The 70,981-nt window shown below is 41.0% G+C and overlaps 3 protein-coding genes across 3 annotated transcripts in view; 2 read left to right on the top strand and 1 right to left on the bottom strand.

Moving 5' to 3' along the window:
• Window positions 1–10,738: 10,738 nt before the first annotated feature.
• LOC309559729 (radial spoke head protein 6 homolog A-like) lies at window positions 10,739–42,844 on the bottom strand. The gene is made up of 7 exons (XM_082263151.1): window positions 42,642–42,844; window positions 36,647–36,881; window positions 34,076–34,531; window positions 31,457–31,744; window positions 31,225–31,369; window positions 17,605–17,722; window positions 10,739–11,036 (listed from the first exon to the last, which is right to left on the bottom strand). The coding sequence occupies exons 1-7, from the start codon at window positions 42,740–42,742 to the stop codon at window positions 10,805–10,807; spliced, it is 1,575 nt and encodes a 524-aa protein (XP_082119277.1). The 5' UTR covers window positions 42,743–42,844; the 3' UTR covers window positions 10,739–10,804.
• A 7,913-nt stretch (window positions 42,845–50,757) lies between these two features.
• Window positions 50,758–55,708, top strand: LOC309560239 (3-galactosyl-N-acetylglucosaminide 4-alpha-L-fucosyltransferase FUT3-like; the record flags this gene model as incomplete). Its single annotated transcript, XM_082263815.1, has 2 exons — window positions 50,758–50,885; window positions 54,595–55,708. The coding sequence occupies 2 exons, from the start codon at window positions 50,758–50,760 to the stop codon at window positions 55,706–55,708; spliced, it is 1,242 nt and encodes a 413-aa protein (XP_082119941.1).
• Window positions 55,709–69,409: 13,701 nt separating this feature from the next.
• LOC309560516 (vomeronasal type-2 receptor 26-like) overlaps window positions 69,410–70,981 on the top strand; it is a gene marked incomplete at both ends in the record, with an annotated part of 44,392 nt that continues 42,820 nt past the window's right edge. Inside the window, one exon of the mRNA XM_082264148.1 lies at window positions 69,410–69,501. Within this exon, the coding sequence (XP_082120274.1) occupies window positions 69,410–69,501 (92 nt within the window). The remainder of the gene's footprint in view (window positions 69,502–70,981) is intronic.

Below are 70,981 nucleotides of genomic sequence, written 5' to 3'. Positions count from 1 at the left end.
TCCCGCAGGGTGGAGGATTTGCGGGCCGTCCTTCGGGGGGGGGGGGGGTGTTGGTTTTGCCGCCCCCCCAAATTATCATGCACCAGCCGCCACTGCGCACAATCCAAGGTTTTACTGTACTGTATATTGCAGTTTACTGGTCTTTAGTCCCTTTGTCGCTACACTCACTTCTCCATGGTTTCCATGGAGGCAACCATGCTTGTCACTTTAAACCTTTTGTTCATGTCTGGTACATTGTAGTTAAAGGGATTCGTAGTTTACAAAAGAAAGATAGCATTGTTTTTTTCTGTCTCTTCAGCGTACAGGAAATGACTAGGACAGTGCATTTCTGGCAAGATCAACAAGTATTTTATGTACTTGCTGAAAATGTTCTTATCCTGAAAAACGAAAATAACTGAAGTGACCACATCTAAGGACTGGTGAGCTGCAATACTGTATATCAAATTTCTGTTTTTGGGTTTAGATATGCTTTAAAGCAGAACTTTCTTGGCATGCCTCAGTGCCAGGATGAATCAAAATGGCCAAAAGATGCCAAATTCAGAAACAGACTGGGTGAAGATATGGGTGGAGGGGAGCTTGCAGGCAGAGCATCCCTGGAGGAAAAGTAGGTATTTGTGATGCTAGTTACCCTTTAAAATTTATGAATTCCCAAAGATAATGCAATAAATCAGCACAATGAGGGGAATATATATATATAGATATATATCTTGCAGGTTATTTATTAGAGAGAACAGAGTATCAGGAGATCCAGTGGGTTGGACAATTTGTATGATGGATGTGGTGCTGCATGTCAGTAATGAATGGCAGATTTGCATGTCTGGTAAAGTGAGTATTGCGTGAGATTTCTGTTGTTTATTTTTGAATGTGGGGTTTTAAATTTTGAATTATTTGGCATACTTCAAGTATGCCAATCAAAACTAAATGGGTAGCTACATTTTTTATGCTCTGTTCACATCTGCCTATTCTGTGAACGCTTGCAGAAATGCTTGAAAAATGCATGTCAAGCTTGTGGGGCCATGCATTCTTAATGGCACCTCGAACTCGGCCAGCAAACCCATGTTTTTGCACATGGAAAAACATGCGACAAGCTAATACGAGCAGTAAAAAAAGTCCAAAAAAGGTGCAGGAGCTTCTTTGGCACATATGTCGTACGTAGGACAGCCCTATGCTGTCACACAAAAAATGCTCAAGAAAAAGCACAAAATAATGCACTTCTAGAAAAAAACTTAAAGTGAATGCAGCCTTAGATAAGTGATTGTAAATGATCACCATGTAAAATAACCCATTCAGTTTAAAATAGAAATGAAATGCAAAACATTTTTGTATATATATAAAAAATATTATAAATACAATTTTCCCCTTTTTTAAAAGTGATCACATTCCCTCTGTTCTCAGTTCCATAAGAGGAGGGGGGGGGAGAAAGCAGCAGTACACTGAGCTTCCAAGTGAAGGGCTGTGAAGCGGGGGCGTGTCAGGACATGTCTGATCATTGGAGGAGAGTGCATTGAGTAAACTGCATAGCTAGAGAACTGACTACGGTGTGCTCTCCTGCGTGGTCAGTTTTTAAAAGGAAAGCAGAGGTACTAGCAGGCACACTAGGGATTTTAACATAAAAGAAAAAATATAAAAAGAACAGGAGACTTTCTCTTACAAGTACATAGTACAGCAGGCACAAATCAGGAATATGAAGTACTGGGGTAACAAATGCTTTAAGGCAAGGAAGTAAAACTAACTTGATACATACTGTATTGGTACTGCATGGTATACAGTATATTTCCCATGACGTTTTCAAAAATAATTATCACTTATAGAAATTAAAATCTGCCTGATCAAACTCTTATAAGCCACGGTTAAACCCAGCAGGCTCAGTTATTCCGCAGTTACCAGCATCTACTGAATAAGACAGCAAAGTGAAATACCTAAAAATCACTGCCAAGTTTTGTCACGCTTTTCAGAAGCTGTATTGGGATCTCACATTCAACTGTTTGTGGTGGATATTCGGTTAATTTTATTTCATATAATACTGCTTGATAGACTTGGCAATCGCTCGTATTTTGTATTTATAGAACTTGCTTTGCCTGGCTGGAATGCAGACATGTCAACATGGCCAGCTTCTTCTGGGAAATGTCTGCTATTTTCCATAGAAATGAATACATAATATATTTTCTAAAATAAGCTATATACAGTAGTAGTAAATAAAAGTATCCAAACATCCTGGCTTAAACAAGAGTTTATATACACCCAACAAAGTTGGTTACTGATTAAATGAAATGCCAAGGATGTGAGGTTCTTACTGGAAAACAGCAGAACCAGAGCCTTTTGCCCTAACAACTGCACTTGTTCCTTAACTAAAGTCGGCCATATACCAGTAGATAGGACCACCTGACTCTTCCTCTTGGCTGGGGTCTGGAATTATCTGCTACATATTTGGTCATTTACTGCGATAGGAAAAACCAATTGATATGAGTATTCCATTCCATAAGGGTACCGGGCACTTATATAATTTACAATATATATATATATATATATATATATATACACTATATTACCAAAAGTATTGGGACGCCTGCCTTTACACGCACATTAACTTTAATGGCATCCCAGTCTTAGTCCGTGGGGTTCAATTTTGAGTTGGCCCACCCTTTGCAGCTATAACAGCTTCAACTCTTCTGGGAAGGCTGTCCACAAGGTTTAGGAGGGTGTCTATGGGAATGTTTGACCATTCTTCCAAAAGCGCATTTGTGAGGTCAGGCACTAATGTGGACGAGAAGGCCTGGCTCGCAGTCTCCACTTTAATTCATCCCAAAGGTGTTCTATCCGGTTGAGGTCAGGGCTCTATGCAGGCCAGTCAAGTTCCTCCACCCCAAATTTGCTCATTCATGTCTTTATGGTCCTTGTTTGTGCACTGGTGCTCAGTCATGTTGGAACAGGAAGGGGCCATCCCCAAACTGTTCTCACAAAGTTGGGAGCATGAAATTCTCCAAAATGTCTTGGTATAACGACACTTTTTTTTTTGTAAATTCAACTCCACACCATAATCCCCCTCCACCAAATGATTTGGACCAATGCACAAAGCAAAGTCTATGCCTTTAACCCGATAGAACACCTTTGGGATGAATTAGAGTGGAGACTCCGAGCCAGGCATTCTCCTCCAACATCAGCACCTGACCTCAAATGCGCTTCTGGAAGAATGGTCAAACATTCCCATAGACAAACTCCTAAACCTTGTGGACAGCCTTCCCAGAAGAGTTGAAGCTGTTATATCTGCAAAGGGTGGGCCAACTCAATATTGAACCCTATGGACTATGACTGGGGTGCCATTAAAGTTCATGTGTGTGCAAAGCCAGGAGTCCCAATACTTTTGGTAGAGACAATACAAGCAGCCTTATGAAAACCGCATACGCTCATTAATGTGCCTCGTATACAACCGCATCTCTCTTCTGTGTGATGTTTTATTTGGTGTTTATCAGTCTTGGCAGTCAGGGTGGACCATAAAGAATATACTAATAGAGAAGGAGCACAGTGACCATTCTTGGGTAATAAATGGCCAGGAGTGTCACCATCCTATAGCCCCGTACACACAACGATTATTGGCCGACCGATCGTCCGTCTTTTGTCCAGAGTTGTGTTTTGTTGGTTGGAATGTGCCTAGACTGCACACAAATTTTCTTGCCCAACAAAATTCTATTTCAGAAGTGATGTCATGTGTTGGGTTGCTTTCTTTGTGTTCTTTCTTCACTGAGCATGCCCAGACATGCTTATCAGATTTTTCCCTGTCGAAATCTGTACTGACTGACGAACAATCGGCCGTTCTGTTGACGGCCAACAAAAATTTTATAGTCTGCACACCAGATTTTTTTCGGCCGAAAAGTCGGAGTCAGTTGTCGGAAGCATCATACTAACAAGCCGAAAATCGGCAGATTGGACGTTGGCCGAAAATTCCCTGCCAATTTTCGACTCATGTGTACGAGGCTTAAGAGAGAATCAGGACTGACAGATGAATTACTCAAGATGAGAGTTGGCTGTAGTAGTACTGATCATCACCAGATCTGTGGGGCTTTTTAACTCAGCTTGCATGAAGTTAAACTGTTGCACACATAGTTGTAACAATTATAATTTTTCCACAAGAAAACAGGAACAAACTCTGGCAATGATTAGCTTTTTAGATCACTGGCCATGCATGCAACTCTGCCCAGTTGCATGTAAGAAAAACAAGACTAGGTGTGGCAGCCATATGTAGAGCCCAACAACAGGTTCATTTAATTTCCTTCCCTCTGTGGTTTATTTCCACCCTCCCTATGCTTCTCTGCCGCACCGATCATCCTTTGTAACATTGTGAATAGTCAGTGCTTCTGGGTATAGGGGAAAATGTGACTCCCCTCCCAAGATGTGGTACATGAAGGCAGTCCTTAGCCCTGTGTAAGCTCTGAACAGATCAACTTGGAGCCTACACTTCATTCTGGTGGGGGAGCGAAGGAAAGGTAAAAGTATAAGCAACCAGCAGGCCTGCAATGAGTGAAATTGTTGCTCTGCTCTGTATGGGAAACAAAAAAGTTCAGCCTAATTCTGTACTTTTATTAAACCTTTTATTTTCTGAAGCTAACCTGTTTTGGAAATCTTTGTTCCCTTAGGTTCCAGTAATCAAAACCTTTGATAGGCATAATTACACTACAAGGCATTTCTGTTTACGGATTTCTGTGCTTTTTGTGTCCTTGTATGGGCCAGGCAAGTTGACCTAGCAACTCTGGTATGCATTGAAATTGAATATGATGCAGTCATAGGGCAAGGTTTCTTTTAAAGTCCTCTATCAAAGTTTGGTTTTAAAGTTAGTAGACACTAGACAGAAATTCTATTTCTTTATATCAGGGGTCATCAAACGTTTTAGTACATGGGCTAGATTGTATATTTTACAAATATTTGTGAGCCAAAACAAATCAGTTTTATAAATGAAGGAGCCCCTCTTTACATCAGGGTCTCCATCAGAGTCCTTCTTACATTAGGGCCCTCAAAGTCGTCCTTACATAAGGGGCCCCATTCAGAGTCCCCTTTACATCAGGGTCCCCCTTACATTAGGGTGCCTCAAAGTCGTTCTTACATTAGGGTCTCCAATCAGGGTCCCCATCAGAGTCCCCCTTACATTAGGGTGCCTCAAAGTCATTCTTACATCAGGGTCTCCCACCAGGGTCCCCATCAGAGTCCCCCTTACATTAGGGTCCCTCAAAGTTGCCCTTATATCAGGTCCCCCATCAGAGCCCCTCTTACTACTGCAAGGCATAAAGTGTGGCTGTAGCAGCAGGGTGGGGAGCAGGTGTGGACAGAGGAAGCAGAGGTCAACCTGTGAATGCTGGGGCAAGCACGGGTTGGTTCCTAGGACCTCCTACAACAGGGGCTCAACTGGGGGGGGGGCAGAGGCCATAGACAGCCTCTGCTGACCTGAATCCTCAGTCTGTGCATATTGACGATTTGCCACTGACCCTATCTGCAGAGCCCCTCTTACTACTGCAAGGCATAAAGTGTGGCTGTAGCAGCAGGGTGGGGGGGCAGGTGTGGACAGAGGAAGCAGAGGTCCACCTGTGAATGCTGGGGCAAGCACGTCATTGGTTCCTAGGACCTCCCACAACAGGGGCTCAAGTGGGGTGGGGCCATTGCTTTATGGAGGCCATAGACAGCCTCTGCTGACCTGAATCCTCAGTCTGTGCATATTGATGATTTGCCACTGACTATATCTGCGGGGCCAGATAAAATCTTATAGCAGATCAGATGTGGCCCGCTGGCCATATTTTGGAACCCCCCGGTTAAGATGATGGAATGGCCCATATGTTTCCATTAGCAGTTATAACAGCTTAGCCTACCCAGCAATCCTTTCAGAAGTTATTCACTGCATGCTGTCATATTTCTGTGAGTCTATTGCACACTGATAGTCACACACTTGGGTGCCAATCACCATACTGTGTCCACAGAATGTATTTTTGTCTTGCAGAATACGTTTCCATAAAATATATCCACAAGTGATATTGGTGTTCTTAAATATCTATATAAATGTATATATACACCTGTTTATATATAGATATATATAGATATCTAATATATTGATGTAATATATTTTATTTATGTTTTGTTACGATTCAAATGATGTATATATGAATTTTGTATATATTATTGTACATATTTGGAAGGAAGTGAATATTTGTGTGTATAGTAAAGAAATATATGGATGAGTGTTTCTGGGAGATGTTTGTATTTAAATATATTGTGTGAAGTTTAGTGATTAATAAAAAAAAGTTAAAAACATTACATTTCGAAAAAATTCATTATTTTCCTTTTTTATTTTTTTATTTTATTAATTAAGGGCTCATTCTCACTTGAGCGAAAAAGTTTTCAATGTGCCCTGTTTACAGTTGAACCTTTGGGTGAGCTGCAGTGCAGTGAAGAAATCTGCAATATGTCTGCATTTTTCTATCCCACACGCAGCTCACCTGCAGCTGTTTCTCCCTGCATTTCTAAGCACCGCAGCTTCATAGAAATGAAATAAATGTCACACTTTAACTTCTAATAAAGTTAAAAAATATAAACAGAGCTCTGTGCTTTAAAAATGTAATTCTCCGCTAGCTAGAACTGTCACTTCTTGCATGGTAAAAGTCTCCGGCATTTCCAGGGAAATTAAAGCACAACGGAACCTTCAATTTAAATCTGCTAAATACATTCCAAGTACATAAAAACATAAGGTGTTCAATATCATACCGGTCAAATTGAATGTGATGGCCCCACAAAAGTTCTGATTGGTTGTATTGAAAGATTTTACCAGTTCCGGATTTCAAAACAATATCTTGGTTTTCATTTGACTAATGCCCTTATAGCATAATTGAACCTTTTAGTTTAAATCAGCTTAGTACTTTCCAGGTGCATCAAAACAAAGAAGGACCTTAAGACGGCCAAAGATGGATCGATTTTCTTTCCGTGGTTGCAGGAAAGAAAATCACTCGAATCCCCCATCAACCCAGTCAGGGCTGATAGTGGAATCACTCTTGCGAAGCCATTGTGTTCTCCCAGCGGGGGAATTTATAATAGCCGTTAGCAAGAATTGCATGTCAAATCTGACAGGCTGGTTGTACCCAAGTTGATCGATTGATCAACTTGGGTACACACTCAGACTGTCCATACATGGTTTGATTCTCGGCCGCTCTTTGCTGAACTGGCCGAGTTTCGAACCGTCTATGGCCGCCTTTACTTTCTTGTTGCTTCTTGAATATTTCCCCTTCAGTCATCAGAGGGACATGTCTGAGTTGGGGAAGCAAATCCCTATTCCTTTACATAGTTACATAGTAGGTGAGGTTGAATAAAGACAATAGTCCATCCAGCTCAACCTGTGTATGTGTGTGTGGCTGTAATCATCTCACATACCCCTGAATGTTCTGATCCTTGAGATGTAAGTCTAAGAGTCTTTTAAAAGCCACCATACTTCCCGCAGAAACCACCTCTTGTGGTAGAGAATTCCACAATCTTGTAGCCCTAACAGTAAAGAACCCCCCACGTTGCCTGAGGTTAAAACGCTTCTCCTCTAATCGCATTGTATGCCCTTGAGTCCTCATGCAATCCCTTCCACTGAATAGCTGTTTTTCTATGCCGAGATCACCATTGAGATATTTATAAATTGCTATCATATCCCCTGGAATATAAAATGCAGGAAAATACCTGCTTCTATACAGGGACATAGTGTGTAACAAAGCATAGTAAGTCAGTAATGGGGATAAGATCACCTGGGAGAAGCCTGCAGGCAATATTGGTGACTAGTCATTTGCCCACTGCTGCCTTTTTTGGGGTGGGGCTCAGCTTCCATGATTCAGGTTATCTTTAATGTTCAGCCCAATGCACTGTTAATATTATAAGATGATAATATAAGTTAACATGTATGTTTACCTCCTCTAGCTGCAAAAAGCCGAATCGCAAAATAGGGCCTGGTCATTGAGCAGCCAAATCCTCCGGGGATAAAGTGGTTAAAGAAAAAATAATGGACTTTACAAAAGCGTTAATCAAATCACCATGGAAACACAGATGTTATTGTCCAAGAACAGAATAGGTGGTGTACAAATTGGGAAACCCTGTTCTAGTAGATAACTGGGACAGGGTTTCTCCACAATTTACACAGCTCCCATCCTGATCTTGGACGATAACATCTACACATTTCATGGTAATTGGATTAAGATGTCTGTGCTACCTGTCTGGATATAAATTATGGGGAATATTCCTAACACTCATTTGAACTGAAGAAGTGGCTACCAAACTTCTTCAACATTCAGGGCTTTTTTGTTTTTCAGCCGGTACATGGGAGAACTTCATTCCGCTGCCTCTGGCACTGGCCCTGTGCTCAACACCATCTATTGTTACGTACTTGTAAACACAATAGCCTGACTTCTGTGATTACAAGTGACAGTGTGTCTCCCACAGAATCCCCTTGCCCCTGCACTCAACAAGGGAGAAATACAGGAGGGACAGCTGACCAGGTGCATTGTGTTCATGGGAAGGTGGATGGCATTGTGCAATGAGCTGCAGCCTGGTGCCCAGAGGACCCTGACTGATGATCCCACGACAAACATGGAAACTTGGAAACATCAGCCGCACACTGCAACAGGATACCAATAAAACGTCTTTATTGTTATGCAGACAGGAATGAATTGAAGGATAACATGTTTCACACATCCTGTGCTTAGTCATATGTAGTTATGACTAAGCACAAGATGTGTGAAACATGTTAACCTTCCGTTCATTCCTATGAATGCATCTGTCTGCATTACAAAAATAAGTTTTATTTGTATATTGTTGCGGTGTGCGGCTGCCTTTTCCAAGTTTCCTTGTTTGTCACGCTGGTGAATCTGGGCAAGCCTGTAGTGTTACCTGCTGTGGGATCTCCTCGGCTCACCTTGAGAGGTGATTTCTCCTCTGCCTTGCTGACTTAAGATCCTGCTGCCGCTGATGACCAATAGGCAGATGTGAAGCCACAAGTGAGCAAGCCACTCTGTGGGTAAAAGAAGCCACAGAAGGGACTAGAGCTGTGCTGGCTGCTGAGAGGTGCTTTTTGCAGAGGTAAGCATGGCTGGATGGAGGGAGGGAATTGGAGGATGGTGCAGAGGTCAGAGTTGAGGAGGGGTGCAGAAATGGGATATGAAAGAGGGCTAAAAAGCTTAGCAGGTGGGGGATGGAGAAGGGCGGTTGCAGATATAAGCTGGAGGAGGGGGGGGGGGGGGTTGCAGGTTAAAGCTGTGAAAGAAGGGTGCAGAGGTGAACTGTTGATAGGGGTTAGCGTGGCTAGGGTTCCAGAGCAGAGCTGTTGAAAGGGGGTAAGTGTGCTATGGAGGAGGGGGGGGGGTTGCAGAGGTAGGTTGCCGACTGGGGATTCAGAATTGCGTTGCAGACGAGGGCTGGAAAGGTTAATTATAGATGGGAGGTGCAGAGGTGATTTGTAGACAAGGGGGTGCCGAGGTGAGTTTCAGATGGGGGTACAGAGGTGGGTTATGGACAAGGATGCACAGGTGATTTGTGGACAGAAATGCAGAGGTGAGTTGTGAATGGGAGGTATAGAGGTGAGCTGTGGATGGAGATGCAGAAATGAACTGTGGATGTTGGGGTAAAGAGGTTAACCCGCCCACTATTAGTGCAATTTGGCTACACCCGCCCTATTATGTGGTGAGCACAGTGCGCCACATTGATGTCCTTCAGGGAAGTTGGGAGGGTTGGGTGAGGTCCCGCACCCCTTCGCTAACAAAAATGCCCTGTCAACATTACAGAACAAGTTCAGCTAATTGTGACTAACTACTACTAGATACATCAAATTATTTGGGTAAAAGAGAATCTTCACAGACATGGTCACAGATTCCATGTTAATTCTCAATAGGCTTTCATGCTAATCTGCTGTAGATACATTTTAATGAGAAGCCAGCTGTTCTCACCACATTTTTGACAACGACAGGAATCTAGCCCAGGGAAACTTAGATGGACAATAAGTATCATTTATAAAACGGAACATCCTTGCCAATGTAGAACAAATCCTGTGTTGTTGAATCATGCTGATATTTTTGTGCACAAGCAGGAAATGTATTCTCATCCTAGTCATGAGTTCTGATAATAAAAGTGCACACATATTAAAAACAGAAGTCTATTATGGAACTTCTGGAATTTTCTCAAGATTTCCACAGATGCATATACTGTATGTATTTAATGTGCAGCAGCAGCATGCTGACCTTCAAAGGTGTTTATTTCCATGGTGAACACGGTCAAAATATAATGACACGATTAACAGAGAACCTGAACTTTCATGGCCTAATGTTTTCCGGGTCAGTGATTTAAGATGCTACACATGGGCCAAATATCCAATCCTCTTTAAGATGCTACACATGAGCCAATTATCCAACAAAAGTAAACCTGTCACCAGGCTTTGGACATTCAAGTATTTACAGGTATTCTTTAAATGCCTTCGCCAACCTCTGAAGCTGCAGGTACTGTGGAGCAGTTTATTCTCAAAATTAAAGCTTGACTCTAGGGAAAGTAACAATGCTTTGTTGCAGTGGAGCTACCATTCCATCCTTGTAATTTTTGGATGTAAGAACAGAGCAGAAGCTCTAGCAGGGGAAGTGGAGCTGCTGAAAGAAGGACTTGAAGAACTTCATTGCTTCACTTAATTTACACTGAATACAATAAAACAACCTCACGTATCAATAGGTAAATGTTCAGCCAAACAAACATAAAAAGTAAAACTAAGTTTTATTAAATATACTGTATAATTGAAAAAAGCATAAACCAACGTATTTTATTAATCATCTTCCTCCTCCTCCTCTTCTTCTTCTTCCTCTGCCTCCTCAGCAGCTGCTGCAGCCTCTTCCTGTGCAGCCTTCAGAGCTTGTTCCTCCTCTACAGTGGGGTCCACGGCCTCTGTGATCTCAGGTCCACTGGGGTACTCTGCCTGGGGTGGAGGAGGAGCAGGGGGGCTGTATCCTTCAGGGCTGTATTTCACCCCCCAGCCAATGTAGATGTTTTCAAATTTCCTGAGAAGCACAGATTACTAACATTAACCAATACGGAAAGGCTTCTTCACAGTAGGAGCTGTGAAAATGTGGAATAGACTCCCTCAAGAACTATAAATAAAGTGTCCTAGTGCATAAATACCATAAATGCAGCCAAATACATACAAAATATATACAATAAAAATAAAGTGAATGGGTATACATACTTCTATAAAAATAAATATAAAAGTGTGAATTAAAGTAACTCAGTGCTGTGAGGTATATTGAAGTGTCTTAGTTACTTCAATTCACACTTTTATATTTATTTTTATAGAAGTATGTATACCCATTCACTTTATTTTTATTGTATATATTTTGTATGTATTTGGTTGCATTTATGGTATTTATGCACTAGGACACATTATATTTATTTTCTATCATTATCGCATTCTCATATGTGCTGCACACCTTGATATTTGCACACATCCCGTGTCCCCTCTCCCTTGGCAGCGCCAATGACCCTTACATTTTTTTTGAGATATCCCATATAACTTTGGTTATATTCAGAGGGAGGCAGCAGCCCTTACATTATCCACATCACGGAATTTTCCTATTCTACTGTATATCCCTCAAGAACTAGCTCTGATCAGCTCAGTAGATTGTTTGAAAAAAGAGCTGGATGCATTCCTAAATGCACAAAATATAACTGGATGCGTATAACTAAAACGCTAGGGGTGTAGTCTATCCAGGGAATATCTAATTGCCTCTTGCTGGATCAGGAAGGAATTTTTCCCCCCCACAGGGGCAAATTGTACCAGGCTTTATTAAGGTTTTTTTTTCCCTTCCCTTGGATAAACTGTGGATATAGCAGGGTCATGCGGTGAGGTCAGGGGCTGGAGAGGCACTGGGCAGTATCAGAGCCAGATACACACAGGTTACATATTCACAAGTTACATATTCGATTCTCATTATGTAGGCGATTGCAGTTCTACTAGTTATACTTATTAAACAAAAATATTTACAAACGCTATCCCTTTAAGATCTTTTTTTGAGATTTCACTGGTCAAGTAAAGGGCTGTTACAGAATGCAGGAAAAAAAAAATTACACTGTGCTCTATATAGCTACGAACTGTCCTGATTTTATTAAGACAAATCCTTAGGACCCTTTCACACATGCTGTCCGTTTTTCCATTTTTCATCCATCCATTGACGGATGAAAAATGGACATCAATGTATCTCTATGTAAAAACGGATGACACCGGATGATCATCAGTTAATATCCGTTTTCATCCGCTTCCGTCAATGACCGTTTTTTTGAACGGATGAATGCCCTATTTTTCATCCGTCAAAAAAACAGATCGGACGAAAAATGGATGACAACGGATGAAAAATGGATGACAACGGATGAAAAATGGATGACAACGGATGAAAACGGACGAAAAACAGATAACAACTGACGAAAAATGGATGAAAAACGGATGAAAAATGGATGAAAAACGGATTGGAAAACTGATACATTTTGACGTGACTGAACTGATGAACTGAACGGACCGTATGTGTGAAAGAAAGTAATACACTATGAGAACTAATGAAAGTGCCATATATAATATATATAATAAAAGAATTGAACCTAAACCATTCTCTGATTAAATAGATTATACAGTATATAGTACCTTCATTAGTTCTCATAATTTACTACCGTATATACTCGAGTATAAGCCGACCCGAGTATAAGCCAAGGCCCCTACTTTTACCACAAAAAGATGGAGAAAACGATTGACTCGAGTATAAGCCTAGGGTGAGAATGCAGGGCGGCGGGCATGGTACAGGAGAATGCAGGGCGGCGGGCATGGTACAGGAGAATGCAGGGCGGCGGGCATGGTACAGGAGAATGCAGGGTACTGGCATGGTACAGGAGAATGCAGGGTACTGGCATAGTACAGGAGAATGCAGGGTGACTGGCATGGTACAGGAGAATGCAGGGTGACTGGCATGGTGCAGGAGAATGCAGGGTGGCTGGCATGGTACAGGAGAATGCAGGGTACTGGCATGGTACAGGAGAATGCAGGGTACTGGCATGGTACAGGAGAATGCAGGGTGACTGGCATGGTACAGGAGAATGCAGGGTACTGGCATGGTACAGAAGAATGAAGGTGACTGGCATGGTACAGGAGAATGCAGGGTACTGGCATGGTACAGGAGAATGCAGGGTACTGGCATGGTACAGGAGAATGCAGGGTACTGGCATGGTACAGGAGAATGCAGGGTACTGGCATAGTACAGGAGAATGCAGGGTGATTGGCATGGTACAGGAGAATGCAGGGTGACTGGCATGGTGCAGGAGAATGCAGGGTGGCTGGCATGGTACAGGAGAATGCAGGGTACTGGCATGGTACAGGAGAATGCAGGGTACTGGCATGGTACAGGAGAATGCAGGGTGACTGGCATGGTACAGGAGAATGCAGGGTGACTGGCATGGTACAGGAGAATGCAGGGTACTGGCATGGTACAGAAGAATGCAGGGTGACTGGCATGGTACAAGAGGATCCGGGGTTGTGGGCATACTACAGGAGATGCAGTGCTGTGGGCATGGTACAGGTGGACCTTGTAGTATGCCTGCAGCCCTGCATAATGGCAGGTAGTGCAGCTGTTTCACTTACCTGTTCCAGAGGCGCCTTCATTTTAAAAATGGCACCGCCCGGCGCCGACACGTCATTGCGTACGCACCGCTCATATACTTTCGGCTATTCCCGGCCTCTCCCGAGCGGCGGCGGCGCGTGCGCAATGACATGTATGCGACGGGCGACGCCATTTTTAAAGCTTAAGCACGTCGGAGCGTCCAGGGATTTTTTTTTTTTCTTGACTCGAGTATAAGCCGAGGGGGACGTTTTCAGCACAAAAAAATGTGCTGAAAAACTTGGCTTATACTCGAGTATATACGGTAATTTAACTAGCATAAGGACTTGTTTTAGCATATGTAAACGGCGTTCAAACCAAACATGTGAGGTATCGCCGCAAACTTTAGAGCGAGAGAAATAATTCTAGCACTAGACCTCCTCTGTAACTCTAAACTGGTAATCTGTAAAAAAATTTAAAGCGTCGCCTATGGAGATTTTTTAAGTACCAAAATTTGCCGCCATTCCACAAGTTTTAAAGCGTGACATGTTACGTATCTATTTACTCGGCGTAACATCATCTTTCACATTACAGTATACAGAGAAATTGGGCTTACTTTATTGTTTTTTTAATTTAAGAAACATTTTTTTTCCAATCCAGTTTGAAAAGTTGTTTCGTAAATACTGTGTGACATGAAAAGTTGCAACCACCACTATTTTATTCCCTAGGGTGTCTGCAAAAAATATATATATTTATTTTTGGGGGGTTATGAATAATTTGTTTAGCAAAAAAAAGATTTTTACATGTAGGGGAGAAGTTTCAGAATTGGCCTGGGTGGCAAGTGGTTAATTACCATAAGTAAGTCATATACAAATAATTATTATATATTGTTTTTAAGGTAATTTACTATATTTTCACAAACTGTACTCAAGCAGGTGGCTTAACAGGCAAATTGCTGAAGTTTGAAGTTATAACTTTAAACCAGCAATTTCACAGTAAACAGATAAATAATACATTTTTATGTTATAACATATAGCATAATAATATATTATTTTGCTTGATTAAAAAAGTACCTTTTCAGCAGCAGCAGATTTTCCCTCTTAACTGTGTGAGAAAAACATGGGATTACGGGTATACCCATGTTTTTTCCTTGTAGTTAATAGGGCTGGGCTGGAAGGGAGCATTTGTCTTTTAGACACATACCCCCTTCTATGACACTGCAGTGAGAGGAGAGCCTCCACTGCAGCATTCTTATTGGACAGCTTGGACCAATGGTGCTTTACCATTGGTCCAAGGCTCCAAGCTGTCCATTAAGCTCAGTGCCTTTGACAAGAAATCAGAGGCACTGTGAGCTCATCCTCTCAGTCTGCTGCAAACAGCGTCCATCAGCTTGTATTTAAACTGGCTGCACTGTCTGTAGCTTTTGACAAGCTGCGCAAAGAGCCCCGTATCACCGGAACCATAGGTCCTAGGAGCCCCAAATTTTAACCAGTGGTGGGGTAGTACTGAAACAAATTTGGGGTCTCTGTGACCCCAGGTCGCTGATCTACTCCCCTCGAACCTCAATTTTTTTTTTATGTTCATGGCAGGTGAGTTTAGCCTCCCCTGACTGCACGTCCCTGGGGTATAGGAAAGTGTATATCAAGGTTTTTTATTTGTGTGTGTGTTTTTTTTTTATTGGTTGAACTAGATGGACTAGCGAATTTCTTCAACCAATGTAACATTTAAAGAAGAACTCCGGGATAGTGTTAAAATCTGTGCAATAGCCATATGTGGCTACTTCAGCAAATCCGCTTATGTGACTTTTCTTACAAGTGAACATTTTGTATAAAACTCACTGTTTAAAAAAAAAATAAAGAATCAATTATGTCATTTCTTGCCAGTTTCTTCTTCAATCCTCAGGCTGTAGTAGGAGGGATCTCAGAAGCAGTGACATAATTTCCTGTTGGTGTTTATTGCTGCTCACTAAGACTACAACTCCCATCATGTCCTAGGGTTTAGAGTCCTGAGTGGGCGGGACCATGGGTGTGTGCGCGGCAGATCATACTCCTAGGACACTGCCCACTCACAACGCTGCACACTCTTCTCCTACTTTCACATTTTGGGGATGTGACACTATAAATTATCCCAACAGTATCGGGAATGGATGTCATGATATTTTTGTAACCTGCAGGCACAGACCGAGACTCCTGGTTTGTCATTGAGGTCAAAGGAGGTGGGACAGACCAGTAGTCTCCCGGCCCAGCACTAACTATGCAGAACAGCGGGTGGATCAGACTGGGCAGTCTGGGACTCCCGGGTCTGCCCACTGCAGTGACTTACTTTCTTTACAATGGACTACACAGGGGAATGTACAAGACTGGTGGCTGGGGGTAAAAAGGGCATACAATATCAGCCAGCAGCCTTGTGAAAAGATTATAAGGGGGATGGAGGGCCTTTCATGCAATAAAGTATGCTGGAGTTTTCAATGGAAAAAGGACAATGTACAAGAACATCAACCATTTCTTCAAAAGTATGGAAGTACCTGTATTTATATATAAAATATTTTTTTCCTGGAATTCAGCTTTAAGCAATAGGATTTCAATTCTAAATGGACAGTGAAATATTACAGTATTTAAAGTGCAACACCAATTTTTTGTATGATCTGAGCAGGAAAAAAATGTAAGCACAATGCAGTTTTTATTACTCTAACTGTTCGGCCTTTAGATAGATTTCCCTTCCTACCACCTTTTGCCTGGTAAAACAAACAAATCCTAATTTCTATTTGGGAGTTTTTTTGACTGGCTCTCCACTGGGGGGATTTTTAGCCCGAGTTGAAGGCTCCAGTGTCAGAGTTTCTTCTTCACATTTGTTCTGGGGCTGGATGGTCCTCGGTGATGCAGGGAACATGGCTAGGGCAATCTGCATAGTTGTTGCTGGGAGCCTGGAGTGACATTATTATACACCCCATAATTCATGATGTCACAGGACACAGGAAGTGGGTTCAAATATTCTGGGTGTCATACTGTTTGTAAGAGGAATGGTGCTGGACCACAGTGCAGCGAGTCTCGGGAAATGCGCTAGAGAGGTGAGTATTACGAGACCTGTTTTTTTCTCTCTTTTTTTTTTTTTTACAACAGTTGGGGTATCTATTAAGCCCAATGCCAGCAATGAGACAAATATATATCCTTGCAGTAGGACCCCCGGCACTGCAAGGGTTAACTACTTATTCAGTCTAGGGGTAATTAGGAGTAAGGAAAAGGAGTAATACTCACATTATTCCATGCTCAAGCAGTGTCCTCTCAGCAGTGCGAGCGGTCACATGAAGCCTCCTCTCTAAGGCACTCCCAGCCAGTGTCACTCTCCTACATCCTCCATGTACAATGTCGGGTTAATAGCCCTGATTGTATGTGATGATGCTGTTGAGCCGCCAACAGCCATGAGTGCCAAAGGGAGAGGAGAACAACGGTGGTAGAGCCAACCAGAGTAGGGGTTAAGGTAAGTAATGCATTGTCTTCAACTACCCCTAGCCCTAATGAGAATTTAACCCATGACGCCCCCCCACCCCCCCTCGTCCCCACTGCAAGGGTAGATTTTGTGTAATTTCTGGAGTTGGGCTCTAAATTAAATCCTGGATCTGGGATTTCGACACACTTAAAGGCCTTCCCTTCTATTTTGATTGGCTATTGTTTCCTCTCAATCAGGCACAAACACATATTTAGGCATTTGGGTTGTTGAATGGATGACACAATGCTGTTGGAAGAAACTGCTGTGCAGCTACCCAAAACCCGATCAGTAAGGTGCCAGTTCAGCAAAACTGCCTAGGATGATGTCGTCCCTAAGGATATATATCCTTCACACACTGGTGCCTTCCTGCCAGCCCTGTATGCCTAATTACCCTAGGGCAACAAGCAACATGGGAGCATATCTTTTAAGCTTCATCTGAAATCAACAAGAACGCCTTAGACAGCCAACGCTGGAAACTTTAGGAAGGTCACAGTATAGGACAACATACTTGGAGCTGGAGATGGTGTAGGCTCCCGGCCACAGATTGGATCGAAGAACTGCCAGAGCATATTGAGGGATGAGAGAAGACGAGAATGAGGCTGTCCACGGTGGCGTTTGGTTAATTTCTGAAAAAAATAAAATAGATTTTTACCATAGTCCTACCATGACAATATGATTGAGTGACTGCTATAGAAGACCTGTGTATAAACCTGCAAATTAATATCAGCTGAGAATACATATTTATGCACATCGCAAACACTTATGGTGGAATATTAGTGGATCAAGCGAGATAATAAAAAGCGGGGGGGGGGGGGGCAGTGGGCATCCTTGTCTTGTACCATTCCGAATTTTCACCGTATCAGACAGGAGGCCATTAATTTTTATTTGAGCACCCGGATGTGAGTAAAGTGACATGATCCATGCCATCATCTTTTCGCCCATGCCCACATGTCTGCATGTTGCAAACAAATAGTCCCACGCCACTCTGTCGAAGGCCTTCTCTACATCCGTAGATAACAGGAGGCCCTCCACAGAGTCCTGAGCCACCTCCTGTATGATGTTCAGAGTTTTAATAATGTTGTCCCTTGCCTCTCTATTTGGCATAAAGCCTATGGTGGAAAATTAATTTCACCAATAGTGAGATGTTGGGAAGAGCAACAGAGTGTTTAAAAAGGTCACAGAGTCTCCACATACATTGGCTGCAATTTGCTGGATTGGATGATGACCATCTTATGTTTTTTTAAAGGAATCAGCACTGAGAGAAATACAGAGGCTGACACCGTGTGCTGGCTGTCATGCTGGTCCCATGGCTTCAGTGCTTTCTGAGTCACTGCCCTTGAGCATGCATACAGATCCGCAAAGTCAGAGTCAATTCAGAGCCTATGATCTGCATATGTGATCCAAGTCAGTGATTTAAAGAGTACTGAAATCATTGTTTCAGCAGGACAAGCCAGCAGCTACAATTTAAGAATATGAGGTCAATTGCTTTACTTCCTCAATATAGAGTTCCTCTAAACAGTGGTCCTCAACCCTGGTCCTCAGGGCCCACTAACAGGCCAGGTTTGCAAGATCACTGAAATACATCCCAGGTGATATCATTTGATGCTCAGTGATTGCAGTACTATAGTCTGCATCTCCCCAAGGTAATACCTAAAATCTGGCCTGTTAGTGGGCCCTGAGGACCGGAGTTGGGGACCACTGCTCTAACAGAAGCTATAATAATATTCTATATTGACAGGAGAACCAGGACTAGTAATATATAATACATCTCATGGGGAAAAGTTAAAAAAAAAGTTGTGTATTTTTGAATAACCAAACCTCATGTTTAATTGCTGAACATTTGGCATTTTCAACCCATTTAAAGGATAACTGTTCTGTTTTACACAATACATTCTTTATAATACCCAGGGATCATTCATTCTTTCCGTGTGGCATTAAAAGCTGTCATCACAGCTCAAGCCAGTGTACACTGTTTACATTCAGCTTGTATGCACATACTGTACACTGGAAACTAGAAAGGGGGCAGATTCACATACCTGTCATATTCAAAGTCCTCTCTTCCAGGAAGCATATATGACGATTTCTGTGCTTCATGGCACTAAGGCCTTTTCCACACGGAGAGGACCGTATTCTGGCACTTTTTTTTTTACGGACACGGATGACACTTGTGTCATCTGGTCCGTATGTCCGCATATCATCCCATCCGTTTGCGGATGATATACGGACATAATGTATGTCTATGGGATTGCGGATGTCAGCAGATGACACCGCTGACATCCGATTTTGCTTCCTTTTCTGTTTTTTTAAACGGAAGAAAAATAGGGTTCTGTTCCGTTCCAAAAAATGGAACAGAACTGAAAGGACGCAAATCGGATGTCAGCAGATCGTCATCCGCTGACATCCGCAATCCCATTGACATGCATTATGTCCGTATATCACCCGCAAACGGATGGGGTGATATACGGACATACGGAACGCCCGTGTGAAAGAGGTCTTATGGAACCACAGGAGATCACAAACACCTTCAAGCAGGCAGCCCCTATACTATATGTGTTTATCCACAGAGAAAGGGGAGGAAAGGGCTAAGGCTGACCATACATGATACCGTTTCTTACAATTTTCTGTACAATTTTCTTAAAATTTACCTTCAACTATGTTGTACAAAGGCCTGCCTAATTGGATACAAGTAAAAGTGTTGTTTAGCTTTAACCTCATATTATGTGGTTTTTGGTAAATCTAACAGAAAACTGTATAAGAAAATTGAACAAGACCAGCCTAAGGGGTACATACATTCCAAGCAAAAAATAGGTATTTTAAGTGGTCACACCCAAAGTCACATAAACATGCTGATTTTTTATGAAAAAAAACGATACATTTATTATACACATATTCTGTGTCATACATGAGTAAACAAACATTTAAAATGAGGTGAGAACAAAGTCACCCTATAATCTAAGACATACAGAACCAAACATATGTAACGGATAGAAAAACACCATATGCCAACATGTTTCGTGGTATATCTTCTCTGCTTCTTCAGGGCTGTTTTTTGTGTTGTCCATATAGTTTTCACAGATACCTAACACATACATAAACAGAGAAATAACATAATATACATATAAAGGGAGGAAAAAAAACCCCACACTTATCAAGATGGTGGAAGCAAAAAGAAACGTGATTGTCAGAAGTGGTCCAGCAAGGGGGAGACCGAAAGTATGAAAGTACCCATGCATAGCCTGCAATATATTTTGGTGAGCCTTGATGTATTTTCAGCTTTATCTGGGACAGCTGGTTTGATAATATTTGATGGGTATATTCATACTTTCGGTCTCCACCTTGCTGGACCTCTTCTGACAATCACGTTTCTTTTTGTTTCCACCATCTTGGTAAGTGGGGTTTTTTTTTTTTTCCTCCCTTTAAATGTTTATTATGTTATTTCCTTGTTTAAGTATGTGTTAGGTATCTGTGCAAAACTTTACCGACAAGACACAAAACAGCCCCGAAGAAGCGCGGAAGATATACCACGAAACATGTTGGCATATTGTGGTTTTCTATCCGTTTAAATATGTTTGGTGGTTCTGTATGTCTTAGATTATAGGGCGATTTTGTTCTCCCTTCTGTTTGTTTACTCATGTATGACACAGAATATGTGTATAATAAATTTATAGTGTTTTATAAAAAAAAAAAAAAAAAAAAAACACAGCACGTTTATGTGACTTTAGGTTAACACCTAAAATACCAATTTTTTGCTTGGGATGTATGTACCCCCTTAGATCTTTCTCTATGTAATTTATTCGGGTCTGGTTTCTCCCAAAATAAATGACTGTGACTCACATCTATTTTATTATACGTTTATTCACAATGCAGAGAACATTACCTAGAGACCAGGACTAAGAACAACAAAGGCATCAAGGATCCCTCTAGATCATTGTTCTGCTTTGCACAACTGGTTGGAGAATGGCAAAGCTTTGCTAAACTCGTACAGGGGCTGCCTGCATACTCAGACTTTCAAAACATCACTAAACCAAACTTTTTGTAAAGTATATAGTGACTAGGTGGCTGAAGGTGATGATTGTCATCATCCCTGAATAAATTATAATACACATACTGGGTCCTCAAAGTGGGGGGATTTTTAAGGCAATTCAAACTAATTTATATAAAAATAGAAATGTTATTGACGAAATGTATTAGAAAAGGACAAACCACAATTAAAGGATAAGAGCTCACAATATATACTTGTACAATGTTGATATGGATAAATGCATTACAGATGAACTCAATGACAAAAATGGCTTTCCCGAGCTCAGCTGAAAAACAGCTAGGATGAAGTTACAGCAAGGGAAGATAAATCCTTGCCTTGCTGTAACTTCATCCTAGCTGTTTTTCAGCTGAGCTCGGAATACCTTTTTTGTTATTTGAGTTCATTTGTAATACTTTTATCCATATCAACATTGTACAAGTATATTTTGTGAGCTTTTATCATTTGATTGTGGTTTGTCCTTTTCCAATACATTTCATCCAACAAATTTCTATTTTTATATACCGTATATACTCGAGTATAAGCCGACCCGAATATAAGCCGAGGCACCTAATTTTACAAAATAAAACTGGGAAAACGTATTGACTCGAGTATAAGCCTAGGGTGGGAAATTCAGCAGCTACTGGACCCAACTGGACCACCACAAGACCAAAACCGTCATGGCACAGGAGATAGTACAGGCATGGCACAGATGGTACAGGCATGGTACAGGAGATGCAGTGCTGCGGGCATGGTACCTTACCTTTCCGCCTTACATTTAAAAATGGCGCCAACACGTCACCGCGCATGCACCGTCTGCCCGGGACTAGCCGAACGTGTATGGGCTTTCCCGAGCGGAGGCGCCGCATGCGCACTGACCAGGGAAAAGGTAAGTGAGATCGTGACTCGAGTATAAGCCGGGGTGGGCTCTTTCAGCATAAAAAAACATGCTGAAAAAGTCAGCTTATACTCGAGTATATACGGTAAATTTGTTTGGATTGCCTTAAAACCCCCCACTTTGAGGACCCAGTATGTGTTTTATAACCAAACTCTTTGTAACATAACCTGCTTGCCTGAATCCATATAAAAAGGAGTGTAACAATTAAAATGGGCTTGCGGTTAAACTTCACCAACCGAAAATACCTTAAAGTGGTTGTAAACCCTTACATATACCCAATGCAGTGACTGGTCTCAGGTGATACACGGTGATGAAACAAATCCTTCTACATAAGTTGTACCTGTCTATCGGCAGATCTCTCTTCTCTACATCCGTTTAAGGTGCTGAATTTTAAAGCTTGTCTGAGAGTTCAAAAAAAGGGGTGGAGAGCTGAAGTTATACTCTGCAGAGCTCAGTGAGGAGAGCTCTGAGAGCTGATTGGAGGGAAGGGGCACACCCCCCTCCACACAGCACACAGCAACAGAGCTGAGGCTGTTCATCTGCTGGAGGTCCCTCCCCATCATCATTTTTCTCTTGGTGTCAGGAAAACTCGTCAGAAGTAATTCATGCTGATAGCAGGGGAATGAAGCAGCATACAGAAATGATTCTTAGTCCTCTTAATTGAGACAAGTATACACTATAGAGGGATATGCTTTGTTCATATTTCATGTCCTTAACCCTCTATGAAGAAGTGAGCTGCCATCTAGATAAAGGAAAGCCTGTGAATGTGGTGTATCTGGATTTTGCAAAGGCATTTGATACAGTTCCCCACAAAAGCCTACTGTACAAACTAAGGTACGTAGGTATGGACCATAGAGTAATACCTGGATTAAAAGCTGGCAGCAGGGTCGAGTCAAAAGGGTGGTGATAAATGGGGAGTACTCGGAATGGTCTGGTGTGGAAAGTGGGGTCCCCCAAGGATCGGTCCTGGGACCAATCCTATTTAATTTATTCAAAAATGACATAGAGAATGGAATAAACAGCTCAATCTCCGTATTTGCGGATAATACTAAATTAAGCAGGGCAATAACTTCTATGCAGGGTATGGTAATCTTACAGGATGACCTGAACAAAATAATGGGATGGGCATCTACATGGCAAATGTTGAAAAATGTAAGGTAGCTTGAAATTCAACTAGAGGGGGGCGTGCCCGGAAGTGAGGATGTGAGTGTGGGCTGTGTATCTCCTCGCTGAACACCTCTCCCGCCGGAGCTGACAGAGACGCCGCGAGGACGCCCTAAAACAGCGGAGCTAGAGAGCCGGAACTTGGCTGTGATCCAACCGCCTACATCTGAGCAGCTCGTGCCTCGGGAGAGGAGAGAGGAGCAGCTGTTCCGTGAGTGGAGAAAGAGGTGGAACCCGGCTAGATCCCGCCGTTCGGAGCATGGGCGGCCTGACCGGGTAGGGGACCGTGTCCCGGACCTCCCGCTGGGTGTCTCCGCCGCCAAGCTCCTTGTTGCTGGAGCACGCCGGGGTAACGGTGTGGAGATGACAAGGAGAGTAGAAGGAGGAAATAGGACATCAACCTCTTGAGCTCCCGCACTGTAGAGAAAAGGAGGTGGGATACCCGGTTGGAAAAGCCGGCCCGAACAAGCACAAGATACCTATTGCAGGTCATTATATTATTTTAAAGCTCCTTAATGTGAAGGGTTTCCACCAGAGAAAAAGGACTGTATACCTACCGAAAGAGGACAGCTTCGAACGTGGGTGAGATAATACCTTTTTTTTTTTCCTATCTATATCTACCTATTTCCATTGCTTGTGGGATGGCCATAGACTGTGATATCCATAGCAGGTAAAGTGGAAGAAAAAGGAACTACATCCCCTCTGTGCTGGATACCTGTTTACCTCTTGGTGTTATTGAAATAAAGTCTACTAGAGGAATTATTGGAAACTGGGAGAGAACTGGTTATTGAACTAAAAAGGAAAGCATGACATTAACTAAAAAAAGGAAAGGAAAGAAAAACACGATAAAAGTCAAGATAAATAAACCAGAAGGAGAAATAGATAAATATTTTGCTAATAATCATAAAACGCCAAGGGAAGTAAAAATGGCAAGATGTGGAAACAGTGCCTTAACAAGCCCAGAGTCAGGGGATGTGCCGAGCTCTATGAATACTTCTCCTACCTCGGAGAATTATCTGGAAAGTCCGGAGACGAGACAAAGGGAGAATGAAATATCTTGTAATTATACACAGAGCTTGGAGTGCAGCGAGGAGTTAAAAGCTATGCTACAAGCTCTACCAACTAAAATAGACATAGAACAGATGGTGCATAAAATAGAGGAAGCACATCAGAGAGAAATGCAGGAAATTAAGAAAAAAATACAAAATATTTCGCAAGCTCTAGTAGAGGAATCAAAGGCCAGAAAAGATATTGAAGAGAGAGTAACATCATTGGAATTAACAAGAGACATACAAAGGGAGATAGATGAGAAGATACAATTACAGTTGGAGGAGATAGAAAACAGAAATAGACGTAATAACCTACGCATAAGAGGCATACCTGAAACGGTGGGAAAAGAGAGATTATTAGAAGTAGCGGAAGATATTTTTAAACAGATCATGAAGGACAAATATCCGGAACAACTAGAGATAGAAAGAATACATAGAACCACTGGCCCCAGAAATAAGGATGAGAAAAGCCCAAGGGATGTGATCTGCAGACTATTTCACTACGTACATAAAGAAGGGATTTTAAGACTGGCATGGGAATCCCAGGATATAAAAGTGGAAGGAGGGATAGTTAGGATATATGCAGACATCGCCAGAGGAACATTGAGAAGAAGAACTCTTTTGAAACCGCTATTAGATCTGGCAAGAAAAGCAGGATGTACATACAGGTGGGGGTTCCCATTCTCTGTAACATTCCGTAGGAACGGACAGTATTTTAACCTTAGGACATATCAGGACAAGACGGCATTTTTCCGGTTTATTGAAACAGATCCTATTCAAATAGTGAATTGGCTGAACCGATTGCCCAGCGAAAAACCGTCAACATACCTTCAACAAAAGGAGAAAAGATCAGAGACACTATCAAGAGAAGAAAGAAGATAAAGAGACTTAACTATTAAGAGATTGTAGTGAGGTCCCCTTATGGGAATTAAGGGTTAATAATCTCCCCCCCTTTTTTTTTTTTTTTTTTTTTTTTCTCACAATTTTTTAAATTTTTGATGGAAGTTATTCCTCTAACCACTAATTTTACGGGGGATCTTGGGATTTTCACATAATTTTGAAACTATGATGGAAGTTATTCCTCTAATCACTAATTTTTTGGGGGATTTTGGGGAGGGGTTCCCCCCTCCCCCTTTTTTTTTTTTTTTTTTTTTTTTTTTTTTTTTTTTACACAAGTTAGAAACTATGATGGAAGTTATTCCTCTAATCACTAATTTTGGGGAGGGACTTCCCCCCCCCTTTTTTTTTTTTTTGAAACTATGATGGAAGTTATTCTTCTAAATTACTAAACTTATGGGGGATTGATAGATTAACAATTGGGGGGGAGGAAAGAAGGAGGGGATTGAATTAGTGAATTTGAAAATGTTGTGATGTTTATTATGTGATGAATGACGCTCAGGGGATCGGGGGGAGGGATGGTTGGGGAAGAGAGAGAAAGGAAGAGGGAGGTTACTCTCAAACCTGCTACCCTCCCACCTATCCCTAGGGCCATAAGTTAGACATTTTAATGTCCTTTGATAATTTAATGAGAAGGGAAGGCCTCTATTTACTGGGGGAAACTGAAGAATATGAGGGGAAAAGGAAACTCCGGTAAATCTTAGAATAAAAAAAGGATAGAATAAGCACATAAAAAACGGCGGGAGGAGGTGGAGGAGAGTCCACAGAGAATCACTTCAGGGCACGACCCTATCTATAGAATCACACAAGTGGCACGAAAGTGACCGTGTGAAATAAGGATAAATTTTGTTATTATCTGAAACTACGGGGGAGAGGGTCGCTCTCTTGTGGAGATCGTTCCCCTCAAACCCGTAGGAAGGGGGGTAAAGGGAGGGGTGGGGGCTTAGGGAAAGCGGAAGGGGTTTTTTTTTTTTTTTTTTTCTTCTCTTTCTCTCTCTCCTCTCCCTCTCTCTCTCTCTCTTTCCTCCTTTTGCTCGTTTTTGCGCTTACGAGCTAAGGATGGAAAATATAAAGGTGGTATCATATAATGTCAAGGGACTCAATGTACCAGAAAAAAGACACATGCTATTATCTGACCTAAAGCAGTTACATACTAGTATAGCACTGATCCAAGAAACGCATTTCAGGACAGATAAACTACCCTTTCTTAAAAACAGAAATTTCCCTTATGCATATCATTCCACTTATACACAATCTAAAGCAAGAGGAGTCTCCATACTTATTGCAAACTCTGTCCCTTGGACTTTCCAAGATAAAATGCAAGACCCGGAAGGAAGATTTCTGTTTGTGAAGGGGAAAATTGGAGAAATACAAATAACAATAGCAACAATTTATGCGCCCAACAAAAGACAGGAAAGGTTCATAGCTAAAGTAATAGAGAAATCTATGAGGTTTTCAGAGGGACAGTTAATTATGGGAGGAGACTTTAATTGCCCATTAACACCAGCATTGGATATATCTACAGGGACATCGACTTTTTCAGCGGGAAGGAATAAAAAAATTTTAAAGAAAATATATAAAGCTCAACTTATAGATGCATGGCGGTTACAACACCCCTCTGAAAAAGAATACACCTTTTTCTCTACGCCGCATAAGACCTATTCTAGAATTGATTTTTTTCTTATACCACATGCACAATTACAATCAGTTCAAAAAACAAGTATAGGTAGTATCACATGGTCAGACCACGCACCTATATCCTTGCTGTATAATTTGGGGGTGAATTCTACACAGGGGAGGAGCTTCTGGAGGCTAAACGAAAGTCTGCTACAAAAGGAAGAGATATTAAGGGAAGTTGAGAAAGAAATGAAAAGTTTTTTTGAAATAAATGAACAACCAGACTGTAAGATAGGAATACTCTGGGAGGCACATAAGGTAGTTGTGAGAGGACTCCTTATAAAACATGGAGCACGTATTAAAAAAGAAAGGAATGAGCAATTATCACAGCTACTGGGAAAACTTGGAGAACTAGAGATAGAACATAAACAAAGACCAATAGATGTAACCTTGGTTGAGTTAAAATTAGTCAGGAAACAGATAACAGACCTGTTACAGTATAAAGCAAAAGCTGCATTACAAAGATGCCGCAAATTAAACTATGAGGCAGGAGATAAATGCGGGAAAGTACTGGCTAGAACTGTGCGGGAGCAGAGGACAAGAGCTTATATACCATCTATCACATCAAGAGAGGGAATTAAAAAGACTTTGCCAAATCAAATATTGAAAGAATTTGAGATATACTATACTTCTCTATATAATCTACAGGAGGTACCCCCTCAACAGCAAGATATGGATCAGTATCTGGTACAGTCACAGATGCCTAGACTCTCAGAGGAGGACCGGGAAAGTCTGGAAGCCGAGATTACACTAGAGGAAATAAAACAGGCAGTTGGAGCCATGAATCCCGGGAAGGCGCCTGGCCCAGACGGCCTAACGGTACAATATTACCGGGTACTGTTCCATATCTTAGGACCGTATATGGCAAAGCTGTATAATGCATCAGGTCCAGAAGGGAAACTAGCGAGAGATACACTTACAGCTCATATCTCGTTAATATTAAAAGAGGGTAAGGACCCAGCGGCATGTGGCAGCTATAGGCCAATATCCCTATTAAATGTGGATTTAAAAGTACTGACTAAAATCTTGGCAAGTAGATTGGCAGAATTCCTTCCAAAATTAATACACCTAGATCAGGTAGGCTTTATGCCATCTAGAGAGGCAAAAGACAATACAACAAGAATCCTCAATTTGATGCAAGTAGCAAGAGAAAAAAAGATCCCTTATGTTGTGCTGAGTACGGATGCAGAGAAGGCATTTGATAGAGTGGGATGGCCGTTTCTGTTTTCCGTACTCAGGCACATCGGATTAGGAAAAAATATGCTAGAGAAGATTACTAGGGTGTACACGGAACCGATAGCTAGAGTAAAGGCCAATGGGTTATTATCAGAAGCTTTCCCAATAAGGAATGGTACTAGACAGGGATGTCCCCTGTCACCCCTCCTGTTTGCCTTAACGGTGGAACCGTTTCTGTGCAGGGTCAGACTGAATCAGGATATTGAAGGGATAGAGGTAAAAGAAGTGCAATATAAAGTAGCTGCTTACGCAGATGATTTATTATTTTCCCTGACTAAACCGGGTATCTCACTGCCAAACCTCCTACAGGAATTTAGAAAATTTAATAACCTGTCCTATTTAAAGATTAACTATGGAAAATCAGAAGCAATGGGCGTAGGATTATCGATAGCTCAAATTAATCTATTAAGAGACAGTTTTGGCTTTAAATGGAAGAAGGACGCAGTGAGATACCTGGGGACTTATATACCAGCAAGGTTAATACAGGTGTTTGATCTTAATTTTTTACCACTTTTGGAAATGACTAGGAAACTACTTAAACAGTGGAATGGCAGGCTACATTCTTGGTTCGGTAAATGCAACTTATTAAAAATGATAGTACTACCTAAATTTTTATATCTATTACGTGCCTTGCCAGTTAAGATACCAAGCGTGTTTTTCAAGACAATACACTCTCTTTTTGTAAAGTATATATGGGCCCATAAAAGACCCCGCATAGCACGTAGAACTTTAACCCTACCGAAAAAGAATGGAGGTCTGGCTGTACCAGATGTCCGAGTCTATTATCTTGCAGCACATATGAGCAGGATATTGGATTGGTGGCATCATTCAGAAAATAAACTTTAGGTACAAATTGAACAGACTCAAACAGAAATAGACTTAAAGAGGGCGATATGGGTCTACCAGTGGTTGCCTAAGGAGTTGAAAAATCACCCAATAATAGGAAATACACTGCGGATATGCTCGCATCCGAGCATATATAGTAAACTAACGAAGAAGGAATCACCTTTATTTCCAATATTAGGGAATCCGCAGTTTACTCCGGGCTTAGACTCCAGAAGCTTTATACAGCTGAGAGAAAAGAAACAGGAACAGGCCTCATCATTTCTTATACAAAATAACTGGGTTTCGATCAGTGAATTGCTGGAGAGAGATGGTGCATATAGCTTATCTTTCTGGCAAGCAGCGCAACTACATCATTTCCTGGACTCCATACAGGACTCAGAGAAGTATGGCAGAGCATTAACAAAATTTGAAAAGCTATGTGTAGAACCAGGGAAACTACTACGTACACTGTCAATCTCCTACGATTTACTGATGGAGCCAGAAGAGCAAGTTAAACCTCAGTGGGTGGGAAAGTGGGAGAAGGATTTAGGGTTTGAGTTAACAGAAGGGCAGGTGCAGAGAATAATGAGACTAACTTTTAAACCAGCAAGATGTACCAAGACACAAGAGATGAACTATAAGTTCATGATGAGATGGTATATTACTCCTGAGAAATTGCATAATTGGTATCCAAGAGAAACCAGTGAATGCTGGAGATGTAAAAAAGAAATAGGTACGCTGGTCCATATTCTCTGGACATGCACAGAAGTTAAACCCTTTTGGGGAAGAGTAAAGGAGGTAATCCAGAAATTTACTGAAAACAGAATAGAGGAAAAACCAGCCCTTTTTCTGCTACACTTGTCGGATATACCGACAAAGAGTTACGAAAACTCGATTGTCCCATTTTTGATAAATGCAGCAAAGGCATGTATACCGAGTAATTGGAAAAAAGCACACCCCCCCTCGATAGGAGAATGGGTAAATAGAGTAGAGGAAATAAGGAGAATGGAGGAAATGATTGCATCCTCTCAGAATAGGCAGGGAAGATATAAGAAAATATGGGAGGAGTGGAGTCAATTCATAATCTCGGAAGAAGGGAAACAACTTACAATAGGATAAAGTAATCTGGAAAAACTTATTGATTGCTTTGATCACTTGAACATTGGCTATGGATGGAGGGGCGAGGGGGGGAGAGAGAGGAGGAGAGAAAAACTTAGGCTTAGGGGGGTCTTCCCCTTTTTTTTTTTTTTTTTTTTTTTTGGGTTTTGATAGGGAGGGAGGGAGGGAGGGAAGAGAGAAAAAATGTAGGAATATAAGAGGTAAAAAGTGGAAGAGGAAGATTAAATTACGTGTTAAAAAATGTTGTAAATTTCACTTTGAAGTAATGTTTGTATTTTGTTTTTTTGTATGAATATTCCTGAATAAAAATTTCATATTTGAAAAATGTAAGGTAACGCATTTGGGTGCCAGAAATAGGAACAGAAGTTACTCACTAGGGGGAGAACCTTTGGGGAAATCAAAGATGGAAAAGGATCTGGGGCTCCTAGTAGACAACAAGCTCAGCAATAGCATGCAATGTCAAGCTGCTGCAAGCAAAGCCAACAGAATATTGGCATTTATTAAAAAGGGGATTCACTCCAGAGGTAAAACAATAATTCTCCCACTCTACAAGACTCGCGGCCGGCCGCATCTCAAGTATGCATAGGGAACAAACTATTCAGTGAAAGGGAATACAAAAGGACTCGCAGCCATTTGCAAAAATTAGAAGAGAAGCGGTTACACCTTAAACTACGTAAAGAGTTCTATACCGTCAGAGCGGTAAGGATGTGGAACTCTCTTCCACAAGCAGTGGTATCAGCGAGGAGCATTGACAGTTTCAAAAAACTATTAGATGGGCACCTTAACGACCACAACATACAGGGGTATACAATGTACTATTGACATAAACACACACTCACACTCATCATAGGTTGAACTGGATGGACTTTTTTTTTTTCCAGCCTCACTAACTATGTAACTATGTCCCCACCTTACAATACAACGTCTTCTTATTGTATGTGATGGCACTAAGTCTCTGACCGCAGAACAGAGCTTTGGCCAGAGTAGGGAACACTGGAGCCGCTCGAAGTGGTATGTAAGATAAGTAAAGCTGTTTGTACAGTAACCCTTAGCCATAATGAGCATTTACCTGTGCAGCGCAGGGGGCCTCGCTGCAAAGGCTTTTTTTTCTGGAGTTCGACTTTTAAGTCTCCATAATAAAAATAATAAAAACACACACCGTCCACTTTATCTATATGCCACCTTTACAGCATAATATTTTCTGCAAGTCTACAGGTGCTTTTTAAGGACACAAAAGATAGGTACCAGCATCCTCAGAGAGAGGTGTAAGCAGAGGAGGGCCCACTTCAGGCTCTGGTTCCTCTTCATCCTCTTTCTCTTCTTCCTCCCCCTCTTCTTCTTCCATCTCCTCTTCTGACTTTACCGCAGTGTTATACCATACACAGCGTCCCTAGAACAAGGAAACCAAGCATGTTTGTGAGGGCAAATACCCTGAAAGTAGGACCAGTGTCTGCATCTAAAAAGTGACCCTTCTCACCTGTGGTAATATGTGCTGGACATGGTGAACCCAGTTAGACAAGCTCTCCACCAGTTCATTCACTGGAATGCCCTCAAATTCAGAATTCTCTTCGTATGTGTCCCTTGCAGCCCCTTCTTCCTCTTCTTCTCCTTCCTCTTCCCCAAACTGATAAAAACCAAGAGGGCTAACATGGGTTCCCGCGGAGATACGGGCAATCTGAGCACGCAGGAGGTTAGCCTCTGTTCCTGGGAATGGGGGGTAGGTGATAACTGGAGCTTCGAGGTTTCCTGTGAAAAGACGTCGGATCTGTTGATACAAAGATTCAATTAATATCAGTTGACGGAAAATAAGTAGAAAAATTTAACCTAATCTACACTACAAATTTCAGTTTAAACTTAGATGGTATATCACAGTAAAAGAAGTATGGGGAGGGGTTGCTCTAGTGTTTGTCAGTACTGGAAGTTTTAATGTGTTTTTGAAACTTGAGTGTTAATAATGAGCATTCTCTTCCCCCATACTATTTGGACGTTACTATGATAGTATTAGCAGATTAAGCTCATAAAGAAGAAGGAGTGAAAAATACAACTATTTTCCTGGAACAGTAATGGAAGCTATACGGCTTTGACAAATGATGGGAATAATCAATCTATAGTCGACAACCCATATGATCCATATGCCACACATGGGAAAGAGGATTCCAAATAAAGATACAATTGTAACTTATGATTGTAAGTTATTGATTGCATCTCTGTTTCCGCCATTGAACTGATCAACTAAAATACAATTGTATTCATGAACAAAGTATGCTACCGATCATTGCAAAAGGATCGATTATTTTCCTCCTTGGCCAATCAACTCAGTTTGCTCGAATCCATTCCAAATTGAGTCTCAATCAATCAGAAAGGAAGTTATGGCTATTTGATTGTTTATGGATTTGATTTTTTTTTGTTCAAATCACACAGTTGTCAGATAAAAAATCATCAAAGTTTTATTGTCCGTCCCCAGACAACCAATGTTCATTTAATGTGTATGCAGTACATCCGAGAAAAATCGGAATACGAAAGGCCGCGCATGATCTGAAGTTGCTGACGACCTTGAAGTCTAGGAACAAATGTCCCCCCAAAAAAAAAAAAAAATCGGACGAGAAATTTCGTTGCCATTTATGCACTCTCTACTAAAAACGGTTGTGAACGCGAGCATGAGAGAGAAAAATCGGACGATATTTCGTCCGATTTTCGTCAAGTGTGTACGGCCCTTTAGACAAATGCGTATGAAATATACAACTCTGATAAAGCACGAGGTGAGCCATGCCACTAGTTCTGTGCAGACTGGTCTAAACTTATCTTTAACCTCCTTAGAATATTGTTGCTAAGAACTCCAAACTCTTCCAATACTTAAAAGTCTGACTCCAGCCCAAATTCTTTATTTTAGTTTTGGACAGAATGTGGAATTTTCAAAATTTCTCTCAGGATGTATTTATGCAAAGATTCCATTAGGGAGATTTTTTCTCCCATCTTGACACCTGTACAAAAAACACAGGGATGTGGCTGTCACCAGAACAGAAGGGCATGAACAACATCAAGAACATTGTCAGAAGGTCTAACACTTCCCCATTCTACTATTCTAAAAGTTTTTTTTAGTTTATGGGCATGTCCCTGTTGAAGAGATTGGCAAAAAAAAAAGGCTGACAGGGAGTCTAACCCCTCAAAAACAAGCTAAAATTCTTAGACTGGCATTGGGCTTTAAAATAGAAATTTGGGGTTAATAAAAAATCAAACCTACATACTCACCTCCATGCTGCAGCATCTGTGTGACTAGGGGTGAACTCAGGCATGTTTGGCTCCCAGTCTGAACCTACCTGAGCGAGCCCGCTAGGAAACTGTCACTATACTTGGCTAATTATAAGTGGTCAATGCATTCCCCACCCTACAGCCACACATATACATGCCCCTTGTAAGTGTGTGGCTGCAGTAAGGGAAATCCCCGAGCTACAGATGATTGGTCAAGAACAGATGACAGCTTCTTGGCGGGCTCACTCAGGTGGGTTTAGACTAGGATCCAAACAATACTAAGCTCATTACTACATGTGACATTGAAGCAGTCTTATCCCGAGTCTAAGACAGAGAACTGAGTGATTACATGGTCACTGATCATTCAGTCCTCAGTATGCTCACACCGGAGATCAGTGACTGTCAGTTACTGCTCTCCGCTCTCCAGTGCTCACAGGAGTGATAGGCTTGGGAGAGAGTGGGCATACCTTGCTCTGGCACTCAACCGCATGCTGAAAGGCAGAGCCAACTGTCAATCAGGCAGCTGGATGGATCCCAAAAATATTGTCAGGGTCTTTCGTGTACATGGAATGTTTCCACTCAGTCAGCTAACAGCCAGCAAGAGCCCGCTAGCAGCTGCCCCTGGGGCACAGGAATACATTAATAAATGCACTCCTGTCAGCCAAAAGGGAATTATAGCCCAGAAAAGGTTTGGCCATACTTCTTTTTACCACGGTAACATTCATACACAAGGGGTTAATAAGATAAGGAGTAACGCAAAATCTCATAGCTGAGCAGCGTGTGTCTTCTCTAGGCGTTGCAGCATAGAGATAACTACAGTATGGGAGGCACACATTGCGATGGATACCTTTCTTGCTGCTGTAATCTGTGCAGGGGTTACAGGAGGCAGGCGGACCCATTCCGCACCAGGTTCTGTACACACAAAGTAGACATATTTGTTTGCTCCTGTGCCATTTTCCTCACGAGGCACCACAGGAGGGGGGCGGTATGTGGATTTTGGGGGCAAATCTTCTGCTTCTTCTTTTTCCTCCTCATCTTCTTCTTCCTCAGCCGCTTTTTCTTCTTCTTCTGCCCCTTCCTCAGCTTCATCGTCTTCACCTTCCCGGAACTGCACCTCCGCCACCAAATAGCTGCCATGAGCACCAAGGATCTTGCCCCAGAATCGGCAGCGCTGGAGGGGGCGTGTGTCAGTGAGCTGTTTCAAGGCAAGCGCTATGCGCACGGTCTCATCTCGCCCTAGACTTATACCTCCTTGCTGAAGCAGGTGAGCAAGATCCAGGAGATTTGGGAGAGGAGAGTCCATCTGTCAAAGCAAAAAAATATGGGATCTATATTTTGATAATGGTATTATTTGTTGTTGTGTCATCTCAACCATGAATCTCCTGGAAATGACTAGCTGAATCCTAGAACATTATTGGCAAATGACCAAACGGCCCATTTTGCATTAAGCTTTTATCTAAGAATACATCTGTGCTTATCCATGGCATGCTTAAAGTAGAAGTTTGGTCTAATCAAAGTTTAAACCTGCCCCCCCCCCCATTCTAAACCCCATACTATCTATCCTGTAAAGGCCTAACCTAATCTAAGGGTGCTCCGGTCCGGTTATGTGGTCTCCTTAGCGACCGGCTTCAGGGGAGAGGAGAGAGCAGCAACCACGGCTGCAGAGCCTGGACGGTAATGTCACCCAGGGATGTATTATGGGGCATCTGATTTCTGCTGTCCGTCCTTTCCCCTGAAGCAAGCACTGGGAGCGAATGACATGACTTTGGCTTCATGGGACAGGAGGGGCAGCAGACAACGGTTGCCCCATAGTAAATATATGGGTGACGTCACCGTCCAGGCACTGCAACCATTGTCGCTGTTCCCGCTTTTCCCCCCCTGAAGCTGGCTGCTGGAGTGATCACATGACCAAACCGGAGCGCCCTTAAATTAGGTAAGTATAGTCTTTCCTTTAGAAGCCAATTAGTATAGGGCTTAGAATGGGGATGGGAGCAGGTTTAAGCTTAGATAGGTTTAGACCGGACTTCTTCTTGAACCGATTTTCCACCAGAGCCATTTTTCTCATGTTTGCACATGCTAAAATGTACATTTTAGACATGAAGTTTAGGTAAACCCCCAAACAGTATATCTTTTCCAAAATCATAGGCCCTGGAGAACAAAATGGTGTTAGTTGCAATTTTTATGTGCCACATGATATTACCGCACATGTTTATCAAATGCAAATGTTCAGTAAAAATACATTAAAGTTAATTATAGTGCACACAAAAACAAAATATTTCCATTTTTTTTTGTAAAAGATAAAAGATAAGGTTTCAATGAGTAAATACAAACCCAAGCCTTAAAATTGTGTAGGCCTGTGAAATGGGAGCAATTGTTGGTATCCAAAAATATATAAGTATATAGGCGTTGCCTTTAAAGACTCCCCAGGTTATCTGTTTAGAGTTAACCATGAATGACATGGGCATTACCTTCGGCAGGCTGTGGAAGTGGTTGGATGGCTTAACAGCTGATCAAATCACTTGCACATGAAAACTGATCGTCTGCTCTACATCCTTCCTGCTGCTGTAGCAGATGGGAATGCGTTTAAAATCACTTTCTATCAACCACCATTTATAAACAGCGCTGGTGGACAAGGGGAGAGGAGGATCAGCAAAACAGAGGATCAGCAGAGCTGGAGGTTACTCCTGAGTGGGGGAAAAGTAGAGCTGGGGGGGTTACTACTGAGCGTGGAATCAGCAAAGCTGGGGGTACTAGTGAGTGGGGGGTCAGCAGAGCTGGGGGTACTAGTGAGGGGGGAATCAGCAGAGCTGGGGGTGACTACTGAGTGGGGGCGATTAGCAGATTAGAGGGGTACTACTGAGTGGGGCATTAGCACAGATAGGGATAACACTTAGCAGGGGATCTGCTGAACGAGTGTACTAATGCTGAACAGGGGTACTAATGAGCTGGAGATCTGCTGAGTGGGAGTACTATGGAGCTGGGGTTCTACTGGGCCCCTTTGAAACAAATAAAAAATTAACACACACACAGGGCATTTGCCAAGCTTCATTAAAGCTTTACCGAAGCATCAAAAAAACATATGAAAGCAATAGGCACTTCAATCTGTGTTAAAGTTGAAGCAAGTGTAAATGAGCCCTAAGTGTACATGTATGTGATTCACGCAACCCACACCACACAACTGTGCTACCTCTAATGCATCTCAGCAGGCGGCTGTACACAGCTGCAGAGGGTCCTGGTTATGTCCATATGCAGACTCTGCACGCTGTACAACCCTTGAAGGGTCATGTGCATGAAGCCTACGATATCTTACAAAGCACAGGAACATTTACATACATGTTTGTGAATTTAATAGGCAGCTCTTAAACTTGAAGGGATTTATTGGCTTGGCTCGGTGCTTATTTAAATCTTATTTGCTCACCATCTCTCCATCGCCCTCAGCCTCCTCTCCTTCTCCAGCTCCATGGGTGAAAAGCGCACGGTGGGATTCTGCTTTAATGTAAGTGTGTGGGTCATCTTTCTGGGTGCGCAGTGTGTCAAGTCCTTTGATCAACCTGGACCAGTGTAGTTCTGTGCTCAGCTGTTCCAGGATCTCCAGTGGATTAGGTGGACGTTCTGCCAGGATCCGGGACAGGAGAGAAGAAAGGTGATCATATCTGTGATCATTAGGAAAAGAAACATGTTACTAGAATACAGTACACTGGCTTCCTTCACCAATCATCACTGGACCTTATATACATTACATGGATGATACAGCAGTGCCTACATTGTCCACATCAACCAATCATTGTCCAGCTGTCATAATCTGAGTTTTGGCTGAACAAAAGGCCATATCTGACTGGTTGTAACACAAAATGCCCTTCCTTGGTTTGTCTTGCAAAGGGTTAGAAGTATTTTAAGTCTGCTTTAACAAATTTGCCAAAGTTTAATAATAGCTGGATTTCTGAACAGAAAAAAACACGCACGTGATACATGATTCCAGTGTTGTGATGTGAATAGGGCACATAGAAAACAATTGTTTCCTTTGTGCCTGTGCCACGTCTGTACACATGGAGCGAACAAGACCTTACTTGGGTAGAACATAAAACTGCACTACTTGGCAGTAGGAGTCATCTTCCCTTCCCTAACTGCATCAAACATTATAAAAATACAATGCCGGAACCTAAAAGTCAGAAAAAATTCTTCTCTATGTTGGTCAAATTCTTTTACCATCAACTCAAAATTTGTAATTTGGAATTTTGGAACGTGCAATTCAGAATTCGAAGCTCGCAATTTGGATTTTAGAACTCAGAATTCACAATTCCCGAATTTGGAACTCGGAATTTGCAATTCCTGAATTCGGAACTAGGAACTTTAAATTTAGAAATCAGAATTTAGAATGTGTAATTCTGAACTTGTAATTTGGACCTCCGAATTTTGAATTCAGAACTCGGAATTAGGAACTTGGAATTCAGAACTAGGAATTTGTAACTGGAATTCAGAATTTGGAATTTAGGATATGGAATTCGACACTCAGAAATTGGAATTAGGAACTCGGAATTCAAAACTTGAAATCTGCAATTCTGAACTTAGAACTTATTGAAATTTGGAACTCGGAATTTGCAGCTCGGAACTTAGAACCCAGAACTTGGAATTCATAATTCTCAACTCGGATTTTGAAATTATGAACTTGGAATTTTGAATTCGGAATTCGGAGCTCAGAATTTGGAATTCAGAACTTTGAACTAGAAATTTGAACTCGGAATTTGGAACCTGGAATTCGGAACCCGGAATTGGGAGCTCGGAACTTTTAACTCATAATTTGGATTTTCAGGACTTGGAACTCGAAATTTGGGAATTGGATCTCAGAATTCACAACTCGAAGTTTGGAAATTGAATGCGGAATTTGGAAGTTGGAATTTAGAACATAGAATTCGGAACTCAAACTTAGACTATAGAAATCAGAATTTGAGATTCGACACTTGGAATTCCGAACTTAGAATATGTAATTTGGAAAGCATGCGATTTTGTGCACATTCTTGCAATGCACAGGTGTGAGCAAAGCCTTAGTTCTGTTATGTATGTACAATGTGTCAAACATTGATTTGTAAATTTGGTGATTTACTGTGAATTTTAAATTCTGTGTGGGTGGCTCACCGGACCTGAAGTTCCCTGGGTACATCTGGGTGTGTGTGTATACAAGATTGTATATCATACTATATTGTCAAAATTTTTGGGGCACCTGCCTTTACACGCACATGACCTTAATAGCATCCCACTCTTAGTCCGTAGGCTTCACAACTGAGGAACTATAGACCTGTTAGTTTAACTTTTATAGTCGGGAAGACACTGGAGAGTTTAATATAAGACCACATAGATGAGTTCTTGCTGGAAAAAAAAAATAACTTAAGCAACAGACAGCATGGATTCATGAAAGATAGACGATTTCAAACAAACCTGATTTCTTTTTATGAGGAGTTAAGTAAAACCTTGGACAGAGGGGTGGCTGTGGATGTAGTATATTTGGATTTGCAAAAGCGTTTGACACAGTTCCCCACACACGGCTAATGTGTAAGGTAAAGTCTACTGGCTTGGAAGATCAGTTTTTAAATGGATAGAAAATTTGCTATAAGATAGAATTCAGAGAGAAGTGGTTAATGATTTTACTCGGAATGGTCTAAGGTTATCAGTGGTGTACCCCAAGGTTCAGTGTTGGGACACTTACTTTTTAATATCTTTATAAATGATATAGGGTCTGGGATTAAAAGTACCATTTCAGTCTTTGCAGATGACACCAAGCTTTGCAGTGGAATAACTTCCTTACAGAATGTCTCCAACTTACAAGCCAACCTCAATGCACTGTTTCTTTGGGCAACTACGTGGCAAATAAGGTTTAATGTTGATAAATGTAAAGTTATGCACTTGGGGGCTAAGAATATGCATGCATCATACATACTAGGGGGATAACCACTGGGGGAATCCATAGTGGAGAAGGATCTGGGTGTTCTGGTAAATCATAAGCTTAATAATAGCATGCAGTGCCAAGCTGTGGTTTCCAAAGCAAGCAAAGTCCTTTCTTGCATTAACAGAGGCATGGACTCCAGAGAGAGAGATATAATTTTGCCCCTGTACAAAACATTAGTAAGACCTCATCTGGAAAATGCAGTTCAGTTTTGAGCACCAATTCTTAAAAAGGATATCAGGGAACTGGAGAAAGTGCAGAGAAGGGCAACCAAACTGATAAGAGGCATGGAGGAGCTCAGCTATGAGGAAAGATTGGAGGAACTGAATTTAATCGCTCTTGAGAAGAGGAGATTAAGGGAGGATCAACATGTATAAATACATAAGGGGCCCATATAGTGAACTTGGTGTTGAGTTGTTCACTTTAAGGTCAACACAGAGGAAAAGGGGGCACTCTTTACATCTAGAGGAAAACAGATTTCGTCTCCAAATACGGAAAGGTTTCTTCACCATAAGAGCTGTGAAAATGTGGAATAGACTCCCTCCAGAGGTGGTTCTGGCTAGCTTACTAGATTGCTTTAAAAAAGGCCTGGATTCTTTCCTGGGTGTACATAATATAAATGGGTACTCATATGTATAGGTAAAGTTGATTCAGAGAATATATGATTGCCTCTCGGGGGATAAGGAAGGAATTTTTTCCCCTGCTGTAGCAAATTGGATCATGCTTTGCTGGGGTTTTTTCGCCTTCCTCTGGATCAACAACGGGTATAGGATTGTGTATATGGGATTGTATGGTTGGGTTTTATTTTATTTTATTTTTTAAACTAGATGGTCTTTTTTTAACCCGACTAGCTATGTAACTATGAGTTGGCCCATCCTTTGCAGCTATAACAGCTTCAACTCTTCTGGGAAGGCTGTGAACAAGGTTTAGGAGTGTCTCTATGGTAACGTTTGACCATTCTTCCAAAAGCGCATTTGTGAGGTCAGGCACTGATGTTGGACGAGAAGGCCTGTCTCGCAGTCTCTGCTCTTATTCATCCCAAAGTTGTTCTATCGGGTTGAGGTCAGGACCCAGAAAAACGACCCCACACTATAACCCCTCCAACAAATGAACTGGACCAGTGCACAAAAAAGGTTCAAGAAAGACATGGATGAGCGAGTTTGGGGTGGAGGAACTTGACTGGCCTTCACAACCAGATAGAACACCTTTGGGATGAACTAGAGAGGAGACTTTGACCCAGGCCTTCCCGTCCAACATCAGTGTTTGACCTCACAAATGCGCTTCTGAAAGAACGGTCAAACATTCCCAGAGACACACTCCTAAACCTTGTGGACAGCCTTCCCAGAAGAGTTTAAGTTGTTATAGTGGCAGAGGTTGGGCCAACTCAATATTGAACCCTACGGACTAAGACTGGGATGCCATTAAAGTTCATGTGCGTGTAAAGGCAAGCATCCCGATACTGTTGACATTATAGTTTATATTCTCTGTTGTGCCCCATTTACACCGCCGTGTCATGTTAGTAATGCATTGTTTTTGTGTGCGAAAACATATGGCAGCCTCAGAATAGTTCATATTCCCATCGCACACCTTCCTAGATATAGGCACCACAGGTGTGGGTGCCGCAGTGATCACCAGCAGGGCACTGGATCCATCACAGATACATAGATATTCGCCAGCACACCAAGGATCTTGCACAGCAGTCCGAAGAAACTTTTTATTGCAAAAGGATCACATCAGGATTGGTGCAACGTTTCGGGGTCATGCAGGACCCCTGACACGCCTGATGAAGGAGTCCTGCGTAACTCGGAAACATTGCACCTATCCTGATGTGATCCTTTTGCAATAAAAAGTTTCTTCAGACAGCTGTGCAAGATTTTTGGTGTGCTGGCGAATATATACCGTATGTAGCATAAGGCTGCCCACATCTTTGAATGGACTGTCCTACATGACGATGTAACAAACATGCCAAAAAACGCTGCGGGACTTTTCCTGCTGTTGAGTTCCCCACGTTTGCCAGCTACGTCTGTTCTGCCATTAATAATTAACCACTTGCCGACCGCTCACTGAGCTGGTACTGTGGCAAAGTGGCTCGTTATCGTCCAGCGACGTAGACCTACGTCGCTGGACTCCTCCCTCTCTCGGCGGCACGACACAGATTTAGACACAGCGGAAGTCGGGCCAGGGGAGGAGAGGCGGTGATCACCGCCGCTCTTCCCCGATCGTCGGGGATCGAGTGAGGAAATCCGCCCGCTTGTGTAAACAAAGCGGGCGGATCTCCTATGTGACAGACAGGGAGAGATTACAGGATTCAGCATAGCTGAACCTGCGATCTGTCCCTGTGTCACACAATCCCCTCCCCCCACACAGGTCAGTAAGCACCAGGCATACATTAAACCCCTTGATCAACAATAAAGTTAACCCCTTCCCTGCCAGTGTCATTTTTACAGTAACAGTGCATATTTATAGCACTGATTGCTGTAGTAATGTCACTGGTACCCCCAAAAGTGTCAAAAATGTCAGTCAGGGGTCCGATCTGTCCGCCGCAATGTCGCAATCCCGCAAAAAAAATCGCAGATCGCCGCCATTACTAGTAAAAAAAAAAATAAACAATAACAATGACATAAATCTTTCCCGTAGTTAGTAAACGCGATAACTTTTGCGCAAACCAATCAAAATATTGTGATTTTTTTTACCAGAAATATGTAGCAGAAAACAAATTTGCCTAAAATGTTAAAAAAATTTGGATTTTTAATTTTTTTGGGGGAATGTTCTATATCAGAATGTAAAAAAATATTGTTTTTTTTTTTCAAAATTGTCACTCTTTTTTTCAAAAATTAAAAATCGCACAGGTGATCAAATACCACCAAAAGAAATACATTTGGCTTAAATATATGACAAAAATTTAATATATTGGATATTTTTTAGCTGTCAAAGTAGAAAATGTCAATTTTTTCGCAAAATCTTCGCTCTTTTTTTATTAATATCGCAAAAAATGAATAGCGCAGAGATGATCAAATACCACCAAAAGAAAGCTCTGTTTGTGGGAAAAAAAGGACGTCAATTTTGTTTTGGGTGCAGCGTTGCACGACCGCACAATTGTCAATTAAAGTCGCACAGTGCCAAGTTGCAAAGAGTGGCCTGGACGTAAAGCAGGAAAATCCTCTGGTGGTAAAGTGGTTAAAGGCACCGTAAGTACAGCATGTATTTTCCATGTATTTGTCACATTTCCCAGGAACACATTTGGTAATTTGCGTTTTTATGTTCCCGAAATGCGCAGTTGTGGGTGGGGCCTAAAGAAAAATATTTCAGAATCCTACAATAAAGAAAGACTTCATACACCTGGATTGTGTTTGGATCAGATCCTAAGGATTTCGGTTTTTGTATGGCTTAGTTCTTATCTCCTATAATAATGAACGGTGCAGTGCTGGGAACGGATTATTTGCCCCCCCCCCCCCCCCGGGCCCCCCATACTCACAGGCTGACCCCATTCGGGCCGGCTTGCTGTAAGTAGGCTTTGGCGTTGTGGATCTGCAGCTCCCGGGGATCCGGAGCGATCTCAGCCACACTCTCCGACATTTCTCAGCGATCCTGATCCCGGCCTCCACCGCACAGTCCGAGCACACTTCCCTTCTGCGTCTCCTGCTGCTAGGCAACCACGCTGTTCCCCGGTTGCTAGGAGACCGACCGACGCTTCCAGGTCACGTGTCTAAAGCCCCGCACATAGTGCATGCTGGGAGTTCTACACTTTCACCCCCGTTCAGCGTAAACTAGGTTGATAAAATAAACAGACGGAGCCTTCCGATGTATCGATTATATCCACACGGAGGGTGCCGGATTACCGCTACAATACAACTAATCTAAAGCGACAGCAACGCTGGTTCATCAATTTGTGTCTTAGTGTTAACCTGCAGTATTACAAGTTGACAGCAGGTGGCACTGGTGTCTTCCAGTATCTGTAACCTGTAGTGAGGAAGCTGAAGGAAGATTGCTGATCTTTCCTATAAAGAGGAAGTAAACCCTCCCAAAAAAATGAAAAAAAAAAATGGAAAAAAAAAAAAATGAAAAAAACCCCTGTTATGCCCCATACACCCGTGCAGATTATCTGCAGACTTTTGTCTGCAGACTTACCAAAACCATATAATATGAGGTCAAACCTAAACACTTTCAATTTGTATGCAATCCGGCAGGCCCTTGCACTACATAGAAAAGGTAAGTCTGCAGACAAAAGTCTGCAGATAATCTGCACGTGTGTACGGGGCATAAGGTCCCTTTCACACAGGCGGACCGTTCAGATCCGCCTGTTCGTTTTTTTGGCGGATCTGAACGGTCCCCCCATGCATCTCTATGGGGGATCGGATGTCAGCGGAGACATGTCTGCTGACATCCGACCCGATCCGTCAAATCTGGACGGATGGAAAACCAATTTTTCCATCCGTCCAGCGGATCGGATGGGATCGGATGAGAACGGACCAAAGGTCCGTTCCCATCCGATTTCCTCCATAGAGATGCATGGGGAACTGACAGCTGTGTCTCCGCACACAGCGCGGATAACAGCTGTCATCCTCCTGCTCAGCAGGGGATCAGCGGCTCGATCCCCCGCTGAGAAATGCGGAATCCGTCCAACGGACGGATAGTGTGAAAGGGGCCTTAGACAAAGGCATAATGAGCTAGTATGCTTCGCATTCTAGCTCATTATGAAATACCTTAGACCGAAGCCCCGCTTCAACATGTTTAGCCGCCCTGCTTCCTGGTTCACATACTCCGGCCATCTGATTGGCCGGAAGCGTGATTACCATACTTGCCAACTGTCCCGTTTTTGTAGGGACAGTCCTGGCAAATAGGAGCCTGTCCCGGGTAATTTACACTTTCTTAATGCACTTATTTACACTTTGCACTATAGTTATATTTACATATTACGTTTTTTGTATGGTCACACCTCAGCACATTTGAGGTGTCAAGTCAAAGTCCAGACCTGAATTCAATCGAGAATCTGTGGAAAGAACTGAAAACTGCTGTTCACAAACGCTCTCCATCCAACCTCACTGAGCTCGAGCTGTTTTGCAAGGAGGAATGGGCAAAAATTTCAGTCTCTGGATGTGCAAAACCGATAGAGACATACCCCAAGCGACTTACAGATGTAATCGCAGCAAAAGGTGGCACTACAAAGTATTAACTTAAGGGGGCTGAATAATTTTGCACGCCCAATTTTTCAGTTTCTTATTTGTTAAAAAAGTTTGAAATATCCAATAAATTTCGTTCCACTTCATGATTGTGTCCCACTTGTTGATTCTTCACAAAAAATTACAGTTTTATATCTTTATGTTTGAAGCCTGAAATGTGGCAAAAGGTCGCAAAGTTCAAGGGGGCCGAATACCTTTGCAAGGCACTATATATATATATATATATATATATATATATATTTGTGGCAAAATAGCCTTGCTTTGTGGGCTACCACGCATGCACATGGGGTCACATCACTGCAGCACATATTGGGGCTGTAAATGTATGGCTCAGTGTACATTACAGCTGGCAGGGTCATACATATAAAAAAGTGTGTGAGCGTGGGGTGAGCGTGCAATCACAACCATTCCCCCATCTCTTTTGGCATACTTCACCCGCTTAGGCACGTTTGCACACTTGATTTGTGATTGTGTACTTGGATCATCACCATTTTACAACACTTTGTATAATATTTTTTATTTAAAGTGGAATTCCACCCTAATTTAATACTTACCTCCATCTTCTCGCTCCGGGTCACCTGAAAAAGAAATGGATAATCGCATATTTTTTTTTTTTTTACTTACCTCGTAGCAAAGAAAATATACTTACCTTACTTCCTTCTTCCTCCTTCCTCGGCCGCGGCCCGTCGTCACTTCCTGGCTCTGCAATGATTCCTGGGAGCTGAACGTCATAGCTCCCAGGAATCATTGCGCCTGCACCGGCCCCGACGTCAGTTCTGGGTCGCGCGCGTCATCCCCTTCTAAACATCTTCTGGGCATGCCCAGAAGCTGTGGAGGGATGACGCACGCGACCCGGAAGTGAGGGCGGGGCCGGCGCAGGGCATCGTGGGACCGAAGAAGGCGGAAGAAGACGCCGAAAGAGATCTCGCTGGCTTCAAGCTGCCCACATCTGAGATGGCAGCGCTGGACAAGACGTTTTCAAGGTAAGTATTTGTCCTAACAGGTAAGTGCAACGCGGGACAGATCAGAGGCTAGCCATTGTGGAATGTACTAGCCCTGACTGTCCCGGGGGTATTTAAAAAAAAAAAAAAAATCCAGGGTGGAACTCCGCTTTAATTATAGTCATCTCATATACAGATGTCAAGGCTCCACTACCTGCTCATTTAATCCTGCAAGAAGTTTGTGTTTTAGTTTTGATCTGCTAGGTAAGAACTATCATGTTTAATATTTGCTGGTCCTTCTCCTTCCCCTTCCCCTTCCCCGTCCTTCAACTTGTTTGAAGTCCTCCCCCCCTTTGGTCGGATGCAACCCGATGCCCCACAAATTCCCCCCCCCCTTTTTTTTTCTTTTTCATTGGCTTTTCCCTTCTCTTGCTCTTTTATGATGTACTGATATATTTATATGTGATAACATGTACGCTTATTTGAAATATATGTTGTATTATATATTGATTCATATTGCTGTTTATTCTAGATTTTATGGTTTGCAAATCTGTCTAACATAAATATATATATACTGCGTGGATCCTGAGGAAGCTAATGCAGCGAAACGCGTCGGTCCACCAGCAGATTTTATTTGTGACTCTCAGATATACTGTTATATTTTTTGTAATAAATATTATATATATATATATATATATATATATATATATATATATATATATATATATATATTATTTTGTCTTTATTTTAATAAATGCTATTTCCTTGTCAATTTATGGCTTATTGGTTAATATATATATAGGCACAATTAAATCCCCATTTTCCAGGAGTTGGTAGTCCTTTGTCTACCACCCTGGTCACACCTTTTTTCCAAATGTACCCCAGGGGAAGGTGCCTGTTGTTAGTTTGACCACTCCTCCGCATATAATCTCCAATATATATATATATATACAGTATATATATATATATATATATATATATATATATATTTGTGGCAAAATAGCCTTGCTTTGTGGGCTACCACGCATGCACATGGGGTCACGTCACTGCAGCACATATTGGGGCTGTAAAAGTATGGCTCAGTGTACATTACAGCTGACAGGGTCATACATATAAAAAAGTGTGTTTAATATCACTTTGACCCTATTATATTGTACCTGGCAGGGGTGAGAGTGCAACCACAACCAAGAGCAGCTTACAGAGGAGGATGTTTTGGAACTTTTTCCCATGATATGCAACTACACTGCAGAGTGCATGAGCATCATGGGAAATGTACTTCCAAAACATCTGGGGTGCCAAATTCGCCATCACTGCCCTAGAATAATCCCATTATTGTGGGATAGGCAGCATCCCTGACCAGTAAGAAAGCTTGGAATGCAAAAGAAGTGGAGACAATCTGAATATCTACAGGAAAAGTTGACATCTGTGTATAACTTCAGCATATATCTTTGAATCTTTGGATCATTTTGATATCTGGTTTTTACTGATTGTGATCCTCTGCATATACAATTTTACATGCTTTGCCCAATCTTGCCAGATTTGTGATGGGATTATGCCCCCCCCCCCCTTTTGATTATTGTTTACTTTGCCTTCTATTATTTCTCCATGGTTTTTTATCATTTTTATGATTGTCATGGTAGATCTGCACACTAATCCTATGCAGGAGATTTACTAAAACTGATGCACACAAAATCTGGAGCAGCTGTGCATAGTAACAAATCAGCTTCTAACTTCAGCTTCTTCCATAAGGCCCCTTTCACACAGGCGGACCGTTCAGATCCGCCTGTCAGTTTTTTTGGTGGATCTGAATGGTCACCCCAATGCATCTCTATGGGGCATTGGATGTCAGCGGAGACATGTCCGCTGACATCCGATCCGATCCATCAAATCGGGATGGATGGAAACCCTATTTTCCATCCGTCCAGCGGTCCGGTCCCATCCGATTCCCCCATAGAGATGCATGGGGACCTGACAGCTGTGTCTCCGCACACAGCACGGAGAACAGCTGTCATCCTCCTGCTCAGCGGGGGATCGGCGGATCGATCCCCTGCTGAGAAAAACGGAGTCCGTCTGACAGACTCCATGTGTGAAAGAGCCCTTAAGCTTTGCCAATAAAGCCTAGAAGCTGATTGGTTACTATGCACAGCTGCACCAGATTCTGTGTGCACCAGTTTTAGTAAATCTCCGCGATATGTGTACTATCTACCCAAATGCATGCAGACACATGTGATTTCCATGCTCAAAACATCTTAATCAGAAAGGAACCATTTAAATCTGGCAACGCATTAAACACACAAAACATGCAATTTACTGGTGTAACCTGGACTGTAGTTGATGGAACCTTTTCCTTTTGTTGCTTCTGTCTTATCCTTCTGCAGTGTGGACAGGGTTAAATTGAATATTCATTATTTCAGAAGTAATTAAGGAGACCACTTTGGAATGCTCTTTTGCTGATTATCTCTAGTGCAGAGGACAGCCATCTTGGCTGGCTGAGCGGGGTGTGTGAAGTTCAGGTGTGCAGTGAAATCACAAAACAATTCTGTGGCTCCTCTGGGGATATTGCTACACTATTTATTACTGAAATGCACATTAAGGTGCAGAATAAATGTGGTGTGGTGAGGTATCCTTCACTTTAAATGGAATTAAAATGCATGTACTAGCTATCCATAAAAATGTATTTGCATTTTAGCGCACCAACATCGAAATGTACCATGTGCTGCAGTGCATTGAAAGAAATGGTGCAGGTATGTTTATCAATGCATTGGCACCCTTATTCAAAATTAATTGACTGCCTTAACACAACTCACCTTAACATGTACGGGAGTCATAGAAGATACAGAAAAAGAAAATTATAAGGAATATAAGCCTCTAAGCCTACACTTTAACCTTTGTGTCCATGCACACATAGGCTTTTAGGCCCTTTTCACACTGGCAATGTCTGCCAGCGGATCCGCCGGCTCAGCAGTGTTTCAAGGCATAAAACATGGGGAGAAGTGCATGTATTCTAGAGATGTTTTTGCCCTGACTAGAGTTGCACCGATACCGAGACTAGTATCGGTGCCGATATCGAGCATTTGTATGAGTACTTCTACTTAGGCCAATGCTCCCGAGGCTTGATCCGATACCTGGATCAAGCCTCGGGTCGCTCCTGGAAGTTAGTGGGCAGAGAGGGTGGGAAGGGAGTCATCAACAAGCTGGCAGCAGCGGCAGGTATACTGGCCAGGGGCCAGGCAGGGGCGCAGGGCTGTGTTCTGTCAGAACCGGCGACCTGGAGCCATAACATACGATAACAGAAGTGAGTGACGTTCCGTCAGAACACCGCGACACCCATCTTGGTACACCCTGCACTCAGCCGCAGTAAGCCTGCAGTCACAAGGCGGCAGCGGACATCTTGTTACATCCAGCCCATATAGTTTACTAACTATATGGGCTGGGTGTAACAAAATGTCCGCTGCTGCCTTTTGGGCATTACAGCATTTGTCTTGCTAGCAAAATCCTTTAATCTTTTATCCTTGAATCCTTAAATATTGTCTCATTCATTATTCCAAATTGGAACTTACCAATCAGTGCTGCCTTTCAGTGCCCATCAGTGCATGCCCATCAGTGTCTCCTATCAGTGTTACCCATCAGTGCCACCTATCATTGCCCATAAGTGACGTCCCATTAGTGCCACCTATCAGTGCCCATAAGTGCTACCTATCAGAGCCCATCAGTGCCACCTATCGGTGTTCATCAGTGCCCCCCATCAGTTTTCATCCATCAGTACCACTCATCAGTGTCCACCAGTCAGTGCCCTCTAACAGTGATCATCAGTGCTGCATATCAGTGCCACCTATCAGTTCAGTGCCCATCAGTGCAGCATATTAGTGCCTCCTAATCAGTGCCACCTCATCAGTGCCCTTCAGTGCCGCCTCTCCAGTGCCACCTATCAGTGCCCATCAGTGCTGTCCATCAGTGCCACCTTTTAGCGACACCCATCAGTGTTGCCTCATCAGTGCCCATCAGTTCCACCTAATCCTATCAGTTACAGTTCTTCATAATTATAAAGAAGATATCATTAGTCGGTATTGTGCTTTGAAAACTGTCACATGACATTAAAAATTATTGGTAATCAATATCGGCAAGTACTTGAAAAAAAGTATTGTTACTTGTACTCGGTCTTAAAAAAGTGGTATCGGTGCAACCCTAGCCTTGACATACGCTTAACCTCCCTGGCGGTGTTCCCGAGTGTGGCTCGGGGTGGAATTTCATTGCCATTAGCGGTAACCCCGAGCCACACTCGGGGTACCGCAAGGGAGCATCGCTGGGTCCTGGAAGAGGTGACTTACCTTGTCCCCAGGATCCCACGATGTATTCTGGCAGCATGCGGTGACCGGATCTTCCATCTGATGCTGTGTGCCCTGGCTTCCGTTCCCTGCGAGCGTCGCCTTGCAGGGGGGGTGGAACCGGCGGCAAATTCAAAAAGTAAAACACACAAACACACTGATATATTGTAATCATATTGGATTACATTACTAAATAAAATAAATTGACATTAGTTTGCCCCCCAGTGCCCTTGCCTGCAGTTTTACTGTACTATATACATACAGTATATATATATATATATATATATATATATATATATATATATATATATATATATATATATATACGTATATATATATATATGTGTATATATATATATATATACATACTTGAACTTATTTATAGTTATTTATTATATTATAATTTATGATTTTGTGTTTCAAAATGTATCATACCCGAGATGTTATAAAGAATAACGCACAGTAAAAAAAAATCATATGTAAATAGATGGTTAGGGCTGCTCGTCCTTAAGAATTACATGCAAAATAATTGTACCGCTTTCAAGACCTAAAATCGGAAACAATCATACCTCAGGGAGGTTAAGCTTATGTTCACACTGAGACTGGTTTGAAATCCTGCAAGTTCAGCTGAACTCGCACGATTTCAAACCAGTACTTTCAGTCCAGCTTCGGGGGCGATTTCACAGACATCTGTGCGGGTTCCTATTGAAATCGCCCCCCGAAGTCGCCAAGAGTAGTGCAGTAACTGCTTTTGGAAATCTGTGCGGCACCGCAAAGTTGGCGTTGCACCGATTCAGATGGTGCCATTGCCGGTAATAGGCTCCGATGTCAAATCGGCCCAAAATGAACATGGACTTAATGGTGGAATTTTATATAGTCTTTTTAGAAGAAGAAAAAAAAAAAACAATTGAGTCTCAAAGCACATAAAGAGCTATATTATATACCATTAAATGACCTTAGGCATGGGAGGGAAGCTTGTGGCTGTGTTTGGCTGTGGATTCCTGATAAATGTTTGTGTGTCACTCTGAAGTCTTTGATGACAGGGATGTTAATGCTTTACTATACCAATACTACATAAACAGAGACTTCTCCCAAGTCATCTGCAAGTCATTAAAGTCTAAAGTGTAGAAGGACCATTGTATATAATGAAGTGGACAGGGAGAAGGCACGGTACAGAATCAGGTTTAAAGGACGCTTGCTACACAAAGCTTTTTGATGGTCGTTGCATGTCTTCTTCCTCTACCGTTGTCATGAAAAGGTTCTTCCAAAAAAAGTAAGTGCACATGATGTTCTAAAGCCTAGTGAAATCAGGTAACATGAAGATTTTCTCAAACATCCAATGTGGTTCAGGAGAAGTTTCCGGTCTTTACATTTTTTCTGCATGATTCAAAATTTGTAGAAAAATCTTGTTTTATCCCACATCCCTGCATTTTAAAATTTTAGGGTTGCAGTCCTATATATTTACCAGGATTTCTTTTTTTTTACTTTTTTTTTTTTTTTTTAATTTGTATTAAACTTACTGTATTTTAAAATCACCAAAGATGAAAATTAACAACAAGTATTATCAACTTTTTTCCCACAAGCACACAAATATAGCTACTGTCCTTTACCCATTTACTATCCTTGATTTTGGAAGTTTCACAGGGACCCATTTATTATTAAAGGATACTATTAATATAGTTATTAATATGATATATTATGGTATATTTTCTATTTTATTCTGTTTTAATTTTCACCCTTGCACCCATTTGTAAAATGCGGACACCATAAGCTTTGCCCTATGTGCTTTCCTTTATGATGGAAGTTTCACAGGGACCCATTTATTATTAAATGCTATATATTTATTAATATAATTACAGTATATATACACAGTATTTACACACACTATTATACATTTATTTATTATTTTCTGTTTTCTATTTTTTTCTGTTTTCTTTTTCAACTTTACATCTATTAAAAATGCTGATGACATAAGTTTTGCCATAAATTTATCTCTTTTATTAGCATGTTGTCACAGTGAAATTTATTTTCTCATAGGACTTCTCCAATTTATAACATGTTCTCAGGTTTTTAAAGTTTTAGATTATCTGTAGACTTTTTGTTTTGAGCACAATTAAAACATGGCTACAAAAAAATGGTAAAAGCCCTTGAAATGTGGCAAGAGTGCTAGATGTCTATATATTTTTTTTTTTTATAAACGACTTCCTACAGCTGTGTGTTTTTAATCCAAATATGAAGGAATATATTGTATGTTTCAAAGACATATATGTTATAATTCATGTCTAGGTTTTATTTCCACTTTTGCAGCCAAATTGAGATAACTCCTACTTTATATTTGTAATGTGCTCATTTGCATATCATAACATAAAATAATATAAAAAAAATAGCTGCTTACCTTTTAACCACTTCAATACAGGGCACTTTCACCCCCTTCCTGCCCAATCCAATTTTCAGCTTTCAGCGCTGTTGCAATTTAAATGACAATTTTGAGGTCATGCAACACTGTACCCAAATTAACTTTTTTATAATTTTTTTCACACAAATAGATCCTTCTTTTTTCAGTATGTAATCACAACTGTTTTCTTCGTCTCTGTTATAAAATATTACAAATAAATAGTCTTTCTTTATAAATTTAGGCCAAACTGTGTTTTGATACATTTCTTTAGTGACAATAACCCAAATCAGTTTATATTATTTAGTCTATTATTTGCTCTAAATTAACCTGTTTTTAGTGTGCTGACAGATTTCATTATCATTTGTCAACTAGATGTGCATGACTGCCTGTCTTAACAAGGAGTTAAAGTGTAACTAAAGCACATTTTTTAAAGTTTTGGATAGAGATTAGAGATTAGAACCCCCGCCAAGTTTTATTGCTATCTGTGCCCCCGTTAGAGAGATTCACCCTCTCTACTGTTCCTGTTTACTGTTTTTGAAAGTGAAATTAAAAGAAAATCCCAAACTGTGGGTTGACATCAGAACAGGCATAGAGGGGAAATCTTCCAATGTGAACACTAGTTCTGGTGACCCTGGTGATACCTTAGGATTGTCTCACTTTGGTGGGATTTTCTCTCACTTTCTGTTTTGGCTACGAGATAGGAATTTTTGCAGCGGGACACAGATGGCAAAAAAAAAAAAAAAAAAAGATAAAGTTTTACCTTTAGTGACACTTTAAATTTCTTAAGACATTGGGGGAATTTACTAAAACTGGAGCAGACAGAATCTGGGGCAGCTGTGCATAGTAACCAATCAGCTTCTAACTTTAACTAACTTGCTCAGCTAAGCTTTGATAATGAAGGCTAGTAGCTGAGTGGCTGTCATGCACAACTGCTGCAGCTTCTGTCTGCTTCAGTTTTAGTGACCCCCTAATTGTATGTTAATGCACTGTCTCTGAATCTTGTCCCCCAGTCTGTCCCTTATCTCCACATTGCCATCTTTTCAAAACAATAGAAGCTGCCCATAGAGTTAAATTTACCTGCCATTGTCCAATACACTTTAAAGTTCACAAGAGAAGAAGAGAATATTGGGTTTCATTTTGTTTCTCGACAGCTCAGCTCACCCCACTCCTTTTTTACAACTTGACTTGAGTGCTTTTGCTATGAAAATTGAGAATTAACTACTTCATAGTGTCTACAGCTACAGAGGTCAGCGAGTGCTTATTTTAAAACATATTTACTGATTGTTAAAGTGTATCTATGGTCAAAATGTAAAATTATATATTAATTTCCACACTGGATTAAAAGTATTTCAACAACAAAACATAAATAAACAAACAAAGAAATAAAGAATATATATAATATATATGAAGTAAAAATAAATAAAATATACAACAGTGGCAGCTGGTGCTCAAAGTTTTGGCGGGGCAGCAAACAAACCTCCCCCCCTTACTTAAACTCACCATTCCCCTTCCCCCCTGGGGATGACAGACGGAAATGCTGCCTTACCTTAGGAGATGAGGAGGGGTAGGGCTGCTGCTCTTCGCTCCGACCGAGGGAAGAGCCGTGGCTTCTCCCCCCGGTCGGACAGACTGGCTTCTCCTCCCAGCCAACAGAAAGTGGGTCTTGATTGGCCGGGAGTCCTAAGACTCCCTGGCCAATCAGGTCTCACGACTTCTTCCTGATTGGCCAGGAGGAGAATCAGGAAGACAAAAGTGAATATTAATTCGCTATTGTCATACAACTGGGTGGGCTCAGGGCGCAGTGCTCTGCGCCCTGAGCCCACCCTTTTTTTTAAGCCAAATAGAGCCTCAGCCTCTAATCATGTGCTTCTATAAAAAAAAAACATTGAAATTCATGCGTCTGGCGCCCTGCATGGAGATTAGGGGCTGGGCACATGGATTAGGGGGGCGGCGCCCCTGCGCTCCTTATGGACGGGCATGCCACTGAGACTCAATTAAAACTGGCCAAAACAGTATATGCTTTTCTAGCTTCATTGCTAATATATGTTTTTACCCTTATTTACATTCACATATCACTTTTCTCTATTCAGTGTAAGTGGGGTTGAATAAAAAGAAAAATAGGGAAAACTATTTTCCAGCAATCACACAGCACTGCTTCATTCATGAACTTTTTGTGAACCACATTCTGGTAAACTATTATATTCTGGTTGGAGTAATTCCAGCAGCTATTTGGTCTGTCAACGAAGGATTTCCATAGAAAAAAGTGAGAAGAAAAAGTGGTTAAATAAATGAAAAACTGAGGAAGGCACAGCAGTTATGTTATAGGTAGAATTGCAATAGACTACCTTCTGATTTTCTTACATATATTACTCAGATCACACTCTAGTGGCCACCTAACAATATGTGCAAAGTGGCCCACGTGATTTATGTTTTAACAGACAAATAAGTGCTACAATATAATTACAAACGTAATATTTAACAATTTTATTAATAAATACATTTCTAAAAAAAAGTCAATATAGTAGTAGTATGCTTTTCAGAAACAGCCCTACTGAATCTAATGTCTCCTTTGCTTATTTCTTTTCAGATTAAACTCAGCAATGAAACCATTTTGTAATCAGAACTTGATCATAATAGTCCCAGTTCTTTTCTTTGTGATATTCTTCACCTGGTCATGGCAAAGAGCAGGATTCTCCATGGTCCTTGAATGTAAACAAAGAGACATTATGCGCACAACATCAGATAAACTTCCAAATGACTCCCCAATTTCAGTGCTCAATAAAGAGAAAGAGCTCCTTGTTCTTGTTTGGGTTTGGCCTTTTGGGGAACCATTTTCGTTAAATACTTGTTTAAGTGTTTACGGAATCTCTGGCTGCAAACTGACTGCGGACCGAAGTCTCTACAACACGGCCGATGCTGTGGTCATGCACCATGTAGATATCATGTATGAAAAAAATGTGCCTCTGGATCCAAGGCCTCATCACCAGCGCTGGGTTTGGTTCAACATGGAACCCCCTTTGATCATTAAAAATCTCCACTTCTTAGACAATATGTTCAATATGACCATGACATTTCGCCAGGACTCTGATGTCTATAGACCTTATGGCCGTATTGAAGCTTTGAGAGAGCCTCAAAGTTTTACTATCCCAGTAAAGTCTAAATTGGTCGCTTGGGTGGTCAGTAAGTGGTATCCAGGTGTACGGCGTAATGAGTATTATGAGGAGCTGAAAAAGTACATTCCAATAGACGTTTATGGAAAGAACCACTTGAAGTTATCGTGGGATGACTTTTATACAACTATCTCTCAATACAAGTTTTATCTGGCCTTTGAAAATTCCATTTATAAGGATTATATAACTGAGAAGCTGTGGTCAAATGCTTTTGACTCTTGGGCTGTACCTGTCGTGTTAGGGACAACTAGGAAAAACTATGAGAGATTCCTTCCTGGGGAAGCCTTTATTCATGTTGATGATTTTTCAAGTGCAAAGGACCTAGCAGATTACCTTTTTCAGTTGGACAATGATGATGAAAGATACAAGAATTACTTCAACTGGAGGTCATTGTATCGAGTAAGAAGGGAAACTGGGTGGGACAATCACTATTGCAAAGCATGTAGGGCATTAAGGCAAGCTCCAGATTATCAAATCATTCCTAGTTTGGAAAAGTGGTTCTTAGAGGGCACTAATGTATATGACAAATAACCAGGGAAAAATTAAGATATATTAGGTATTAAAACAGACTCTGTCATGGGGGAAAACCTCCAAGACTACTGCATGTATATACTGCAGGCCCAGCCAAACGGTGGACCATTTGGACAGGCAAAGTTCCAATACAGCTGGGTACTGTCAGAGCTTGCTACTAAGTCTTGACACCCACATTTCTATTGGCACATCACCACCATGGGCACTTTGCAGGCCAATAGGATTGTGTGAGAGGAAGGAAAGCTTGGACAAGATTCGCCGCTTAAAAAAAACAGCGGAGCTTCATTTGTCAGAACTTTCTGGCATTCAGCCATCATAAAAGGGTTTGGGAGAATGCTGAAGGGTATTTGTAGGCACCCTAGGTGCCTGTGTTTTATACCTACAGCAGGTTTTATTCCCAGATGACAGAATCTCTTTAGGTTTGTTACCTATGTTCCTGTGGAACTTAGCCTGGCTTTGAAAATAAACATGTTGCATTATAGTGAACACCAAGGTTTTGCTATTAGTAACAACTGCACCTTTCATGTCCTCAGCTGTTATAGATCATAATTTAATGAAATCCATAAATTACCAGATATATCACATTTGGTGTTCTTGACTCTGTCCCCACTGCAAATATTTCCTATAATTTCTTGTCTATTGGACAGATATCAAATAGAGCGATACAATAAATATTCCCAATGAGTACACAGGCAACTATAAAAACATAGGAGTCAGGAAGGTTCTAGAACTTTTGATTGCGTTTGTTTTCCCAGTTGAGGGGATCCCCTAAATTTCTGTCCAAGTGGTGGGTGTCATAAAGAACAGGAAATCAAAGGAATCTTTGTAAAGTATAAGTTCAACTTTGGGGGGAAAAAATAAATTACCATATTTTTGCAGAAAAAAAGTGAATTTATTATTTCTTCCCCGCATGAGCCTGCGAAGCATAGCACCCATGATCAGCAGTTCATGGGAGCAATCCCAGGCTCCTGCAGACACCTCCTCTAGCTTTCATGCCCAAAGCTCTATATGGTCTTTCTGTTTGAAAGCTGGAGGAAATGTTAGTTGACAAGAGGACACTCATCAGCATCCTTGCAGTCCATTGAGAACTACGAGCCATCTACTGTGGTGGCAGAAGGGACTTGTAGTTTCTTCATGTGAAGCCCCGCACAGCTGCGCCAGTTTTGAATGTGACAATGGATGCAGGGGAGAGGAACCACCGCACACTTTCACACGGTGAGGGGGATAAAGTGGTGCTGGAGCATGGTATACCCTAAATACTGGTGTAATGTATAACATGCTCCAAAAGTGAACTTAGCCCAAAAACACGACAATAAACCCAACAGAGGATCTAAACTTTCTTCATTGCATTCAAAATAAAAAGCAATTCTGAAGGCTTGAAATTGGTTTACTTTTAAACTAAATAAATCAAATTTAAACTGTCCTATTTAGAGGTTGTCATTAGCAACATGCTAAAGATAATGTCATAATACATAAAATAATATACATACAGTAACAATATATGTCAAATCATTTATTGCTGATCAAACTTACAGGAGAGTCTGGCATTTATTAAATGCTTATCAACAACTGAAATGTATCGTAACTGACGTTCCTGTTCTTTTTGAAGTATGTTGAAACTTAAAGAGTTTAAAAAAAATATTTGAGATAATGTTTGAAGCTGAGGTGTAATCTGCTTAAAGTTTACCTTCTCTGGTCCCCCCCTAATTAAAATGCTAAATAAACTTTTAATAAAAACCTTTCTGTTTTCATTACCATTACATAACTTATTTTAGCCCCAATAATGTCATCACCGGGTCTCTGCTTATTCAGACTATACTTACACCACTTATTCAGGCTATACTTGTAACTTTTTTAAAAGTCACGGAGTGAATGGCAGCAGGGGGATGATCTATGTGCGACAACCACACAGCCAAAACATAAAGACTGGAAACACACTTATATGTATGATAACATAAGCCATGATCCGTAGTAAGCCATGATCCATGTTGTGGTACCATTTTTATGGTATGGAACCCCAACACACCTTGCCAGTGCACCTCAATGAGACTTTTGTGTGTTGTGTGCTACGCTGGCAAAATGAATGTGCTGTCAATAGATGAAGAAGGTGCTACTACCCTAGATTATGTAGAGATCCTCCTGAGCTGTCGGGTGCAGGATGTGCAGTCTCTCAGCTGTTAACAACGTAAATGGAGAGAAGACAACCAACAATTCCATACATGCTCTTCAATAAGTCCAAGTTTATTGTATCTTCATAAAAGATAAATATGTACAACAGAAGTTAATGCCTTTCAGCCATAATGGCCTTGTTCACAACAAGATTGTGAACAAAGCTGTTATGGGTGAAACGCGTTAACAAGATTGTGAACAAAGCCATTATGGCTGAAACGCGTTAACTTCTGCTGTACATATTTATCTTTTATGGAGTTACAATAAATTTAGACTTATTGAAGAGCATATATGGAGTTGTGGGTTGTCTTCTATCCAAAATGAATGGGCTGCCTTACCACAATGCATATTAAACCATTAATTAACACACTAGAGAGGTTGTGAAAGGACCAAAGTCTACTGAAGAAGCTCCACATTATACCTGATGCAGCATTGTAGCCAAGGAAGTAAATACTGACCCTAATGACACCTGAGCAAAGATAGAGTCAGCCTTCTGTAAGAAAGGAAGATGAAGTCAATATCTGCAGAAGTACTGTGGCCTTTCTGACCGGTAAAAAAATAGTGTTACACTAAAACTATATTATTGTTATACACTAGAAACATTTTGAATGAAGATTCATATGAAAATTCTCAGAACATTGGAATGCCGTTTCTTTTTAACATTCTCTTTTGGAAGGAATCGACTTTACTGAATGAAAACCACACACCACACTGTTAAAAACTTGTACATTCAAGAAAAAATTTTCATATTGCTCCTTCCAATTTTCTCATCACTGTGGTCGAAAACCTATTCCATTTTGACTCCACTAATGAATGTTCTTACAACAAAAAATATAGGTACATAGAAGGTAAGGTTAAATAAAGACCATAGTCCATCCAGTTCAACCTGTGTAGGTGTACGTGTGTCAGTGTTAATGATAATCATTCCCTATATCCCTGCATTTTGTGTTCTTCTTGCGTCCAAGAGTCTTTTATAAATATCAATAATCCCTGCTGACACCACCAATTGTGGAAGAGAATTCCACATCCTCATCGCCCTGACAGTGAAAAACCCCCTGTGCAGCTTAAGGTAAACTGCTTCTTCTCCAATCTTATTGTGTGGCCATGTGTCCTCTGAAACTCCCTGAAACCGAATAGTTTCATATACGCTAGAATCACCATTGAGCTGTTTGTAAATTGCTATCATGTCCCCTCTCAAGTCTCTCTTCGCCAGTGAGAATAAATTTAGTGCTTGCGGTTGTTCCTCATAATTGAGGTCCTCCAGTCCCCTTATTAATTTTGTTGCCCTCTCTGAACTCTTTCCAGCTCCACCACATCCTTTCTGAGGATTGGTGACCAGAACTGGACTGAATACTCCAGATGTGGCCTAACCAGAGCTTTTTATTATGTGGCAGTGTCAAACAAAATTCTGTTAGTGTATACTCAGCTTTACACATTATTTAGGATTGCACACTAATATTAAAAACACATAACTACTTCAATCTAACTATACTATCTGTTAAGAATGCTAAGGCATAATTATACTAATTAGCTAATTACAGGTCACCAGGAGCAGTGGTGACAAACAAGAAATTATAGAGAAACCTCTACCTTCAGAGGGATGCTACACCACCTAGGAAGCCTAGAATATTCTCATGTGCAAGTGTCCATTGAGGGAAATGAAGTCACAATACATGCTGGTAGTTTAAATAGCTCCTGTCTAAATAGGCCCTAGTATGCTTGTGTATAAATGTGAGTTAAGATTTTTAGATTATAAGCTCCTTGTGGGCTAAGACTGATGTAAATGTACAATATATTTGTGTAAAGTGCTGTGAAAATTTCCAGTGCTATACATGTACCTCAAATAAATAAATACAATAAATAAGATCATACACTATCGAAGGGGCTTGCCATTCAACACTGAAATCTCTACCATTTATACTATGTACAAAGCTAATTTGTAATATATAGATACTGGTTTATATATAAATTATGGGACACAGCACTGTAAAAAATATTGTGCTGGGTCTACTCATAAGTAGTAATTTTAAGTACTGTCAACTAAACTTATTTTTGTGTGTCTCATCAGTTTTTTCATGTTTTCAACTTTGTTGTTTTAAGTAAAGCCAACTTAATTTTTCCAGTTTATAGACCATAGTGTTTTAAGTTAGGAATATATATCTTAACTTGTCAGGAACCATAGTTTTAAGTAAAGCCAAATCAATTTTTCCATTTTATAGACAATAGGTTTAAGTAAAGCCACCACATTTTTTCCAGTATATAGACCATAGGTTTAGGTAAAGCCTACTCAATATTTTCTGTTTCTAGACCATAGGTTTAGGTAAAGCCAGCTAAATTTTTCCAGTTTCTAGACCATAGGATAAAGTAAAGTCTACTCAGTATTTTCAGTTTATTAACCAAAGGTTTAAGTTAGGAATACATACAGTACATTAACTTGTTTCCTAATGCATTAACTTGTTTTTTTACCTAAACGTAGGTTTAAGAAAAAGCCTACTTCATTTTTCCAGTTTATAGACCATAGGTTCAAGTAAAGCCAACTCAATTTTTCCAGTTTCTAGACTATGGGTTTAAGTAAAGCCAACTCAATTTTTTTCAGTTTTTAGACCATAAGTTTAAGTAAAGCCTACTTAATATTTTCAGTTCATAGACCATAGGTTTAAGTAATGCATACTCATTTTTTCCAGTTTATAGACCATAGGTTTAAGTTAGGAATACATGCATTAACTTGTGTGGAACCATGGTTTTAAGTGATATTAACTTATTTTTTCTTGTAACTTACTCAATTTTTCTAAGTTGGTAAAACGTATTTTCCAAATGTATTTGATATATGTTTGAAGGTTTTTATATAATAATAATACAATAATACATTTTTTTTTGTGATCTTTTGAAGATAGATTCCCAGATCTTCTGAAAAACTTCTAAGGTGTATGTTAGGTTTTTAGGGTATCTCAGGTTGAAAGCATAAATGACTTGGGGTACATCAGAGATTTCAGTGAGAACCTCTCCTCCCTCAATAACTATTCCCAAGGTGGTACTATTTTCATCAGTATCTTTGTGGATAACAAAATTATTCAGGATCAAGGTAAATAGGTCTTCTTGGATCTGTGAGGCATCCTCATCATCCAGGTCCTGTGGAGACAAAAAACAGTGTAATTAGACATAGACCAGAACAGAATGTCACAGAGGGGGGTAACAAGATCCTTTATTTGCACCAGAAATGTAATAGATCTATTTAATAAAATTTCAAAGTTAGTTAAATAATTAATCATTACATTCTTACAGAAAAAAATAATAATTTAATATATATCTATATATATATCTATATATATATATATCTATCTATATATATATATATATATTTTTTTTTTTTTTTAGCAAAATGCATTTTAACCACTTTAAGACCGGAGGATTTTGCTGCTCAATGACCAGGCCACTTTTTTCAACTTGGCACTGCGTGAATTTAACTGACAATTGCGCGGTCATGCAATGCTGTACCCAAACAAAATTTAAGTCCTTTTTTTTCCACAAACAGAGCTTTCTTTTGTTAGTATTTGATCACCTCTGCGCTTTTTATTTTTTGCGATATTAATAAATAAAGAGCGAAAAATTTGCATAAAATTGTCATTTTCTACTTTGACTGTTAAAAAATATCCAATAGATTCAATTTTTGTTATATATTTAGTCCAAAATGTATTTAGCTACATGTCTTTGACAAAAACATTCTCAATGAGCGTATTTTTATTGGTTTGCGCAAAAGGTATACCGTCTACAAACTATGGTGTAAATACTGGAATTTACGCAGCTTTTATTTCGGACTGCCTATCTCAATTCTTGAAGTGCAAAAATGGAAGGGCAGTACAACCCCCCCCCCCCCAAATTACCACTTTTTGGAAAGTACACTTCCTAAGGAATGTCCTAAGAGGCATGTTGAGCTCATTGAATATTTAATTTTTTTGTCACAGGTGATTGAAAAATGACTTAAAAATTTTTTTTTTTTTTTACAAAAAGTTGTCATTGAAATGGTATATTGCTCACGCATGCCATGGGTATATGTGTAATTTCACCTAAAAATTTATTCTGCTGCTTCTCTTGAGTACAGGGATACCACATGTGTGAGACTTTTTGGGAGCCTAGCTGTTTACGGGACCCCAAAAACCAATCACCACCATCAGAATTTCAAAGGGCATAAATTTCTCATTGCACTTTCTCACTGCCTATCACGGTTTCGGAGGCCCTGGAATGTCAAGATAGCACAAAACCCCCCAAATGACCCATTTTAGAAAGTAGACACCCCAAGCTATTTGCTGAGAGGCATGATGAGTCCATGGAATATTTTATATTTTGCTACAAGTTTTGGGAATATTACATTTTTTTTTGTTTTTAACACAAAGTTGTCACTAAAAGATAAATAGCTGACACATGACATGCATGGGTATATGTGGAATAACACCCCAAAATACATTCTGCTGTTTCTCCTGAGTACAGGGATACCACATGTGTGAGACTTATGGGAGCCTAGCTGTGTACGGGACACGAAAACCAATCACCGCCTTCAGGTTTTCTAATGACGTAAATTGTTGATTTCACTCCTCACTACCTATCACAGTTTCGGGGCCCTGAAATTTCAAGATAGCACAAACGCCCCCCCCCCCAAATGACCCCATTTTGAAAAGTAGACACCCCAAGCTATTTGCTGAGAGGCGTGTTGAATCCATGGAATATCTTATATTTTGCCACAAGTTTTGGGAAAATTAAATTTTTTAAAAAAAATTTTAACACAAATTTGTCACTAAATCATTTTTTTCTCACAGATGCCATGGGTATATGTGAAATGACACCCTGAAATATATTCTGCTGCTTCTCCTGAGTATTGGGATACCCCATGTGTGAGATTTTTTGGAAGTCTAGCCGTGTACAGGACCCCGAAATCCAATCACTGCCTTCAGGCTTTCCAAGGGCGTAAATTGTTGATTTCACTCCTCACTACCTATCACAGTTTCGGAGGCCATGAAATGCCAATACAGCACAACCCCCCCCCCCCAAATGACCCCTTTTCGGAAAGTAGACATCCTAAGCTATTTGCTGAGAGCTGCAAAATACCCTGGGGTGTCTAATTTTCAAAAAGGGGTAATTTGCGGGGGGGTTTTGTGATTGGTTTTTGGGGTCTTGTATGCGGCTAGACTGACAAAAAGTCTCACACATGGGGTATCCCCATACTCAAGAGAAGCAGCAGAATGTATTTTGGGGTGTCATTTCACATATACCCATGGTATGTGTGAGCAATATATCATTTAGTGACAACTTTGTGTAAAAAGAAAATATTCCATGGACTCACCATGCCTCTCAGCAAATAGCTTGGAGTGTCTACTTTGCAAAATGGGGTCATTTGGGGGGGGGGGGGGGGGTTGTGCTATCTTGGCGTTTCATGGCCTTAAAAACTGTGATAGGTAGTGAGGAGTGAAATCAACAATTTACGCCCTTAGAAAGCCTGAAGGCGGTGATTGGTTTTCGGGGTCCTGTATGCACATAGACTGCCAAAAAGTCTCACATGTGGGGTATCCCCATACTCAGGAGAAGCATCAGAATGTATTTTGGGGTGTCATTTCACATATACCCATGGCATGTGTGAGCAATATATCATTTAGTGACAACTTTGTGTAAAAAAAAAAAATTATAATAATTTTCTTGAAACTTGTGGCAAAATATAAAATATTCCATGGACTCACCAAGCCTCTCAGCAAATAGCTTGGAATGTCTACTTTGCAAAATTGGGTCATTTGGGGGGTTTTGGGCTGTCTTGGCATTTCATGGCTTTCAAAACTGTGATAGTGAGTGAGGAGTGAAATCAACAATTTACGCCCTTAGAAAGCCTGAAGGCGGTGATTAGATTTCGGGGTCCTGTATGCGGCTAGACTGCCAAAAAGTCTCACACATGAGGTATCCCCATACTCAAGAGAAGCAGCAGAATGTATTTTGGGGTGTCATTTCCCATATACCCATGGCATGTATGAGCAATATATAATTTAGTGACAACTTTGTGCAAAAAAACAAAAAATAAAATAATAATATTCCCGAACCTTGTGGCAAAATATAAAATATTCCATGGACTCACCATGCCTCTCAGCAAATAGCTTGGAGTGTCTACTTTGCAAAATGGGGTCATTTGTGGGGGGTTTTATTCTATCTTGAAATTTCAGGGCCTCCGAAACTGTGACAGGTAGTGAGGAAGTAAAATAAGCAATTTATGCCATTAGAATACCTGAAGGTGGTGATTGGGTTTCGGGGTCCGGTACACAGTTAGGCTCCCAAAAAGTCTCACATATGTGGTATCCCTGTACTCAGGAGAAGCAGCAGAATGTGTTTTGGGGTGTCATTTCACATATACCCATGGCATGCAGGAGCAATATATCATTTAGTGACAACTTTGTGTAAAACAAAAAAAAAAAAAACAAATTGTAATTTTCCTGAAACTTAGGGCAAAATATTAAATACTCCATGGACTCAATATGCCTAAAATGTAAAAGATGATCTTATGCCAAGTACATAGATACCCAAACATGACATGCTTTAAATTGCGCACGCCCGTGCAGCGGCAAAAAACTATGTACATTTTTAAAAGCCTTTAAAAGTCTTTACAGGTTACCACTTTGGTCTACTGCAAGAATTACTGCCCTCGACCTGGCATTTGCGGCGATACTTCACATGCATCCTGCAATTGTGGTTTACATATGACACTAGACCAACGCTTGCGTGCGCCTTTGCTCGCAAGCACGGGGGGACAGTGGGGCCTTGAATTTTTTTTTTTCATTTATTTTGCTTTTTTATGTTATTTTGACACCTTTCTTTTCATTTCTTTTTTTAATAATTTTTATTGTTATCACAGTGAATTTAAATATCCCCTATGATAGCAATCTGTAGTGACAGGTAGTCTTTTTTAAAAAAAATTGGGGTCTTTTAGGCTCTAGATCTTGGGCCTTGCGCAAGTGCAATTTAGGGTCATGAGGGACACTAATACAGTGATCAGTAGTTAGCTAATATACTGTATATTAGTGCACAGTGTGATAGGGAGTGAAGGGGTTAACTGGGGGAGATCAAGGGGTTAAAACTTTATTAGGGGATAGATGGCACGTGCCCTAAACCTATTTGGGCCTAGCGCAAGCGCAAATTAGGGTCACAAGTAACACTAATACAGTGATCAGTAGTTACCTATATACTGTATTTAGTGCACAGTGTGATAGGAAGTGAAGGGGTTAACTGGGGGTGATCAAGAGGTTAAAACTTTATTAGGGGATAGATGGCAGGTGACCTAAACCTATTTTGGCCTAGCGCAAGCGCGATTTAGGGTCACAAGTGACACTAAATACAGTGATCAGTAAAAGATCTGTATATCACTGTATATAGTGTACACTGTGATGGGTTTGGGGGGATTTGGGGGGTGATCAGGGGTGATCAAGGGGTCAAAAGTTTACCTATGTGTGGTAGTGTTAGTGTAGTGTTGTGGAACTCATGTTTTAGATGCTTCCTCTTCTCCTGGAACCAAAAGGGCTCCAGGAGGGAAAATTACATCACTTCCCCTGCCTGTGTTTACATTACACAGGCAGGGGACATGATGCCATTGGCCAGAACCAATCACCAGATCCAGACCAAAAATCATAGGTCTGCATCTGGTGACTGATCGGTTCTGAGCAGAATCAGACCAGGATGGGGCTTGCAGGGCATGCGGGAGCGCGCCCTGGAGCCGTGAATGCGCCCGACGTAGGTCTACGTCGCTGGACACAGGAGAGCCGCAGTGCTGCAGTAGCAGCACAGTGAGCAGTCGGCAAGTGGATAAAGACATCCACTTCAGTTAATTCAGGGGGACAGTGCATAATTCTGTTGCAAAATCCTACCTTTTTCTTGCTGTTCTGAACAAAAATTTTTCATTATGTCCTGATTCCTTGCAGGGCAAGGTTTAGTTTGTTACCCACCTGGTGCATCAGGGCTGCAGATGGAAGCTTCATCCTCCCCCTAGCAGGAGTTAACACTTTAGGGTGTGTTAATAAGCAAGCTAATTTTTACTGTATTAATATATTTTTGTGAACTGCTTTGTTAAGCAGCAGGCAAAGCCCTCTGGATACACACTATGCAACTTTTGTTGTTAGATTTCCTTTAGATTTACCTTCAACTATGTAGTGCAAGGGCCTGCCTGATTGCATGCAAATTGAAAGTGTTTAGGTTGACCTCATATTGTGTGGCTTTGGTAAATCTGAAGGAAAAAATCTAGGGAAGGTTGTATAGCGTGTAGCCAGTTTGAGGGGTTATCTATTTTCGAGCAGTCTTAGAGCTTTCCCAAGGTAAACAGCCCTCTCCAGGCTCTTCAAAAAAAAAATAGACACGGATGAACATAATTGTATGAATCTTGCTTTGTTCAAGGTTGTCACATTCAATAAACAAGTGGCCAATAAACTCAAAAGGAGTTATTTCGACTTACCCTGTGAAGGGATTATATGTTCTGGCAATGAGCAGTCTCATAGCCTTCCCAGGCAAAACAGCCCTCTTCAGACACTACAAAGATGCTGGTTCAAGCAGCCAGGGATAGAGATGATGACACCCAACAGGATGTTACATTCAATAAGCATGTTGTCAATGCACTCTAAAGGAGTGGTTTCCACTCACCCTTTGAAAGGGTTATCTGCTTTGGCAATGAGAAGCTGCCTAGCCATACCAGGCGAGACACCTAACGGATTGTCACATGAGGCTAATACACTGTAGAAGAGTGTTTCCACTAATGCTGTGAAAGGGTTATCTATTCTATCAGTGAGCAGTCTCCTGAACATGTGGTCAATATATTGTAAACGAGTTGCTTCCACTCACTCTGTGAAGAGGTCATACAGTATATTCTGGCAATGAGGAGTCTCCGAACCTTCTCAGGCAAATCAACCCTTGTCAGATTCTTCCCAAGAAAATTTGAATAAAAATTACTGTATGATTCCTACTTTGTTCAAGCAGACAGTGATTAAGATGATGTGACCAATTAATTAAGCACATGATCAAGACAAAAAGGAATGAATGAATTCACCTTCTGCAAGGGCCATCTATTCTGGCAATGTCTAGTCTTCTTTTCAGGGCCATTAAAACTGGTCTAAGAACCTTCTCAAGCCAATCAATCCTCTTCAGTCTCTTTTGAACAGGAGGATGAGGACGACCTTTGCCCAGATTTTTTTTCTTTATTTCTCTTTTTGTAAGGTTGGGGAAATGCCTTTAAATAAAAGTGAAGGTGTGGAAGTATTTCAAGTGCCTCCAGAGGACGGCTTGACAATTACCTTATGGTGACTGAATCAAGTGCTTGTTCTACAAGATTGGAGCATGTTGTCACAGGAGGATGTCAAAATTATGCCCCTTTGAACAGGAAGGCGTTCTGGGTTGGGAATCACCCCTTTGGTCAGTGTGTCCCATTGTGGAATTGGCCAGACACATGACCTTACCATCAGAAGATGCTGTTGCCTTCAAGGACGTACTCAATCACTGCATTGTTCTTGATCTTAGTAGGTGAAGCCTAAATTATTAGCAGTCAGTTTGACTTCCTGCCTCAAGATGAACATCTGTTGAATTAAAAGAGACCGAAGTTCAAGAGTCAGTTTCCACGCTCACTCCAGAGAGGTTAGCTTGCACAATTCTGTCTGGGAGTCCAGACAAAACTGGTGAACCAGCACATAATCCAAGAATTCAGAGAAGAGCTCCATGTCAGGATGCTTTCTGGTAGTTTGAGGATTGTGCCACCCATACATGTCTTATGGCGCTTTGTGGCCCCTCTTTGGACATAGGTACAGCTTTGGTGATGGACACTCTGTCCCTTAAGGCAAGCATTTCAGGCCATATTTGGAGATCTTTCATCCTTCATGTCTCAGATTGAGCCGCAGAAATCGCCTTGCTCCAGCAGGTCAGGTAGGCTCAGTTGAACTCTCATCCCCATCAAGTTAGGTTCCGGACCAGTGGCCTAAACTTGGGGTTGGAGAAGCAAAATCTTCTACGATGTCATTCCCTTCTGACGACCTAGTGGCTGGTGGTGCAGTGAGACACCACCAAAGTAGTTTGGGAGCCCTACTTCAAGAGCAATGGGCTCAGGGTTAATGGGACTGATCTGAGGTGAGAAGATGCAAGGACTGAGACTGATCTGAGGTCTGAATGTTCAGGTATTGGTACTGGTCTGATGTCTAAAGGCACAGGAATTGGGTTTGATCTTAGGTTTGAAGGTGCAGGAATTCTGACAGATCTGAGGTCTAAAGGTACAGCAATTGGGGCTGATCTGAGGTATAAAGGTTCATAAATTGGAACTCGTTTGAGGTCTAAAGATGCATGAATTGGAGCTGATCTGAGGTCTGAAGATGCAGGAATTGGAGATGACCCGAGGTCTGAAAGTACGTGTATTGGGGCTGATCTGATACTCATAAGTGCTGGAAATGGGGCTGACCTGATGTCTGAAAGTGCATCGATTCGGGCTGATCTGATGTCTGAAGGTGCAGGAATTAGGTCCAATATGAGGTTTAAGGATGCAGAAATTGAGTGATCTCAGGTGTGAAGATACAGGAATGCTAATAAAATACACACAGTAGGCACCCTGCCAACAAACACCATGGGGGAATTATTATCATCGGTGAACTGCAGGAAGGAGGAAGCATTTTCTAAGTCTCCCCTCTTCTAGTAAACACTCCCTGGCACTATTGTAACACTGACTTTTTGGAAACCCACAAGGTAGAGAGGCAGAGAGATTTGTGTGAGACAATATACATGCCCAAAACCACTAAATAACTGTTATGGCATATGTATCATGGTTTACATGTTTAAATAATCTTTGGGCCAGCATGTCAATCCAGAAAGAAGATACTGACTCTGGTGCCAGTTTTCTGGGGTGAAAGGAAAACCAAAGCATTGTCAGGGGAGTTCTATAATAAGATAAAAAAATACCTGTTTTCTTAGACCTAAGTGTTACATTTACACATTTCTTAGCATGTATGCATTTAACAATAAACTGTACGGTATACTAGGTCAGCTTTAAAAATATTGATGTATTTATTCATTATAAGTATTTTGAAGAAAAGTTAAGCCCTTCGTTATGGAAAACATGAAACCTTATTTTTAATGTCACAAAAAAAAAATGACTATCTCTGCTTCTCTTTAAGCAGAATAATAACATCAGCCTGTAATTTTAAGAACTAAAATAAATTAATAAAAAAAATCAGTTTTATCTTTGCAGTCCTGCACCTTATAAATACAGAATGTCTGATCTGATCTGAACATAAGACTTGCCTTTCTCTTTCAGCATGCGTAGCGTATACAGTTTTTGCTATAAAATTTATTTCACTGATAAACAGAAGACAAATATTCCTTCTTTATACCATCTGAAGACCTGGATTCAGAATGTCTTTCATGTACAGAATAAACAGGTTGCCACCATTATTTTTACTATTTTATACTGTATGTTATATGGAGGAAACAATGATCAGGGTGACAATAAACAGTGCGATAAAAGGCTTTTACGTCCCAGGTCAAATAATGATTGGTGCCATTATCTCTGTTCATGGATTGATACCAAGTGATCAGAAGCCAACATTTAAATGGAAGCCACTACCTTCTAGGAAATATTTGTAAGTTCTAAGCTGCTTTAAGCTATTTTTTTTATCAATATATATTTATGATTATCTTAATATATATTTACATAATGCTGATTACATATATGAGATATGTTTTATGTAAAAGAGAACCTACCAATCAGTACCGATATTAAAAAACAAATACAATTTCTAAAAAAGTTAAATGGAGCCGGCCATACATTATGTTCATTTTTGATCTCATTGATGAGAAAATTTGGGTGGGATGGAATTTTTTTCTAGAACGAACAGATTTCTAACATTAAATGTGTTTTTTTGTTTGGTAAAGTCCATTTTTTCCCAAATCGAATGTTAAAAGTAAAAAAACTTTTGAAGCATTTGTCAAGTCACAAAATGTATTTTTATATGAATGTTCTTTCAAAATCTACTAATCATCCTTGATTCTGTTTAGAATTTGTAAAACTATTAGCACATGGGGCAGCCATTATTATCTACTACATATTTAGGCCTGCTTTGTGCTCAGTAATACTATACAATAACAGTTTTTGGAGGGGTTGCTAACCTGCACATCTACAGCACATGTTCCGAATCACATGTGTGGTGCTCTGGGTTTTGGGCCTTCTAGTATTTCCTTAATGTAATATAGTCATGAAGTGATTGTAAAGCCAGTGATCCCAATTCCTGCCAGCCCCTCTGTAATAATAATATATACTACACAGTGTGTGTGATTTTTGAAAATTCGGCAGCTAAATACCTTATTTCACATTGCTGATGTACAGTAACTTGACCACCTGCTGCTCTCCTTTCCTGTTCTAAGAAATAAAAAATGTCACTAAACCCAATGTGCATCTAGGTACATTTGGCCAATAACATTAGCAGCACTGATGTATCTCCTTAATATACTGTCCTCATTTAGCGTAAATGAAGAATTTGAATAAAATTGATAGACATTCATAAACAGTCCTTATAGTCCACACAGCCGGTGCTCATCAAGGTGTTTGGATTTCTATGAATACGGATAATGTGCTCCTTCACCACACCACGTTCGTGTTTCCCCCTATAAGGTAATGGACACTCACCAGACATAAACAAACGTAAGCCTTTGAACTTTTGAATTTTTTCCAATCCTCTCCTACTTTGCTCCACTGAATACCTTCCTTAATTGAACACTTGCTCTCAAAGGTTCTCCTCTCCTGGTGTGCATACACACCTTAGTTTGCACCTAAAGGAATACACTTGCGGATTCAAAAGCCAGGGTTATGGGAGAAAAGAGAAGGGGGACCAATAGCGTGATACCATTTAAATGTTTATTGATAAAATGTCACACTACAAACTCCCCTCTCCCCTCTTCAGTTGCGCTTACATTAAATGATAATTAAAAGCACAATTAAAGATTTCCATTCCAAATAGATATCACCATCTCCTATTATTTAAATCAAGTCTGACAAGGTGTACACTGTATCGCTCTCACTGCTTCCTGCTTGTAACAAGCTAATATATCCTGCAGAGAGTTTGG

The sequence above is a fragment of the Pelophylax lessonae genome, assembly GCF_965119305.1.
Source record: "Pelophylax lessonae genome assembly, chromosome: 7".
Classification (NCBI taxonomy): Eukaryota; Metazoa; Chordata; class Amphibia; order Anura; family Ranidae; genus Pelophylax; species Pelophylax lessonae.
The sequence above is the reverse complement of the archived record's forward strand: the minus strand, read 5'-3'. Positions and strand labels throughout refer to the sequence as shown.

Excerpts from the sequence above, each read along its gene's own strand:
- LOC309559729 (XM_082263151.1), bottom strand. The coding sequence starts at position 42,742 with ATGTCGGAGAGTGTGGCTGAGATCGCTCCGGATCCCCGGGAGCTGCAG. Across the intron at positions 36,882-42,641 it reads GGCCCGAATGGGGTCAGCCT|ATATGATCACCTTTCTTCTC; the intron begins GTGAGTATGGGG and ends TAATGATCACAG. Across the intron at positions 31,745-34,075 it reads AGATTACAGCAGCAAGAAAG|ATCCGACGTCTTTTCACAGG; the intron begins GTATCCATCGCA and ends TTGTATCAACAG.